This window comes from Lactuca virosa, chromosome 9 (assembly GCF_052849685.1).
Source record: "Lactuca virosa cultivar CGN04683 chromosome 9, Lactuca_virosa_CGN04683_v6, whole genome shotgun sequence".
Lineage (NCBI taxonomy): Eukaryota > Viridiplantae > Streptophyta > Magnoliopsida > Asterales > Asteraceae > Lactuca > Lactuca virosa.
In genome coordinates, this window is record NC_136434.1 from 283,006,930 (window position 1) to 283,079,018 (window position 72,089).

The window sequence follows — 72,089 nt, forward strand, 5'->3', positions numbered from 1 at the left end:
TGCAAACACTGGGCCTCGCCCACTACCTTGGGCCCCGCCCGCTACAACAGGCCCCGCCTGCTCCAGGCCCCGCCTGGCTTCGAGCCCCGCTCGGTGTACAGATCTGTTTCTCTTAGGCCCCGCCTGTCTCTGGGCCCCGCCCGCTAACATATACTAACATACAATCATATCATAACACACAAATTGAACATATACTACTGGATTTTTGTTCTAAGGCCTCGCCTATCTTGGGCCCCGCCCCTGTCCTGCTACTGATGAGTCATGGAACCCCGTCCACACTCCTACTGATAGTGAGATACGGGCCCAGCCCACACTCACTCCCTTCCTACCTTGGGCCTCGCCCCTGCTCTGCTGCTAATGAGATATGGAACACCGTCCATACTCTGCTATTGGTGAGATACGGGACCTCGCCCACACTCACCTCCCTACCAGGCACATACAAGTATCACACAGACAACAAGTATACTCTATCATGCAAACCATTCCTTGGGCACCCGCCCGGTGTTGGACCTCGGTCCTGAATATCATGCTAGCAAACAGTGCCTAGGGCTAACCCCCGGGTCTTCCTACTCACAACTACATGGGCCGGCATTGTGGCCGTAGACCTATTCATACAAAGGGAAACTCACTTGCACTGCTGAATTTTGCTGATAGCCCTCTGGCTGCTGTCTGACAACTCTCTGAACCGCTGCTCCACTAGCTCCCCAAGCTACTATTATCAATATAACACTTAGTTCCAAACTGAACTCTAGAAGTCAAACTAAGTCAACTCTGGTTAAAGTCAAAGTCCTGGTCAAAGTCAACCTTCCAGTTGACTCGACTCGCCGAGTCAACCCGAAGACTCGCCGAGTCAACCCGAAGACTCGCCGAGTCCTTAAACTCAGAAGCTCTCCAAATACGACCCAACTCGCCGAGTCACCCCAGGACTCGTCGAGTTCAACTATCTCTGAGTCCCATCCTGTCCAACTTACTGAGTCACCGCTCAACTCACTGATCTGCGTCTTAACCAGAAGAGGTTGGGGGTTCTGCGACCTGACTCGTCGAGTCCAAGAACAGACTCGCCGAGTCCTAGGCAATCTTCAACAGACTCGCCGAGTTGTTCTTCCAACTCGCCGAGCCCATGCACATATTCATACAACTCGTCGAGTACACCCATGTGACTCGCCGAGTCTCTCCAGTTCTCAATCCATACAGTGGCTTTTCGAGCCATGCAGGGGCTCAAATCCATAGATCGACTCTTCTACAGTCTATCCCCTACGTAAAGTTGCAAACTTTACATGAAACCAAGGAGCTAAAGGCCCAAAACACTCTAGGGCTAGGGTTTAAGGCAAAGGGGCTTCACCAATAACTTATTGACATAAACTTTATGACCTTCTGGACCATCACAAGTCTAGATCTGAGGTAGCAACCTCAGATCTAGGCCTCTAACTCGACATAGATCTCAATCATGCCCAAAATGCCCCAAATCTCAAACATAAGATAGATCTATTTGCAATAAAGCCAAAGCGACAGCTTATTACCTCCAATATATGCTCCAACTGAAATAGATCCCGGATCTACACCACTCCTTTGCAGCAAGCCTCTAGATCTTCAAGCCCCTTTCCACCAAAATCACTTATCTAGGCTCTAAATTGCTTCCAAGGGCTCTCACTCACGATTTAGGGTTTCTGGATCTCAAAAGGGGAGTAAAGAGGCTGGGGAAGGGATGTAATGTTCTTTAAATAGGGCACAACCCCCGGGATTAGGGTTTTTATCGCCCAGACCAGACTCGTCGAGTCCACTAGCCGACTCGCCGAGTTGGTCACTTACTCTATACCCCGGATCCCGCTCCGACTCATCAAGCCCCCCTGGACTCGACGAGTTGACTCATGACTTAGAGCTTTTCCTTTCTTTTCTTGGTCTTTCTGATTCTGGGTGTTACAACTCTCCCCCACTTAAACTAGACTTCGTCCTCGAAGTCCGCTACCGCCAACTGTCCTGCAATCCGTTCACATTGCCCCTGCCTGATGACTATAACTCCGGCCGACCACTCTCATGGACCTTCCACCCGGTTACCCAGAATAAAACTAGTCCTTGTAGTTATCAATCCTCAAGTGCACTCAAATCCCGCCAATCCTGAGCACACCACTCTCTCAACTAACAATCCTTCCAGTACTCCCCAAGTACTTACAATGAGATCCTAGAGGTTCACCCCCTTTGTCCTTGCGCGTTTCCTGGCCTTCCCAAGGCAATGTTTCACCACGAACCACCTCCTCTACCACTGTGAAAGACATATCCTTCATGGTATCCATTACTCCAGCCACTCCCAGTGCTGGTCACTACTGTCGATACCCACCGAACACTTCATGCTTACTATAACTTGGCGCTGAGCACCCAGCCCAGCGTATGGACCAGATAATCTTGCGAGTAAAAGATTCATCCCTGTAACGGTTAGACTCCAACGAGAGCTGCGCAACAGGGTCAAACCCTTCCCTCTAAGATTATCCAACCTTGCTGCAAGAGGCGTAGCACTCCTCGGCCAACTAGCTGTCCCACGCCATACTTCTCTGTCATCACTTTCCTGCCTTAAAGTCCTGCCATTTCTCATTCGCCTCCCGAATGGACCGAGACCACCCTGGTCCTTCTACAGATTCTGCCGATAACTGGGTTACCGGATACTCACCGGTCACTACAACTAGCACAATCTCTTAGTCGCTCCCAGGGACTTCCGAAGAAACTTCGGCTATCTACACTGCTCTATCAATCCAGCCACTCTAGCACTACAAGTCTTGGGATCCTCGATCCCCTATCTTGACCCTAAGGTCCCTACCGGGTCCCACCTGTACTACTATAATCTCACGGGCCTCGCCCATGGGTCTCACCCGACTATATCCTAGAGCGATCCTCCCCTCTAGTCTCACCTGCCTAACTACTGTCGCACGGGCCTCGCCCGCGGGTCTCACCCAAACCATACTACTGAGCAATCCTTCTCCCAGGTCTCACCTATAATATTGCTAACATACGGGCCTCGCCCATGGGTCTCACCCAACTGCATACTGGAGTGGCCTCACCTAATCAAGGGCTATGCAGGCCAACTCCATACTAAACCTCAACGACTTAGCCTTTCCTGATCCTCATCACTGACTAGGAGATACAGGCCTCCGCCCGCACTCCGCGAACTAATCTGCTAATGAATGCTACGACCTACCCGTAGTCCTACATCACTTTCCTCACGACTTGCTGCTGGGGAATGCTGCGGCTACCCCACAGTCTTATATCATGCCTAAACTCGCACCTGGCGAAGGTTCCGCGACCTGGTTTTCCTGAACCAGTCACCCGCTAGACATGAATACACAAACTCAAGGTTGGAAAGTTTCTCCAACTCCCAACTGACCTGATCCTCCATCCAACAGCCACTTGAACTGCTTCCTTCCTTACCAAGACTGCGAAACCACCCCAGTCTTGTACTTACTTCTATCCTTGGTCACACGGATGGCTCTCCCCCACTTTGACTAGACTAGCTCCTCACAGCTCACAGCTCAGAAGAATTTCCAATTCTTCCTACCATCCCCTGATCACTTCGCTGAAAACCTGACTTACCACCACTGGGGATCTAACCGATCCATTTCCAAACGACACCTTCCCGAACTAGCGAGGCACTATCGAGCCCCTCACAGGCATGCTACAGGTAATGCATCCTAAGTAACCCACTCCCAAGGAGACGACCTCCAACTATCATTCTAACATCCAAGGTATGCAGATGGCATATAAATTAATCACAAGCAGACCCCAAAATTCCGAAATATCATTATCAATACCAATGCAGAACCATAACAATAAGACCATATCATAAGCTGATAGAGAAATGAAAGAAGATATGTACCTGACACATCGGGCTGCTCACACCTCATCGGAAACCAACTGATACGCCCTGCTCCTTGCTGCAGGCGTCTCTGTCTGGCCCTGACGGCCGTCGGTGATCCTCATGGTTGCAGGGGCAGGTGCTATCACCTGTCCTGCCGAATGCAAACTCGGACATTGGGCCTTCTTGTGGCCCTTCTGACTGCAATGGAAACATAACAGGTCTGATCCCTAGGTGGTGGTAGCAGTACAATCTCTGCTGAAATGACCAATCCGGCCGCACTTGAAGCAGCCAGAATCACCACTGCTGCCACTCCTACACGCACCCTCGTGCGTCCTGCCGCACTTGCCACAGCGGCCCCGGTCCTGAGGACCTCTCGATCTAGAGTCTGATGTCTTAGGCCTCTTTCCCAATCCCGTAGATACCTGAACCTCCTCCGGCTTCCTCTTCCCGAGGTGCTCCAGATCGATCTCCCTTTCCCCGGCTCGTGCGATCATATCCTCCAACGTTTTGCAGTCGGACCTGCTCACAAACTGCCTGATGTCATCCCTCAACATCTCGTGATATCGGGCCTTCTTCATCTCCTCATCCGCGACATACTGCGGAACAAGAAGGGCCCTCTCCCAGAACTTGGCGGTGATCTCCGCCACGGTCTCAGTAGTCTGTGTCAAATCCTGAAACTCCCGTGCCAACTGCTGCACCTCAATAGTCGATGAGAACTCAGCCCTGAACCTGGCCGAGAAATCACCCCATGTCATCGCGTCCAACGCGGCATCATCCCCCAAGGCATGACCAATCTCCTCCCACCAATCCCTCACTCTGTCCTTCAGAAGGCAGGAGGCGAGTCTGACCTTGTCCCCTTCGGGACACCGGCTCGTACGGAATGCATTGGCGACATCGGCCAACCACCTGCTGCTAGCAATGGGGTCCCTAGCCCCATGATAATCTGGTGCTCCGCAAGCTCTAAACTCTTGGAATGTCAAGGTACGCGCACCCATCAAGGCCATCATCTCGGTACGGAAGGCTCCCAGCCTCTCATCCAAGATCTCCAGTATACCCTCCTTGACCGTGCCAAAGATCACAGGAGTCTGATCTAGTATGCTGCGCGTAACCTCGGCTGATACAAACTCCCTCATCCGTTCCTCGAGCTGCTCGGTCCCTGAACCCGAGCCTGATCCCTCTCCGGCGCGTGATCCGCCAACTGGTCTACCCCGTAGTGTCACCATGCTGAAAAACATATCACATAACTATCAGAATACACATCACTGCTGAGGGATCGCACACACTCTACAAGTTCCCTGGTTTTGTCTTGGCCCCTCTTGAATCGAGTACGGATCCTCTGCTTCCAGTAGTATGGGCCCCTACTACCTTCCACATCTATCCGTACTTTCTTCAAGAATTGCCTCGACTACACCAAGTCCCTTTCACTGCTACTATTGCTCCCAGCACTACTCTCATCCTAGGCTTTCCCTAGGGTAACCTCCAACCCGCATGCAGTCCTCAGCTACTGAAGGTATCCTCGTAATGCCAATTAGCCACCACCTGAATACCATCACATATGACGAGGCTCAGATAATCCTTCGAGTAAAGGACTCGTCCCTACAATGGTTAGACTCAGACGAGAGCTGCGCAATAGGGCCAAATCTAGAACTCTGAGATTATTCGACCCTGATCACATGTGACTTAACGTATTCACCTAATGGCTAACTCCCATCGCTCAGAGTCCCACAAAGCACAAAGCAAGTAGCATTCAGACAAAGGTAAATCTAACCACATAATCCAATCATACTACTCTATCCCCTGCTCAGGAATCTGTACTAGCATGCAATTCATAAGGCTCATACACATATAACAGGCACATAAGGCATCCTCCTAGATCCTTAGTCCTAATCTAGCATGCAGTTCTAATACTCATATCCTAACATAAACTTGTATGGGTAATTTGCGAGAACTTACTTGAGCTCGGCTGATTGCATGCATCACACCCTTTTCTCTTTTTCAAAACTCTTTTCTCCTTTTAAGTTTCTTTTTCAAAAATTCTTTTCGAAAATGATTTCCTTTTGAAAACCTTATACCACTTACTCAGTTTGAGTTCAGACACACCCGAGTGTGTGCCCGAATCCCTCAAACCAAGGCTCTGATACCAACTTGTAACACCCCAAAAATCACGACCAAAAATTTTATTTTTAAAACGTTACTTAAACCACAATTGCCAATCCATAATATAATTCTTAACATAAAATCAGAGTGTTAATTCAAAACATGTTCTTATTATCAGAGTAAAACATCCCAGGCTGACTATCTATGGTGTGTGCCATACGATCATCCCGAGCTTTTCCCTCCGCTACCAGAAGTACCTGAAACCAAAACTAAAAATTGTAAGCACGAAGCTTAGTGAGTTCCCCAACCTACCACATACCATCCACATAATCGCATACTGCAAATACTGGGCCTCGCCCACTACCTTGGGCCCCGCCCGCTACAACAGGCCCCGCCTGGCTTCGAGCCCCGCTCGGTGTACATATCTGTTTCTCTTAGGCCCCGCCTGTCTCTGGGCCCCGCCCGCTAACATATACTAACATACAATCATATCATAACACACAAATTGAACATATACTACTGGATTTTTGTTCTAAGGCCTCGCCTATCTTAGGCCCCGCCCCTGTCCTGCTACTGATGAGTCATGGAACCCCGTCCACACTCCTACTGATAGTGAGATACGGGCCCAGCCCACACTCACTCCCTTCCTACCTTGGGCCTCGCCCCTGCTCTGCTGCTAATGAGATATGGAACACCGTCCATACTCTGCTATTGGTGAGATACGGGACCTCGCCCACACTCACCTCCCTACCAGGCACATACAAGTATCACACAGACAACAAGTATACTCTATCATGCAAACCATTCCTTGGGCACCCGCCCGGTGTTGGACCTCGGTCCTGAATATCATGCTAGCAAACAGTGCCTAGGGCTAACCCCCGGGTCTTCCTACTCACAACTACATGGGCCGGCATTGTGGCCGTAGACCCATTCATACAAAGGGAAACTCACCTGCACTGCTGAATTTTGCTGATAGCCCTCTGGCTGCTGTCCGACAACTCTCTGAACCGCTGCTCCACTAGCTCCCCAAGCTACTATTATCAATATAACACTTAGTTCCAAACTGAACTCTAGAAGTCAAACTAAGTCAACTCTGGTTAAAGTCAAAGTCCTGGTCAAAGTCAACCTTCCAGTTGACTCGACTCGCCGAGTCAACCCGAAGACTCGCCGAGTCAACCCGAAGACTCGCCGAGTCAACCCGAAGACTCGCCGAGTCCTTAAACTCAGAAGCTCTCCAAATACGACCCAACTCGCCGAGTCACCCCAGGACTCGTCGAGTTCAACTATCTCTGAGTCCCATCCTGTCCAACTTACTGAGTCACCGCTCAACTCACTGATCTGCATCTTAACCAGAAGAGGTTGGGGGTTCTGCGACCTGACTCGTCGAGTCCAAGAACAGACTCGCCGAGTCCTAGGCAATCTTCAACAGACTCGCCGAGTTGTTCTTCCAACTCGCCGAGCCCATGCACATATTCATACAACTCGTCGAGTACACCCATGTGACTCGCCGAGTCTCTCCAGTTCTCAATCCATACAGTGGCTTTTCGAGCCATGCAGGGGCTCAAATCCATAGATCGACTCTTCTACAGTCTATCCCCTACGTAAAGTTGCAAACTTTACATGAAACCAAGGAGCTAAAGGCCCAAAACACTCTAGGGCTAGGGTTTAAGGCAAAGGGGCTTCACCAATAACTTATTGACATAAACTTTATGACCTTCTGGACCATCACAAGTCTAGATCTGAGGTAGCAACCTCAGATCTAGGCCTCTAACTCGACATAGATCTCAATCATGCCCAAAATGCCCCAAATCTCAAACATAAGATATATCTATTTGCAATAAAGCCAAAGCGACAGCTTATTACCTCCAATATATGCTCCAACTGAAATAGATCCCGGATCTACACCACTCCTTTGCAGCAAGCCTCTAGATCTTCAAGCCCCTTTCCACCAAAATCACTTATCTAGGCTCTAAATTGCTTCCAAGGGCTCTCACTCACGATTTAGGGTTTCTGGATCTCAAAAGGGGAGTAAAGAGGTTGGGGAAGGGATGTAATGTTCTTTAAATAGGGCACAACCCCCGGGATTAGGGTTTTTCTCGCCCAGACCAGACTCGTCGAGTCCACTAGCCGACTCGCCGAGTCGGTCACTTACTCTATACCCCGGATCCCGCTCCGACTCGTCGAGCCCCCCCCACTTGGACTCGACGAGTTGACTCATGACTTAGAGCTTTTCCTTTCTTTTCTTGGTCTTTCTGATTCTGGGTGTTACATCATTGCTTGATATGAAGACTCAAAGTATTCCAACAAAATTATGTTATTTTGTTGTGGATTCTTTTGATCACGAGGATATGGTTATTAAGAGTGAAGGTGGAAATATTCCTTTAACAAGAGAAGATGTGAATAGGGTTCTAGGTTTGCCTTTGGGTTTTGAGCAAATTAGTTGTTTAGGTGTTCGAGGCAATGAGGATTGGTTTGAAATTTGGAAATACCAATTTAAGAAGCTATTGTCATTAGTAGCTCTTTCTGATTTGGTGGTGAAGATAATAGAGCGAAGTGAAGCAGATATGGTTTTCATTGTGAATTTCATAATTCTGGTGTGTACATGTTTAGGATCATGTAACAAACAAGGAGCTCGTAATTTCAAAGTTCTTCCTTACTTGCCTCGGTCATCTAAGTTGGAACAAATAGATTGGTGTGCATATGTTTTGAATTGTTTGAAGGAAGAGAAACTGGTCTGGAGCAGAAATGAAATTAAAACATTTTTTAATGGACCATGTGAATTTCTAACGGTATATGCTTTTAAATTATTTGATTTGTATATAGAATAAATAATATTCATAACATTTCAGTTTGTAATTAAAGTTGTTTTGTGTAGTTGCTATATGTTGACAAGATTCAATGTAAGCAAATGTCATTTGTGAGAAGATTTCCTGTAATTAATTTCTGGACATTTTCAACTTAAGTTTAGAGAAAACAAAGAATTGGACAATGGAAGTTTCGGTAATGGAGTTGATGTTGCAAATTGTAATGAAGATTTTGAAAGTGGATCCATATTAATAAGATTGAGTTTTTGTTTGTATATTTTAGTAAAGGTCTCATTAATGTTTTTTTTAATATATATTTACAGGATTTTGAGTCAGATATTCAGTGGGTTGTTTATGACTTGTATAAGAAAGTGGAAATGGCATTGCAAAAGCATGGAAATCATAAATATTTTCAATTTTATATATTGTAATTACAAGAGATTGTTTATGTTATTTCTAAATTCCAACAGAGTGATGTAAAAAATGATTCCAGTTCTGCCTCATTTCGAAGGAAAATTAGTTTTGAGGAGGACTCATTCACACATTAGGGTAAGTGTTTTGAACAATTATGAATTAAATAGTTGATGATAATGCAAAAGAACCTGAAATACTAAATGTATTATATATATATATATAATAATAATAATAATAATAATAATAATAATAAATTGTTAAAAAAAAAAGCTTAATTTGATTTTTTTATATGGAGCAAGGACCTGCAGTGTAATATTTAGGGATGAGCTTTAGAACTGGACCGGTTCGAAACTGGAATCGATTTTCCTATATTATAAGAACCGGGAACCGGACCGCCGGTTCTAGCGCCGGTTCCGATTCCAGTCCTGGTTTTTCGGTTATTTTTTAAACTAGAATCGATTGAAATATTATAGATGATATGTTATTTTCCAAAACTTGTAAATGATTCAATATTTAACCAAATTATGGCTTTTTACATTCTAAATTGAATTACAAACACTGAATTACATGATGAAAAAGAATCAAGTAATTCCAACTTCGTATGAGTGAGTTATGTGCATTTTAAAAGCGGGACAAATTCCAAAAAAAAATCATTGAAACAGAAAATACGCAGTATTGATATGTTGTCTTCGAAAGTCTATAACTGATTCAATATCTAACCAAAATATGTGCTTTTATAGTAAAAAATGAAGTACAAACACCTAATTACATGCTGGAAAAAAATCAAGTAATTCCGACGTCATATGAAGGAGTTATACACATTTAAAAAAAATGGAACAGATTCAAAAAAACAAAAAAAATGTTGAAATAGAGAAAACGCAGAATCGATATTCTTTCTTTTGGGGCATATGTCTGATTCAATATCTAACCAAAACATATGTTTGTACAATAAAAATGAATTACAAACTCTAAATTACATGTTGAAACAAAATCAAATTATTCTGACTTCATATGAGTGACTTATGCACATTTTAAAAAACGGGAAATCATCAAACCGGGACCGGTTTTCATAAAAATGGAGAACCAGTAATTGGACCTTGTTACCAATTCCGGTTCCGGTCTGGTTCCGGTTCCGACGGTCCTAATGCACATCCCTAGTAATATTCACAGACCAAATGGATGTAACCTATTAAATTTTAAAACTTGAAGACCAAAACTGTAAGTTCGATCAAATCACAAAGACCATTTTTATAATTTACTCAAGATTATATTTTAAGTAACAAGGCATGTCATATTTTTTCCACATATATCTTATACTATTATTAATTTATATTATTATTAAGAAAAATAGGTGGGTAGTAAGACTTCCTTTGAGCAACATAGTTACGCCTAAGATGAGAGGCTAAGATGTTGTTTGTTTTTTTGAAGCAAAAATTCATGAAGTCTGCAGACCACCTCTGCAATCCTATGAAGTTGAAAAAGTGGACCAAACGGCTGCAGATTGTAATAAGAAGCGTGTTTGTTTTTTTAACATCTGCATGCTGCTGCAGATATTAAAAACTTAAAATAAATTGATTTATAAATCGAAAATAGTTTTTTAATACCGAAAATTTAATAATGTATGACATTTCAGCAATAATTTATGATATTTCAGCAAAAAATAATGATATTTCAACAAAAAATAAAAATATTTTAGCAAAAAAATAATGATATTTCATCAAGAAATTATTATTATTTAATATAAAAAACGAAAAAAAAAATCAATAAGAATAAAAATAAAAAAAACAAAAAAAATATAAAATAATATTTCAACAACATATAATCAAAGATTTCAGCAAGAAAAAAGAAGAATAAGAGGTTGAAAAATACAATACAAGTGATGCGCCAAACAGAACACGTGCAAATGTTTTTTATACTGAAGACTTCTAAAAAACAAACAACTGCAAGATTAAAAGTGTTGCGCGTGTGCTGCGGCGCACAACAATAAAATGTCTGAAGATGTTTTTACATAAAACAAACAACACCTAAATCTTTTACCCCAATTCTAATCCATGTGAACATGTCTTCCTCCGGATTTTGTTTTTATACTTTTTGCTCAGATTTCAAATTGTTTTCATATTTTTATTTATTTTTTATTTTTTTTATTTTCACTTTTTTTTGTTTTTGTTTTTATTTTTATTTATTTAATTTTTCAATTTGACCTAAACATCAGTTTCGTTTTTATGCATGAATCTTTTTTCAATATTACCTTTTACAACTTATTTTACACTTTCGTTTTTATGCATGAATCTTTTTCTTTTACATCTTCGTTTCTAGGTATGTTTTTAAAGATTTTTTTTTGTCGTTTTTAAAAATATTTTTCTACTCAGCTTTTTTACATATTAGTTTTCATACATGTAACATTATATTTATGGTTTTCTTTTATTAAAAACTTAAGCCCCGTTTGATAAACATTTTTCCAGGTCCAAACAAATCTTTCTGGCTTAATGGACCGGAAAGACTGTTTGATTTGCACAAAAAAATGAGTTTTTTCCGGTAAAATTTGTTTTTCCCAGAAAACCACAAAACTATATCTTTCTGGCTGAATGGACTCCAAAGACAATTGTGCCCCAAAACTCGCATCTTTCTTTTTTCTTGGATTATTATTTTTTTTAAATAACTTTTTTGGACAATACCACCACCATTCTAATTTATTTACAAAAATCTCATCCATCCTACCACTATCAGACATAAATCGGGTCAAGAATCACACGTTAGGTTATAAATAAAACTAAATTGGCTAGAAAGAATAACAATGTAATATCAACTTGAAAAACAATAAACTACAAAAAAACCTAATTCACACCTATTTAGATTTTAATTGATTGATATTTAATTATTTTGTATGACATTTTGTACGTGGATTTTTAAATGATTATTGTGTAATTTTGATTTTGTATGAAAACTTCATCCATCACAGGTTTGAACATTAGGGTAATATGATCCTTTTTCATCATTCAGCACAGTCAGTCAGATATACAATCAAACAACATGGTTTCTTTCCCAGTCAGAAAACTTTCTCAGACAACATTTTACCAGACAGCACTTTTCCAAACAACAACTATCAAACGGGACCTTAGTCTTTCTAGAAAATTTTGGAACTTTTTATATCTTTTTATATAACTTTATATTTTATGAATTCATTTTTCAAAATTACATTTTCTTTTCATTTTTATCCGTGTTTTTTTAAATCTTTGTTTGTATGCGTGTTTTTACAGGTATTCTTTTTTCTTTTTTACAAATATGTTTTTTTTACTACAAATTTAGTTTTTTTTTACGTATTTGTTTGTGTACAATATTTTAGAAACATGTCAAAATTTGTTTTTTATGTAAATTTGTTATCACAATCCACATATTCATTCTTTATATATCATTAGACATAATAAGATTATAAATTATGTATTCCCAATATTACACACACAATTTTTCTGCATTATCGTACATGGTGCTTTGTCTAAATGTATTTTCCAATTAGTGATGTATTTCGCAACATATGAAGTTTTCAATTAATTGATTTATTTTGCATCATCTTTTTTATTTTTTGCCTTAAATATTTTCCAGATTTGCAACTGTACTGTAAATTATCACCTGTCTATTGTGCATACGCAAAATTCTCGTAGCATCATATAGGGTACAACCGCTTGTTGATCTACATTCATTTGATGGTTAATTAAGAAAATATATTATTTTATATTATTAATTGGGTAACTGATTTAAGATTGGCTCATGTGTAGTGTGTTATGACTTATATGTTTAAAACAACAAAGGACAATAGAAATTTGTAAAAGAAAGAGATACCAACATTCAAATGGGTCCATGATGATGTGAAGAACACAAGGCAAAACATAAGAAGAAGAATCTACAACCAAAGAACATCCAAAACTGCAGTATACTTCGGGCCTACAACCAATCCAAACATGTATACGTTTTGTGGCTAATTTTCTAAGAGATGAAATATTTTTTTTATAAATATACTTATTTGTTGAAATTCCACTGGTCATAACATCTTTAAATTGTCGATAGGTCGTAAAAGTCAGAATAATTAACTTATAAATACGAAATTTTGGGTACATTTTAGCTTTCTGTTTTCTTTTATATTTTATTAGATCAAAGATAATGACACTTATAATTGTGTTTATATATAAATGATTAATATTCATAGAAGGTTTATCTTATATAAACATTTGGTAAATTAGGTAATCAGATTTCATTTGTAGTTTATTAAAATTATGACTTTTGCGATTAGAGCGTCTTTGAAGGTAGCTGTTGTTTTGGTGAGAACCACGTTTATTTGGTGGCAAAATACAATTATGCTTTAACTATTACTCTTTTCGATAACACAGATCGAATCTTTATAACTGTTTTGAAAAAATAATATAACTTTTAATTTTAACATTATATAATGTGTTTGGTAGCTGTTTTAGTTTTTATATTTTAGCTTTTAACAAAATGTCCAATTTAAACAAAAAGTTTTATGTGAGATACGAATGTATAACATTTAATTTAAACAAAAAATTTCAAATTTAAAAATTATTTCATATATTGTTTAAGAAAAAGCTTTTGAATTTATAAAATCAATTTTCAACATTATCTTTAAAAATATATTTATATATTTATTTTTTTAAACAATTGTTATTTTATGTAATTTTATACATTTAAAAAACTTTCAACTATTTTTGTCCAACATTTATATAACAAATAAAAACTACAGCTTTTAGATATCAACTAGTTTTATCAAACATATCATATCTTAAATAAGTTATAAAATTACGAAAAAAGAATTGAGATGATGAATAGTAACTCATTTAAAAATATTATGTAAGAGATTTAAATGTAATGACACATGCAAATTCATCTTTCATATGTCTTACAATTTTTTTATACATATCTTCCATGTTACACGAAATTTTTTTCTTTTCCTTTTTCCTCTTTCTTTTATATCTCATAACACATACTAACACATCTTTCATATGCCTCCAAACTCACTAAATTAAAAATAAATAAATAAATAAATAAATAAATACAAACTAATTATAAACATACAAAAATAATTTATAAAATAACAAAAACACATAAAACCAATTCACAAACTAATAAAAAAACATATAAACATATTTTAGTACAAGTTTTTTTTCTCACATAGTGTACATGTAACACCTGTTCCAGGTATTATTTAATTTATCTAATTTTAGGGTTTTGTGCATGGACTCGGCGAGTTGGGGAGTTCCGATTCGTCGAGTAGAAGTTATTATGAGGACGTGGATTTTAATTCCTACTCGACGAGTCGGAAGGCCCCGACTTGACGAGTAGGCGCTGTAAAGGAAAACCCTAATTTTTAGGGTTTGCATCCTATTTAAAGAACATAATCCGCCTCGTGTGGCCTCCCTTACCACCTTATTAGCCAGAGAAAACCCTAGTCGAACCTTGCACCTTCTTGAGTGAGAGAGAGAGCTTTTGTGAGTAATTTTGGTGTGGTTGTGAAGGATTTTGGAGCTTGAAGAAGAAGGAGCAAGGAGAGAAGCAGTAGATCCGACATCTACTCTGTATTGGCAACCATCTTGAGGTATAAAGTCGTTACCTTGATCTTTAGTTACTTAGATCTCTTTTCTTTGAAGTAAATGGCCATTTTTGGTGCAAAATGGAGTCATACTCGGATCTGGACTTATCACAAGGATATGGTTCCAGATCTGGACCTCTCTAGGTCCCCAATGACATAAAGTTGCTCACTTTATCCAGCTTAGGCCCTTTCCATGCACAAAAACCTTGTAGAAAGCGTAGTTTTGATGTTATAGCCTTGGAAGACCTTGCATGCACGTAAAGTTTTCAACTTTACGTGGTAACTGCACTAGGGGAGGTTGGATCTGAAGTTTGAGACCTTAGACCCCACTAAAAAGGGCTGAACACTAAAGGGACTGAAGGAACTCGTCGAGTCCCTTAGTCGACTTGAAGAGTCAGGGTGGGGTTTTCCCGTTTTCGAGCTTCTCAATGAGTGTAGTGAAGGTTTATAGTTGTGGTCAGAATGGACTCTAGGTTTTCTGGACATTTGATGAACTCGACGAGTTGAGGTCAACATGGACTGTTGACCTTGACTTTGACCAGGGTTGACATTGAGGATAATTATGGTATTTCGGGATTGTGACAAGTTAATCACATGATGATTATAGGCAGTTGAGTTGGAGCAGTGCGTGGGATATTTCTGATCTTAGCTTGTCAGTTCAGCATTTGAGAGGTGATTCTCCTCACCATACCAATGGGTCTAAGGCACCAAAGCCGATCCATTTTATGATATGTGATACACTAGCTGAGGTTATATTATGAGGCATGATAATTGGTTATGTGCTAGGAAGTATGCTAGTTGTATATGTGGTATGTTTGTATGAAAGACCTGTTGGATTTGGTGTCTAAGCCTATAACTATAACTGGGATGTACTTGACCCGATTGTAGTATGGTCCTTTTTGGGTTGCCTTCACCAGTGCAATTTGATAGGATGGATTTTGAGAATAAGGTTATTTATGGTTTATTAATATATTACAAGTATAATATATTAATATGAAATCATATTATTTAATTAGTATTGATCAAGAATTAAAATGGAATTAATTTGTGGTCAAAAGAGACTAATTAAATATATGGGGATTGATTATGTAAATCAATGATTTTTGTAGTGTGGGCCAATGATCCATGATTATTTTGATGGGCTAAACTAATCCATGGATAGTCCATGGAGGTTAAATCCATGGAGCATGAGAATGTGGAAAGTCATGGGTCATTAGGGTTTACAAAGTGTAACCCTAGCATGTGCAAAACTATAAATAAGCCCCTCCTAGAGCCAAAATCGGTTGTCACTTACTTTCCAAGAGGGTGAAGTTAGTTTTGTGCTAGTAACCTATTCTCTCAAGCCTCCTTTTGAATATTGGTGTTTGTGAACCAATAGAGGCATCACACTTGAGGTGCTCAAGCTTTCAAAGGTCAAGAACTACAAGTCCTTTTAAGAGGTAAGTCATCTAACTAGTTATATTGTTCATTTGACAATTTGTATGCTAGTTAGGGAGAATGCTTTGGAAAATTGAAAATATGCATGTATAATAGAGAAAACATAGATCCAAAGCATTTAGGGTTGCATGTGCACCATAGGAGTGTTATAGTGCTCAAAACCCAACAGTGGTATTAGAGCCTAGGATTGTTTTCTGTTATACTTGATGCTTGTTACTTTTGTAAGTTGAAAAAATCGAATTTTTTGCATCTGACTGATGGACTTGCTGAGTCCACTCAGATATAGACCAACTTGACGATTCCAGTTCATGTACTCACCGAGTTGGTGCACATATGTGCAGAATTTCGAGTTTTTGGCCAGAATTTGATTAGGATCATTACCCCAAACTGTTTTTTGAACCATGAAATCTGTTTTTTTTGATATGGTAGTGATCATGCTTATCCAATTAAAATATAATTGTCATAATTTCAAGATTTGTATTAGTTTATATGATTAGGCTAATTTTTTGAAGATTGTTGATATGAATTATCTTGTTCTTATGAGTTTAACTAGATCATGCATGAATTATTTGATTATTGTGTTAATTAAAATAATGATCTAAATGCCTTTTAATGACCTCCATAACTTGTCCTCAAGTTATGGAAAATGAAAAGTCTCATACATTAAAATGACATTAAACTCATAGGTTATGGAAATGAAAGGACAATTGTCAAATATTAAGATAATAGGTTAAATATTTGTATTATTTGATATGAATTGCCTTGCTATATGAGTTAGATTAGATCAATAGAATATTATATGATAATTTTCCTTGTTAGAATTGATCTAAATGTTCCTTAATGAGTTCCATAACTTGTCCTCAAGTTATGGAACATGAAAAGTCTTATCATAAATGTTTCATGAACTCCATAACTTGTCCTCAAGTTATGGAAAATCAAGAGACTTTTCATAAAGCCAACATTAAACTCATAAGTTGTAGAATTGAATAGTTTTGACAAGTTTCAAAACTTGCCCTCAAGTTTTGAAATTTGTAAAGTCTCACTAATGAAACTTTAATTCCAAACCCTAGAGTTTTAAAAGTTAAAATTCAACCCTTATACTTTATAATATTACAAGTTTAATAATATATATATATATATATATATATATATATATATATATATATATATATATATATATATATATATATATATATATATGTATAAGACAAGTCAGTCTTACCGTTAGTAGGTCTCGTTCACGAAGTCGGTCTATAAGGGTGGGTATAAGGTTACCCCCTATAAAATGACAGTTTAATGGGTGTCCACTCTCACCCACCGCTTCCTTGACTGGTGGAGGGTCGTTAGCCGAATGGGTAGGATAAGACATTAATTCTCCCTCATTAAAAGTATAATGATAAATATAAAGTAACTAAACTTTTATTAAAATACCCAATCTTAGTTACTTTAGGAAAATGTGAAATGGTGCTAATCCATGAAATTACACTTTGCAACTTGTTAAGTCATTAGTGGAGCGTGTGTGGTTAACCGACACACTAATCTGGGACTGACAATGTGTGGCAAAGGGTAGCTTAATGTTAATCATAGATCAATGGAGTGTGTGTGGTTAACCGGCACATTGATTAGGTGATTTGTAACATTGGGTGTACCAAGCTAATTTGCATGGTTATTCACACCTTGTTTGTGATCCTCGGCATTGCAGTCACAAACTTGAAGGGCACAATTGAGATTTAAACATGCCATTGAAAAGTTCAATGAATCTCAAAGTGTAGTGAAAAAGAACATGGTTTGGCATGCGGAATTAAAGTTTGCACAATGAACATGGTGATTTGGGTGTTCAAGAGATGTATTGAATATGTATTGTGTTAAAAAAAGGGACATAGATCTACATCTACATAAATAACACACACTCACTTTTACATCTCTCAAGCACACCTCTACAAGTGGTATGAACCCACTATTTATAGAGGTGTTTACATGTCTCTCTCTCACTCTCTAATACTCATTAGTCAAAAGGCTAATGCACCACATGGAAGTGGGTCTACACAAGTCAACCCATTACAAAGTCATACATGAAGAACTTTGCACCCCAACATTCTCCCCTTCAAAGTTAGGAATGGATGACCCACTTCAAATCTTCCAAAATCAAGCACTACGCGGTTCGAGCCTCAAAGGTGACACATGTCGAAATGAACTTCAATCTTCAATTCTTCCATGATTCTTCAATTTGGGCTCTAGGATGTGAAACCATACAAACCGAGCAGCAACGAATGATTAACTCCAAATAATCACCCAAAAGTTGCGCTAAAAACACACCCCAAAAATCTTCAATAAAACCAAACCCATTTCGAAAATAAATCATTTTCGAACTTCCAATTGCATCATTTCGTAAGCTTCAAAAATTAAGGTCACTTCGGTCGTCAAATCCGCGTAATATGAAAAATTCAAGTTCGAATTTCCATATAAATTTCTCCCCCTTTTTATAATCGAAAATTGATTATAAAACCTTCAAGGAAAGAGAACGTGCTCTATTCGGAATTTTTCGTGTCAAAACTCCCCCTTAACATGTGGCATAAACTTTGTGCTTTAATCCGGAAAACCCAAAAAATATTCAATTTTTATCTTCGTTCACGGATCGCCTTTGACAAAATTTCTCAAAAATGGGTAGAAATTGTCAATTTAAAATTCTGCAGTGACCCGGTGCGCCTAAAACAGCCAAATATGCAAAACTCTCCCCCTTTTCCAAAGCTGGGTAGAAAGCGTCAATTTGCACAAACTGCAGGGGCTTAAAATGCATTTTCTTCAATTTTCAGCAAAAACAGTCCTTTTTCGAATTTGGGTATGAACCGCCAAACATTCGAAGCCTCAGGGACTATTTTCGAAAATTCTGCCATTGTGCACCAAACATACGAACTTTTGATCAAACATTCGAAATTTCAGAAAATTTTCAAAGTTGGGTGAAAAGTGTCAAATATTCGAAACTTGAATGAATTGATGAGGTTTGCCAAACATTCGAAATTTCAGGGGCTGAATTCGAAAATTTTGCATTTTGATCAAAATGTTCGAAGCCTTTAGCCAAACATTCGAAGCCTTGCCCCAACATTCGAAGTTAGACCGTTTGTGTCACTTTGATAAAAGATGAGGGACCCAATTCGAAAATATTTGTTTTCTTCTCCAATTCACCAATTCACGCTTTGTTTGTTTTCTTATAAACACTTCGTACGAAAATTCAGGCACCAAACACACGAATATTTTTTCACCCAAACGCACGAAAATTTTGATTTTCTCTCCTCTTCCCAAAATTTTTCCCAAACACACGAATGCGAAGCGTTCGAAGCCTGATATATGAACAGTAATGAACAGTAACCCTTCGTACATTCAGATTACCCTTCGTTCCTTACAGTTCTTCCCCAAATCATCAATCCAAAACACAGGAACGCTTCGTACATTCACCCATCTGTTCGATTCCAAAAATTCTTAGTTTCTTGCTGTGCTTCCCAAATCATCGATCAAAAAACCAAGAACAAACACACGAACTTAAAAAACTTCAAAATCATAGTCTTCGATCATTCAATCACAACCTAAGGTTCGTTCATCCCCAAAACAGATCCAGTTTCTTTAATCGACCCAAATACACCTTCACAGCTCAATATTCGATCCAAATCAAAGGAATCGAAGAAATTACAATCGATCCAAGCTTCGCTTTTAACACATAGACATCAAATCATCGAGTCACAAACCCAAAACGAACGAAATTGAAATCCAGACTTCGATCATTGACTCCAAAATCGATCATACGCCCAAAATATTTGTCGATTGAAAATCTTCATTCACGAACACAGACATTCATAAAAGTCATCGATTCTAAATCAAAATCGTTTTCCAGTTCGTTATCAAAATCATCATCGACCATTGGATATCAATTCCTTCCTAAAACAATCTTTGTCATCAACAATTGAACTCCACCTTAACCAATATCGATTCTTACTTCGTTCTTCACTGTAATCATCGACTTTTGTTTCAAAATAATCAATCGATTCCCAACTCGTCATCAACATTCGAAAATTGACTCCAAAGAACCAGTCAGCTCATAAGATCGATTCCTTCCTAATCGTTATTTAACAATCAACCTCAATTTACTGAAACAACAATTGAAAAATCGATTTTGACTTTTTATGTTTGACTCCAAACAATCGATAATCAAACAACAGTTGAAATCACCACTAAAATTGACTCATCGAGTTTCGATCATGAACCACAAATCAAATTTAACTTGATTCAAATTAAAAACAGATTGAATATACGATTTAATGAACGACGTGATGAGAAAAATGTGTGAAGTTTTAAGCTCGAATCTGTGAGGTTAAGTACACCAAATCAAACGACAAATGCATACTTAAAATAAGAAATCGATTGGATTTGATAAAAGAGTAATCGATTGAAATCGATTTTGAACTTCTACAATGAAATTATCTGAATGAAGAATGAAGCGAGACAAGAACATCAGATACTTGAATTATCGGGTCAATATTTTGGGCTTGAATTTTGAATAATAGATGAACAGTAACTAATTCACATTTTGGGCTCAATTTTTCGAATCAGATTCAATGACATTTTGGGCTTGAATTTTGGATTGATGATCAATAACGAAATTTTGATTTTAGATTTGATCTTAAAAAAATATTGATGGATCACCAACGGGGTTGAAACAAATTAGATCCATCGAGACAAATTGATCAAAAATCAAGAACTTAACGCACGATTTAAAGATTATGAGAGATCATAGAGAGAGACTCACCAAAATTTGCTTCAATTGTGACAAAAATTGCCAAACCGAGAATCGTTCTTCAAATATCACCTTGATCTTGAAGACCCGCTCTGATACCAATTGTAGTGAAAAAGAACATGGTTTGGCATGCGGAATTAAAGTTTGCACAATGAACATGGTGATTTGGGTGTTCAAGAGATGTATTGAATATGTATTGTGTTACAAAAAGGGACATAGATCGACATCTACATAAATAACACACACTCACACACTCACTTTTACATCTCTCAAGCACACCTCTACAAGTGGTATGAACCCACTATTTATAGAGGTGTTTACATGTCTCTCTCTCACTCTCTAATACTCATTATTCAAAAGGCTAATGCACCACATGCAAGTGGGTCTACACAAGTCAACCCATTACAAAGTCATACATGAAGAACTTTGCACCCCAACACAAAGGATCTATGAATTTCAATCCAATTAAAACTTAATAATCTATTTTGTTTTCATGGTGGAAATTGGTAAATCGTCATTTACCTACCTTCAAATATTTTACAATTGGATTACGGCATCCCTTTTCGCAATTGTAGAATATTATGTTGGGTCCTAGCCTTAATATTTCGTTTTGGGTGTTATATTAAGGACTTAAATCAACTAACTTGAATTTCTCCCTTGTAGATGTCTAGTTTAGACAACTATAGTCTTCCCGAATCTTTTGGAAAAAGCTTTCCACATGTAGAAGATATTCCACAATATCGTACTTCACTTCCTCTATATCCTCCAATTATTCTCCCTGACCTACAAGTTCGAAGACTTGAAAAATTCAAGGTCACTCAAGCCCTATTGGCTAGTAAACACCAAGATGGAAGGTCTGTGTGTGCACTTGTCTTGGATATGAAGTTACACATGTTGGATAAGGTGTCTAAGTCCATAACTATATTTGGTATGTACTTGACCTGAGAGTAGCATGGTCCATTTGGGTTGCACTGCACCGGAACAATTTGGACTTTTGAGAAGAGGATATGTATGATTTATTAATATATTATGAGTTATAATATATTAATATGAAATCATTTTATTTAATTAGTATTGATCTAGAGTTAATTTGGAATTAATTTTGTGGTCAAAGGAGACTAATTAAATATATAGGGATTGATTGTGTAAATCATTCATTCTTATAATGTGGGCTAATGATCCATAATTCCTTATGTTGGGCTTAACCCATGTGGTGACCCATGGATACTCCATGGAGATTAAAACCCATGGATGATGAGGAATGTGGAAAGTGATGCACATTAGGGTTTACATGGTGTAACCCTAATGTAACCACACTATATAAGAAGCCCTTTGGTTCATGAAATTGGCACCTAGAGTCTTTGCAAGAGTGTGGCCGATTTTTGTGAGGTAAAGAGTTCTCTGCCAAGTTTCCAAGTGTTAGTCGTGATTTGTGATTCCACTTTAGGCATTCACATTATTGGTGCTAGGCTCTTGAAGCTCCAAGCAACAAGCTACAACAAAAGGTATGTTATCTAACTTGTTTTATGACCCAAGTATCAAAGTTTTGTATGCTAGTTATGGTAATACCTTGGAAAAGAAAGTTTGCATGTATAATAGAGAAAATATAGATCCAAGGTATTTAGGGTTGTATGTACAACTTAGGAGTGTTAGAATGCTCAAAACCCATCAATGGTATCAGAGCCTAGGCTTATTTTCAATTATACTTGATGCTACTTGCTTGAAAATGCTTTAAAAATAAAAAAATCTGCTGTCTGGACAGTGGACTCGGCGGACTCGCCGAGTCCCTTTACAAAACAGCCCAACTCGCCGAGTTTGTTCATACACTCGACGAGTCGGAGCCTCTGAGTGCAGATTTTCGAGTTTTAAGGCTGGAATTGGACTAGGATCATTACCCTAAACTTTTTTTGAACTTATAAACCTGTTTTTGATATGGTAATGATCTTGCTTATCCAATTCAAAAGATAATTGTCAAAATTTCATGTTTTGTATTAGTTTATATGATTAGTCTAATTACATGGAATTTTTTTGATTTTAATTATATTGTTCATATGAGTTTAATCAAGAACTTGGACATGCTTATTAGTTTAATTGATGATCTTGATGATTTTAATGGACTCCATAACTTGTCCTCAAGTTATGGAATTCCAAAAGTTTTTCATTTAAATGAATCATTAAAAGTCATAGGTTATAGAAAATTGAAGAGTGTCATATTAAAAAGACCATTAAACTCATATGTTATGAAGTTGACAAGTTTTGAAGAGTTTCAAAACTTGCTCTCAAGTTTTGGAATTTGTAAAGTCACATATTAATACTTCAATTCCAAACCCTATAATTTTAAAAGTTTAAAATTCAACCCTTATACTATTATAATATTATAAGTTTAATAATATATATATATATATATATATATGTATGTATAAGAAAAGGTCAGTCTTACCGTTAGTAGGCCTCATTCAAGAAGCCGGTCTATAAGGGGGTATAAGGTTACTGCCTATAAAATAGCAGTTTAATAGGTGTCCACTCTTACCCACCGCTTCCTTGACTGGTGGAGGGTCGTTAGCCGAACGGGTAGGACAAAGACTATAATTCTCATTAAAAGTATAATGATAGTAATAAAGTAACTAAACTTTTTATAAATTCCCATTCTTAGTTACTTTAGGAAAATGTGAAATTGATGCTAATCCATGAAATTACACTTTGCACCTTACCAAGTCGTTGATGGAGCGTGTGTATAACATCCAGACTTTCAGATGCATTAATGTGTGTTTATCTTTGAGATGTATGGAGTGACTCGACGAGTTGTGAGTCCGACTCGCCGAGTAGGGTCGGGTTGGCCACGTGGATTTAATGAGTGGACTCGACGAGTCAGAGAGATGACTCACCGAGTAGGTGCTGGGCAGAGAAACCCTAATTTCCGGGGGTTAGGGCCTATTTAAAGGCACTTATAGCCTCATTTGCGGCTACACTTCCCTGAGAACAAACCCTAGTCGACCTTTGAGCTTTGAGAAAGAGTGCTTGGCTAATTGTGAGTGTTTGGTGCATCTTGTGAATAGGAGATAAGAATTCCAAGCCAAGGGTCAAGAAGGTGCTGCTAGATCTGAGATTGTTCCTCTTCAGAGCTTCGGGGAAAGGTATAAAGCTTGCACCTTTCTCATTATTTTGTATAGATCTAATGATTTTATGAATCTAGGGTTTTTCCACCCAAGTATGAGGACCTTGAGTGTTTTATGTTCATTGAGAGGGATTGAACTTCAGATCTGGACCATGTGAGATCCCTAGAGTCCAAAAGTCCCTGCTTTATCCAACCATAATAGTGATCTTAAGTGAAAAACCCTTTTTGAGGTGTGTTTTGGCATTTTAAGCTCAAAATGTCATGTATGAACGTAAAGCATGTGACTTTACGTGATTGATGAGCCTTAGTAGTGCAGATCTAGAATTTGGGAATGTTCCCTGCCTTGAAAATGACTGGATGAGATATGAGTCCGAATGTACTCGCCGAGTCAAGGAGCCGACTCGACGAGTCGGTGAGGGTTTGTCCCGATGGGTTGATTGTGCGATAACTCGGCAAGTTGGGGGTCAACTCGATGAGTTGAGCTGGAATTTCCTGAGACTTCTGAGGAAACAAGGGGACTCGACGAGTCGCAAGAGTACACTCGACGAGTCGGGTCAAACATGGACTGTTGACTCGAGTTTGACTTCTATTGACTTTAGGGTTTGGTCAACATGAGTAATGGAGACCATGGAGGGGTAAAATGGTCTTTTACCCAATTCGAGAGTTAGAGAGAGAAGAATAACATTTGGTTACTTAGAGTCAAGAATCGAGTATTAATTAGAGATATTTACCCTATGTGTTAGGCGGTGGCTAGTTCGAGATTCGAGTTCGAGGATATTTGCTTGCTTGCTCGCAAGGTTAGTCTTCTCACTATACTTTACCTAGAGTGGTACTTATGTGTGACCAGAGGGTCTTATGTGCTTACATTGAGTATTATGTTATCCTGCATTATGTTTTAATGTTGTGCATTATGTCTTTGTGATTTATGCTATGCGGAGCTTTACAGACCGGACCAGAGGGTCCAACGAACCATGGGACTGGAGGGTCCCACTGAGACACATTGACCGGAGGGTCTTACAGTGATATAGCCTCGAGTGGTTAATGAGCTGTGTGTGTGGTATTTTTGGGAACTCACTAATCTGGGTCTAAACATTCCTGGCTGCTCTAACGGCTGTTTTCAAGGTAGTTGCCATTTTGACTGTTGGGCCAAAGCTTATGGGCAGTCCGTTAGCAAACCTATCGATCTTGGAGAGTTCGGTAGGCACCAAGTAGGGGAATAGCTTCATCCTCTCGGTGAATGCGGTGGCATACTCATCCACACTCATCTTTCCTTTCTTCAGGTTCTGAAATTCGTTGTTTAGGTCTATCAGATCTATCTCTGAGCAATACTGCATTTTCAACTGCTCCACGAATGCTTCCCAAGACATTCGCATCGCTTCTCCTCGTGGCATTGTATCTGCCACCAACTTCCACCAACTTAGCACTCCAGTCTTTAGTTGTCTGACTGCAAAGACGGTCTTTTGCTTGTCGCTACAGTCACAGCTCTCAAACACCATCTCCATTTCAGAGATCCAATCCATAATCTCAACTTAGATTCACCTCCTACATTTCCCGAAGTGTTTCTTTTTACACTTCTCGCACCACTTAGCTTCACCTCCTCCTCCTCCTTCAGTCTTTGAGAATTTCCTTTCTTTGTTGGATTTTGAAGATCCTTCATACTTCCTTTTCTCGCCAACTTTAGCTCTCTCCAGACCTTTTTCCTAAATCTGGGTCTTAACATTCCTGGCTGCTCTAACGGCTGTTTTCAAGGTAGTTGCCATTTTAACTGTTGGGCCAAAGCTTATGGGCAGTCCGTTAGCAAACCTATCGATCTTGGAGAGTTCGGTAGGCACCAAGTAGGGGAATGGCTTCATCCTCTCGGTGAATGTGGTGGCATACTCATCCACACTCATCTTTCCTTTCTTCAGGTTCTGAAATTCGTTGTTTAGGTCTATCAGATCTATCTCTGAGCAATACTGCATTTTCAACTGCTCCACGAATGCTTCCCAAGACATTCCAATTGCTTCTCCTCATGGCATTGTATCTGCCAACAACTTCCACCAACTTAGCACTCCAGTCTTTAGTTGTCTGACTGCAAAGACGGTCTTTTGCTTGTCGTTACAGTCACAACTCTCAAACACCATCTCCATTTCAGAGATACAATCCATAATCTCAACCGGCTTCGGGCTTCCGGAAAGGCTTGGTGGCTTGGCACCCAAGAAGTTCTTATAAATTCGTCCATCCTTGTCATTTCCCCTCTCCGGGCCATTCCTTCATTCTCCTTGAGTCCCAACTTGACTCACAGGGCGGCTATAGTTCCCTTCCTCCGATTGATCGGGAATCAGTTTAGGTTGCTCAATGGGCATGGTAGGTTCGTCCCTATTTTCATGCAACATTTGCCTCATTTCTTCCCTTTGTTCAGCTAACATAGCCTGAATCATGGCTTGTACTCCAGCCATGGTGATTGGTTCTGGTGATGCTTCTACTACAACAGGTATTTGCTCAATCACTGGAGGTTGATTCCTGTTTCCATTCGCGTTCCCGACTCCACTTCGGGTTCTTGACATTTTGATCTATACACCAATTTAAACGTTTGGTGTGTAGTGACGAGAATTTAGATAGGAAAGATTTTATTTACGATCGACGTGTAAATCTCCCAATTACTCCGAAAAGTTACATGCCAGTTCTAATACCGTAATTAAACGTTTAGAAATCTGAGCACACAAAATTTCCAGATCCGGTCGGCAACAGACCATAGATCCGATCAGACATTTAGCATCATAAAGCATCACAAATCATTTAGCACATAAAAGCATGTTAGGCATTTTCCTAAATAAGCTAGTGCTTGTGTCTATCCAGGTGTATTACCTAAATTTATTAGACACACTCCTCACGATCATCACTTAGCATTCTAAGTTTAAGTCTAGAAATAAATCCATATTCCTAGTTCTCTTAAACTAATGCTCTGATACCAACTGTGACATCCCCATTTTCACGGCCAGAAAAGACCGATTTTGTTTATGCTTTATAAAAATCAGAGTACTTCTTTTAATAAAAATGTTGCGGAATTTGTTCCCAGTAAAACATGATAAATACGTTATCAAAGCATTTCCAAAGAAATGTATTTTTATTCATTTTTAAAACATTTGGGATGTCCTCGTCAATACAGAAACATAAGCATAAACAAAACTTACATTCATTTACACTAGTGATCTACATCTCTTTTAAATCTCTCAGTGTAATGTAACTTCATATCGACACCTGTGATAGAAAAAAGCTGGAGTGGGTCAGGTTGGGAAACCTGGTGAGTACATAGGGTTTTCAACCCACAATAATATAATTATTATGTTTAAACATCAAACAATCAACCCAATTACCCATCCCCATTATCTTCTTTACTCTTAAGGATCTACCCTAAGAATCAACTATTCTTCGTTCATTCATTCCTAAGGATCATCCTAAGGAATCGGCACGAAGTCCATCGTCACCGGGGGTTTAGGCACTAAGTCTGCATAGTCGCCAGGGTTTATACAACAGGCACTAAGTTCGCATAGTCGCCAGGGTTTATACAACAGGCACTAAGTCCGCATAGTCGCCAGGGTTTTGGCACCAAGTCTGCATGATCGCCAAGGTTTAGGCACCAAGTTTGCATGATCGCCAGGGTTTAGAGTACACCGGGTGAACACATCGTTCACAACACCTACAGGTTGCGAGCCTGCTAGTGTTCCACTGGACTATCTAGAATAGTCCGTGGTTGTCATCCATACTCTGCTAGATGACGGGGACATCATTTGGGAAAAAGGCTTCTCACATCGTCCATCTCTCACCCTTACTTCATGGTCTATATCACCTCTCAACTCATCATCCAACTCATATTTCATCTACCCATGTTTTACCCAAGATATTTGTGTAGATATAAATACATATACAGTTTAAATCATATAAAACTTGTATAAAATCGTTCCTCCAACATAAATAGCAAGTATACAGATAATATGAACACATAGCATGCTATTTATATAAATACTTTATATCTATGTGTAAGATGAAAGTAACTATGCACTCACTTGTTAAGGTGGTGATTCTGAACTCAGACAGCGCTTCGTTATCTCAAAACAATTTTCCCTTGACAAAACCTAGTATCAATACCACTAGGGTTTAGTCTAATATTCACCTAGACGAATTAATAGTCTAGCTATTATTACTATTATATTAGCGTTAAACAATACTCATATAACCCATAATAATAGCCCAAGTACTTATTATAAGTTCCTAATAACGTAACTATAATTAAATAGAAGCTATATTAAAAATAGCGTAGGCGTAGCTCACTTACAGCGGATTTTCTCGAAAACCGGGCTTTGCTTGGAGCAGCGTTTCCAAACCGAAAGACCCTTTTTCTCGGGACTCCGGGAGCCTCGGGGCTTCCTTCGGGTGCTTGGGGGTTTACCTAGGCTTAGGGGGGTTAGGATAGGCTAGAGAGAGAAAGTAATTAGAGAGAGAGAGTGAATTTTAGTGTGAAAATCCAAGAAATTTTGCATCCTATTTATAGGCTGGAGGTCCTCGGACTACGCGGGGTGTAGCCTCGGACGCGGCGCGTTCCTCTTGAGATGTATCGCTTCGCTGATGGTGCATCGTGGCTGCTTCTCGGACCGTAGAAGGCTTGGCGTACGCGCAACGCTCCCTCCTCGTACGCAGGTCGTACCTCGTATGTGAGGTGCTTATTTGCTACGTTGGGCGTCCGAAGTACAGGTGTCCGAATCCGAAGACCATACCGTGATCAGCAAGCGACGGCCCTGATTGAGCCACGTCATCACCTTCGCAACAGATTTCGCAAATTCACACTCCGACTTCTAAAAATCATAACTTTTGCATACGAGCTCCGTTTTCGACGTTCTTTATATTCACGCGTAGGCGGGAACGTACTCTACAACTTTCGTTTATACTCCGTCAGCTAATTTTGATTTTATTTTAAAAATTATATTTTTAACAGGCCGGGACAGGATTGGTCCGTTAAAAATTCATAACTCCTTCATCCGACGTCCGTTTTCGTCTGTCTTTTTATCGTTACGCTACTATTAATGAGATCTTCGATTCTCGTTTAGGTTGTGTTGGTTAAAAACCACTCGATCTAATATTCGAACTTCGGGCTGTACACTGTTAAGTCGAAACTTCGAAAAATCATAACTTCCTCATACGGAGTCAGATTTGGGCGTTCTTTTTATGGACGCTCTCGGTTTAACATATTCTATGAATTTCGTTTAGATCGCTAAGGCTAAAAATCGCTCTATCATAAATTCACTATTTACGCTTTCCGGTGTCGTGTCGGTTTTGCCGTAAAATTTCGACGGGCCATAACTTCTTCGTTATAACTCGGATTTCGGCGTTCTTTATATGTACGGAACCCTTGTAACATATACTACCACTTAGGTTAAGATTATTCCTTCTAAATAATCTTCCATTGAAAACTCATTTTTGATGCTTATTGTCTGTAAATTGACTAGCCCAGATCTACGGGCGTTACAACTGATAGATTAGAGTATTCGCTGGGGAACGACCAGGTTTAACGGGATTGGTGATCGAGAAGGTTGAGCAGCTACTTAGAAAATCTGGGATGATCCGTGTGGAAAGTATGGGTAGATGTGCCAGGTAGTATGGGCCCGTACTACTGAAAGTAGAAGACCCGTACTCGAAACAGGGAGAATTCCAGAGGTTCTAAGTAGCAGATTGAGAGGAGATAACATGGTTCGGGTACCATGATTTATAGCAGATTGAGAGGAGATAACATGGTTCGGGTACCATGATTTATAGCAGATTAAGAGGAGGTAACATGCTTCGAGTACCATGACTCGTGGTGGGTAAGTGCTTCTGGTTTTACCAGTTATCCCATGTGATTGATTAGACTGAGATAAGATGTGATAGAGTGTGAGGCCAGAGGGCCATGTTGAACGAGTTTCAAGGGAGCATACCTTGAGAGGGAAATCGAGATAGTTTCCGGGAGATTTTTGGTGAGATGCAAGTTGGAGTCGCAAGACTCAAGGATGAGTAGAGATGGTGCTTTATGGAGGATTACGGTCTGAGTTGAGCAATTGGCCGATAGTGGAGACGTCACTTTCGATGACCAGATTCGTGCTATTTCCTTTTCCTGTGAGAAGTAGAAGAGCCATTGAGTTTTCAGTTTCTGAGTTTGAAGGTAAACCTGTGGGGTAGCATTGGTTGCGATCTTTCAACGGAGTATCTGGGCAGTTGTCTACCGCAAGGTAGTATTATAGTATGAAAGGATCATCAATTGAGACTGAGATGGTCAAGGACAAGGATATACCCTATTTGAGTATAGTAGGGCATATGTTAGCAGCAATGTCGGGTGATCAAGAGGAGTATGTTGAGCGGTGGCTCTTATCGTCTATGATGGATATCGAGTGTGGGAGTAAGGTCTCTGCTATCATGATAATTCTCATGATGGGACATTGGTTGGGGAGTCGAAGATGAGGAGTGTGATAGTTCATTAATTTTCAGACTAACAGTTATGACTACTACGTGACAGTTGAGATGTCTGGTAGTGTGTCAGTATGAGATTTGAATGACGTTGGGAGACTGGTCGAGGAATCAGAAACGAGGTGCGTAATAGTGCATTATTTCCAGATTGAGAGTCAGGACTGTTTCGGGACAGTCGGAGTATCCGACGGTGTGTCGGTCTGAGGCATTCAAGATGACTAGGGGCAGTCACGTTGGAAAGTTTTCAAGGATTTTATCTGAGATTCGGGATGTTTGGAGCTGCTTTGTCCCTATCGGGAAGATCATCGAGTGTTCTGTGGTACCTTCCAAGAGTAAGTGTGATGTACCTGGTGAAACAGTCTATAGAATAGATGGTTGGTGTGCCAAATGGTGTTGGTTCAAGCCCTGAGTGGGGGAGAACCGGGTATTTTACTGAGGATATCAGAGATTTGTTCAAAAGCGGTTAGAGGACTGGATATGGTGACCTATGGTATGGTTACATGAGGCTGGGGCTATTGGTGGTCGAGGCGAGGTGCAGAGCGAGATAGTGCATGTTGTACGTGTTCAGGAAGGGATGAGTGTCTCCACGGCAGGTGGCCGTTGGTCAGAGACCTTGTGGTGGATATGAATTCTTCGAGGTTGTAATGGTAAATTCGAGGTGGTTGGCTCGTAAGGATGGTTTCGGTGGTTGAGAATTTCTGGTTCAATGTATGGGTTGTTATATGCACCTTGGGAAGGATAGAAGTTGATTGGGCAACCAACTTCAGGGTCGATATGAGTATTCCTACATGGGTTTTGAGCATTAGAGGAGGGAGTTTCAGATTGTCGTCAACGTGTTTTGAGTCATTGACGATTCCTACGTGTTTCAATTGAGAGTTGGAATATTCTGAAGTTACGAGTTGTTGGAGAAGTAGATCAGTTTTGAGATTCTGAAAGGATGCATTGCGGTATCTGAGTATGATGCCGTAAGTAGGAGATCAGTGGTTGAGGTAAGACATCGTGAGGTTCTGTGATGGTGTACCGAGGTATCCGAGTAGAATGCCCTGAATTTCGGATTACTTTGAGACTTGAGCTATGAGATGGCAAGTGGAGTATCAAGTGACTACGGTTCCAGCGGGAGCCCTTCAGCTAATGGTTATCAAATGGGAGTATCCAAGAATGTGAATAGCAACGAGAAAAAGTGTTGGACGCGGCGGTTGTCGTCAGGAGTGGAGATGTATAACCTGGGTGGGTATGTACCTATCTATGTTGAGCCGTGGAGTATTCGATAGTGAACTCGGTGGGGTGATGACTCGAGGAAGAGATTATGGGGTGATAAGAGGGTGAGTGGATCCGAGTGGGAGTAATCACTTCGGATTATCTGGGGAAAACCATGGAGCAAGCCCATGGCGAGTCAGTGAGAGAGAGTGTTGTGACACTGCGGGGAGCCGTAGTATTCGCCAGTCAGCGAGAGAGTGTTGTGATACTGCGGGGAGCCGTAGCATCCATGAGTCAGTGAGAGAGTGTCGTAGGCTTGCAGGGAGCCGTAGCCATATCATACTCCAAGGGAATTTTATGATACTCCGGGGAGCCGTATTATTCGCTAGTCAGATCATGACGCAGAAGAGCTTTAGGCTTGGGTAGCCTTATTCTTTGAGTTTCGGGAACCTGGTGGTCGGACCAGGTGCGAGACCGTGGTCTCCATAATTGTCGGGAATCGTTATATTCTGAGTTAAGTTGTGGTTATCGCAATCGAATGGAATTGGAAAAGTGGTGTATGCGTGTGTTGCGGGTCATGGGTCATGAGTTGAGTGCTTCATTGGGACGAGTGGTTCCAATTCTGTGTCGGACCAAACTCTCGAGTTTGAGTTTAGCTTTGGTGGTGAATTGGGTAGGCGAATAAGATTCCGGATTCAGAGATGGGTTCCATTTTGAGGGGTATTGTGTGTCATCTGATGTCTTAGACCTGAGTGGGTTAGTTCGTTTGTATGGTAAGGACTGCGAGACGCATGGATCTAATGAGTAGTAGGCGGCAGAGGTCGAGGGTGAGACAATTTCAGTTGGGATTGTAGTATTCGCTTGGGGTAAAGCGAACTCCATGACTTGTGCGTCACAATGGCCCGATATAGTTGTTGTGAAAAGGAAGTCAGTGAGACGTTTTGGGGTATGCAACGGGTAACATCTGGAGGTTCAACAGTTGGGTCGGGAGTTGACCTGGTGCTCAGTGTTGAAGGGGATATCCGAGAGGGAGCTGGGGCTTATGATTATTAGATGTCAGAGGATGCTTCTGTGCAAGCATGATTATTTTCTTATGTTTGAGGGCAGGGTATTGAGAGTTCTTTGTTCAGATGGGATTTCGATTGTAGTATATTGGATAGGTCTCTGGTGTAATGTGACCCTTTCATCCCTTGGAGTATGATATGGATTATTAGCATGTCTGGTATGAGTGATCGGTGGCAATTTTTTTTTGGGCTTTGACTTGTTTCTATCAGTCGCTACGAGAGAATCAGAGGGGCAATGAGTTTGCAGGGTCCGTTATTCGAGGGGCGAATAACATGAAGATAACTTGAGAGGACGGTCGGGCAGTGAGACAGCCCACTAGAGTTTTCAAATTCTAGTGAGTAAAAAGGGGTACCGCATCAGCAGAAGGGTATGTCCTCTTCCGGGTTTGGGAGTTCCTAATTGGTTTCAGGTGTCTATGGAGGAAGTTAGTTGTGTGGTATGAGATCCTTTCGATGGCATTTTTCGGGATTTTGGGTTCGATCTATGTGACGACGAGAAGCGATTTTGAGGGCGAAATCTAATTCAAGTGGGGGAGAATTGTAACATCCGGACTTTCAGATGCATTAACATGTGTTTATCTTTGAGATGTATGGAGTGACTCGAAGAGTTGTGAGTCTGACTCGCCGAGTAGGGTCGGGTTGGCCACGGATTTAATGAGTGGACTCGACGAGTCAGAGAGATGAATCGCCGCGTAGGTGCTCGGCAGAGAAACCCTAATTTTCGGGGGTTAGGGCCTATTTAAAGGCACTTATAGTCTCATTTGCGGCTACACTTCCCTGAGAACAAAACCTAGTCGACCTTTGAGCTTTGAGAAAGAGTGCTTAGCTAATTGTAAGTGTTTGGTGCATCTTATGAAGAGGAGAGAAAAATTCCAAGCCAAGGGTCAAGAAGGTGCTGCTAGATCTGAGATTGCTCCTCTTCAGAGCTTCGGGGAAAGGTATAAAGCTTGCACCTTTCTCATTATTTTGTATAGATCTCATGATTTTATGAATTTAGGTTTTTTCCACCCATGTATGAGGACCTTGAGTGTTTTATGTTCATTGAGAGGGATTGAACTTCAGATCTGGACCATGTGAGGTCCCTAGAGTCCAAAAGTCCTGCTTTATCCAACCATAATAGTGATCTTAAGTGAAAACCCCTTTTTGAGGTGTGTTTTAGCATTTTAAGCTCAAAATTCCATGTATGAACGTAAAGCCTGTGACTTTACGTGATTGATGAGCCTTAGTAGTGCAGATCTAGAATTTGGGAAGGTTTCCTGCCTTGAAAACGACTGGATGAGATATGAGTCTGAATGTACTCGCTGAGTCAAGGAGCCGACTCGACGAGTCGGTGAGGGTTTGGCCCGATGGGTTGATTATGCGATAACTCGGCAAGTTGGGGGTCAACTCGACGAGTTGAGCTGGAATTTCTTGAGACTTCTGAGGAAACAAGGGGAATCGACGAGTCGCAAGCGTGCACTCAACGATTCGGGTCAAACATGGACTGTTGACTCGAGTTTGATTTTTGTTGACTTTAGGGTTTGGTCAACATGAGTAATGGAGATCATGGAGGGGTAAAATGGTCTTTTACCAAATTCGAGAGTTAGAGAGAGAAGAATAACATGTGGTTACTTAGAGTCAAGAATCGAGTATTAATTAGAGATATTTACCCTGTGTGTTAGGCGGTGGCTAGTTCGAGATTCGAGTTCGAGGATATTTGCTTGCTTGCTCGAAAGGTGAGTCTTCTCACTATACTTTACCTAGAGTGGTACTTATGTGTGACCGGAGGGTCTTATGTGCTTACATTGATTATTATGTTATCCTGCCTTATGTTTTATGCTGTGCATTATGTCTTTGTGATTTATGCTATGCGGAGCTTTACAGACCGGACCAGAGGGTCCAACGAACCATGGGACTGGAGGTATCCCAGTCACAAAGCTGAAGGGCATAATCGAGATTTAAACATGCCATTGAATTGTTCAGTGAGTCCCAAAGGATCTTGGAGTTTCAAATCCAATTAAAACTTAATTAACAAATTTCGTTTACATGGTGGAAATTGGTAAATCGTCATTTACCTACCTTCAAATATTTTGCAAGATGGATTATTGCATCCCTCTTCCAAATTGTAAAATATTGTGTTGGGTCCTAGCCTTAATATTTCATTTTGGGTGCTATATTAAGGACTCTTTATCTAATCTAAACTTTGTCTTTTTTTTTTTTCAGATGTCTTCCGACACTGCTTCGGGCTCAAACCCCACCAGCTCCTTCTCTCTCATGAACGTTTGTGGGAGAGTCATCTTTGATGGGACTAATTTCAATAATTGGATTAGGAACATCAGGATGGTCACTCGTTACGAGGAAAAGGAATATGTCCTCAACAAGGAGCTTAAGGATATCAATGAGTTTGCTGCTACTCCTCAGGAGATTGTTGATTTCAGGGCACATGAGAAAGATGCCACCAAGGTTGCTTGTATCATGCTTGCCACCATGTCTCCTGAACTCCAAAAGTTCTATGAGGACTTCTACCCTTTTGAGATGCACCAGGACCTGATGGAGAGATACCATCAGAGTGCTCGTCAAGAGCGGTATGAAATCATCTGCTCCATGATTACAACAAAGATGAAGGATGGTGAACCAATCACGGGCCACTTGCAGAAAATGCAAAGGTTTGTGGACCGTTTGCTCAAATTGAATGTTAACTTTGATGAGGAGCTGGCTATAGACATTATTCTACACTCCTTACCTCCATGTTATAATCAGTTCCGCATGACATATCATATGAACAAGGAGGAAGTCACTCTGAGCAAACTTCAGGGCCTTTTGAGGACTGCCGAAAGTGGTCTTAAAGGTAAATCTGTTGTAACCACTCCTACTACTAATGCCCCTGTTCTGGAAATTGGGCAAGGTAAGGGGAAGAAGAGGAAGGCTCCTAAGAAGAGCCGCAAGGGAAAGTCTCTTGATGGATCCTCTTCAAGTGGAACTAAAGGAGGTTCTGCTACTCCCTCAGCCATCCCAAAAGAAGCCGAGTGTTTCTATTGCCATGAAAAGGGGCATTGGAAGCGAAGCTGCCCCAAGTACTTGCAGGATGTTAAGGATGGTATGGTTAAACCCACCCATGCAGGTATTTATACTATTCTATCTAAAAAATCATCACATTCTAACTCTTGGGTTCTTGACACAGGTTGTGGAATTCACATTTGTTCTGATGTGTAGGGCCTAAAAAGAAGTAAGGATGTGGAGCACGGGAAGATAAACTTGATCATGGGGAATAGGAAGGTTTCACCTGTCACCAAGATTAGAGTTTACTGTTTATTGCTTAGTAGTGGGTTAGAAATAGATTTGAATAATTGTTGCTGCTCGTCTGAAATGGCGAGAAATGTTATTTCTTTTTATGGTTTGTACAAACAAGGTGTCACATTTTCGTTTGATAATGAAATTGGTGCAATAAATGCTTATTATAATGGTGTTTTTTTATTTTAAAGCATTACCTTGTAATGGTGTATATGAAACTGTGATGGTTGTAGACAACTTAGGAAATAATGTGTTGCATATCGATTCTTCTAATGATTTGGATAAGGCATCCTTGTGGCATTGTCGTCTTGGACATGTCAACTAGAAGCGCATAGGCCAACTCTAGAAGGCTGGAGTTTTGGAGTCATTCGACTTAAGGTCGGATGACACTTGCGAGTCTTGTTTACTTGGAAAAATGACTAAGTCACCCTTCACTGGTTCTTGTGAAAGGGGTGAGGGTTTGTTGGATTTCATACACACCGATGTGTGTGGGTCCTTCAGAACCGCCACAAGGGATGTTAACCGGTTCTATGTGACTTTTACTGATGATTACAATAGATATGGCTATATCTACTTAACCAAGCATAAGTTAGAAACCTTTGAGAAATTCAAAGAGTTTAAGCAAGAAGTGGAGAATCACCTGGGCAGGAAGATAAAGATGCTCCGATCTGATCGAGGTGGTGAGTATCTTAGTATCGAATTCCTAGACCATCTTAAGGAGTGTGGAATTGTTTCACAGTTGACGCCACCTAGGACACAACAGCTTAATGGTGTGGCTGAGAGGCACAACCAAACCTTGTTATACATGGTTCCTTCCATGATGAGTCAAGCTTCATTACCAATCTCATTCTGGGGGTATTCCTTGGAGACTGCCGCCCATATCCTTAATCAAGTCTCAACTAAAAAGGTTGCCAAAACACCTCACGAGATGTGGTCAGGGAAGGTTCCCTCGTTAGCACACATCAAGGTTTGGGGTAGCGAGGCTTTCGTGAGGCGTGAGACTCACAACAAGCTTGAACCTCGAAGTGAGCGGTGTATTTTCATCGGCTACCCGTAAAGGTCCTTTGGTTATCTCTTCTACAGACCGAGTGACAATGTTGTCTTCGTTGCAAGGAGAAGGGTTTTCCGAGAGAGGGAACTCATATTCCAAGGGGACAGTGGCAGGCAAATTGATCTTGAAGAACTTCAAGAGTCAAGTGGTGAAGGAACCTCAAACACTAGTGATCAACCTGAGGAGGAAACTCCTGTTGAGCCGATTGATGAGTCCTTACCTCTGAGGCGTTCCAGTACAGTTAGAAATACACCTGAGTTTTATGGTTTCCATATTACTACTGAAGGTGATACATTTATCAGTGATAGCACACTAGTAAATTTGGATGAACCTAACAACTACAAGGAAGCCATGGCAGGCCTCGAGTCTGCTAAATGGAAAGAGGCTATGGACATCGAGATTCAGTCCATGTATGACAATCAAGTTTGGAACTTGGTTGACAATGTACCGGGTCGTAAGACAGTCGGGTGCAAATGGATCTTCAAGAAGAAGACCGACATGGATAGGAAGGTACACACTTATAAGGTGCGACTGGTTGCGAAGGGCTTTACTCAAACTCCGGGAGTTGACTATGATGAGACCTTCTCACCAGTAGCGAAGATTAAGTCTATTAGGGTTATGCTAGCCATTGCTGCATTTCATGACTATGAAATATGGAAAATGGATGTCAAAACCGCTTTCCTTAATGGGAAGTTGGCTGAGGATGTTTACATGAGTCAGCCAGAGGGTTTTGTCGATGCTAAGTACCCAAATAGAGTGTTTAAGCTTGAGAAATCCATTTATGGATTGAAACAAGCATCTCGTAGATGGAATCTTTGTTTCGATGAGAAAGTCAAAGAGTTTGGCTTTTCGAGAAGTGAGGATGAGTCCTGTGTATAGGTCAGAGCTAGTGGGAGCATAGTTAGCTTTTTGGTACTATTTGTGGATGGCATACTACTCATAGGAAATGAAATCCCAACCTTGCAGGAGGTGAAATCCAGGCTTGGGAAGTGTTTCGCTATGAAGGACCTTGGAGAAGCTGCCTATATCCCAGGGATAAGGATATTGAGAGACAGGAGTAAGAGACTAATTGGACTTAGTCAAAGTACCTACTTGGACAAGGTGTTGAAGAGGTTAAACATGCATAATTCCAAGAAAGGTGACTTATCGATCCAGAACAATGCCAAACTGAGCAAGGCTCAGAGTCCGAGTATAGAGGCTGAAATAGCTGAGATGAGTCGATTACCATATGCTTCCGTTGTTGGCTCGATCATGTATTCTATGACTTGTACTCGCCTTGATGTGGCCTTTGCTTTGAGCATGGTCAGCAGATATCAAGGGAATCCTGGCAAGGCTCACTGGACAGTGGTGAAAAACATTCTCAAGTACATGCGGAGGACTAAGGACTGGGTCCTTACACTTGGTGGGAGTGATGACTTGAGAGTGGTGGGGTATAGTGACGCCAGCTTTCAAACCGACAGAGATAATTTCCTCTCTCAGTCGGGCTGGGTGTTTACCCTGAATGGAGGAGCAATTACTTGGAAAAGTTCCAAGCAGGCGACTGTAGCTGATTCAATGTGCGAATCATAGTACATAGTAGCGAGTAAAGCGACGAAGGAGGCGATATGGATAAAGAACTTCATTGGAGACCTTGGAGTTGTACCAGCTATAAAAGGAGCCTGTGGAGATTTTCTGTGACAACGATAGTGCGGTTGCCTTAGCCAAGGAACCAAGGCCCAAGGGATCATGGCAGGTCCAAACACATCGACAAGAAATATCACTTCATAAGACACAAGATAGAAGAAGAACTCCTCGTGGCAAAGAGGGTATCATCAGATGAGAACCTGGCAGATCCCCTCACGAAGGGACTGAGTAGGGTTAAGCATTTGCAGCACGGGAGGTGCATTGGGCTGAGGGATGATATTAGTTTTAATGATTAGATAGCTATTTTGAAACTTGTAATAGATAAACTGTAATTGACATTTGATGCTTAAATAAAAGGTGTTTTTTATTTACTAGTATGGTACTGTCTTATGTCAATTGCTTATTATTGTTTCATTTTTGCATGTTTTGACTTCCAGAATAATTGGATTATTCAAACCATCCACGGTCAGTCATACTTTGGAAGTAGGTATTGAGCCAAGACTATCATGAATTTGGCGTGTAGATTGTCAGAAATGGTTAAACATTGCTATGACATTCATGAGTGCTCATAAGGTATGGGTATTGGATTCAACCCATGCTCACTTGTATCACTTCATGGAATTTATCTCGAGTGATCGTGAGACGATAATATCATATAATCTTCAAACCTAGATATATGAGTTGTTGACTATGAGTTGGTCGTACATTGATAGTACAAAAACGCATTGGTAACTCGATGTTATAAAACGTGCTGTTGTGTATGGTTCAGTGAATAGTGAGTACAATCATATACTATCAAAGTTTATCTGTTCCTTTTGTTCCTTGAAGGATTAAAAGTGATATCTTGGTCCCCTCGATGATTTTGTTTTGACCTATGTGTCGGGCCCGGTCAAAACTAAATTGATGTGTTCGATTAAGTTCTATGTCCAACAAAACAGAAATCGGGAAACAAACTGCTGTAAAATAAGGTTGACTGTGTTCCATGTGTTTGTCCGGCTGATATCTTGAGAACAAAGGATTCTATGATCACTTGTCTAAAATGGTACGTCTAAGTTCGACAAAGGCATTTAAGAGCCACGATTGCTAGTCAGATTCCGAGGTCATACTTGTAACTATAATTACTAGACTTTGTGACAACCCGAAATTTCTATTCTGTACAACCATTCACTTCAACAGAAGTCAGAATTGTTTCTGCTAACTTTTAAGCTTTTTGGATTCAGTTTGAGTGTTCTAAAGCCTAGTACTGCAAGAGATAACTCGAGAGAGGATACTCTAGGTTTTTTTGTGCATCAATAAAGTTCCAAAACTCCAAGAGTTTGGAGTTTACGGCCCAAACATGGTGTTTATGGCCGTAAACTCTAAAGAGTATAAATATGACACTTAGTCATTTTACTCACTTTTTACCATTTCAAGACTAGAAACTCACTTCTTTCTCAAGTAGCATCCGATTTTCCTTCTTGATCTTCAACTTTGTAAGTGTTTCTTGCCTTAATTAGTTGATATCCTTCATTATCTAGTGATCTTACATGATTCCATCCATGAAATCATTCCATTTTCATAGATCATCAAGTGTTCTTCATTTCACCAAGAACACCAAGAACACATACTAGTGTTCTTGGACTTTTAACACCCTTACAAGCTTCTATATTGTAAGTACTCTTACTTTAGCTTGTTATAGGCTTGATACACTTGTTAAACAACTAGAAAACAACAAAGAAACACAAGATCAAAGGTGTTTACGGTCAAGACATGTTCTTGAACCGTAAACCCTAATGGAAGGGCCATTGTGAGCCCTAGTCCCTTCCTTAGCCTTGGATACTAGTCTAGATCACTACCTTGAAGTGTGTAGGACCTTAAACATCAAAAAGACCAAGAACACATAGAGTTTACGGCCGTAAACTCATGGAGAAATGGTCCATGGGCCGTAAACTCTATAAAGTGGTGCAATGGTGCCACAATCACTTCCTAAGGCTTGGACTTGACTATAAGATGCTTAACATTGACTTATAAGACCTCAAGACTCAAAATGGTAGAAGTTACCATGGGTTTACGGCCGTAAACCCATTGGGACCGTAAACTGATGAAGAGTTTACCCTTGGACCATAAACTCAAAAGCAAAGCCCTACAACCCTTAGATACAATCCTTGGTACTACTAGTACTTGAATCAAAGTGTTATCCATGTTTTAGGGTGTCTTTACTTGATTAATTAGTTTTTAAATGACTAATTGGATACATATATGTGTTATTATATGTTAATTAGGATCTGTGTGTGTGTTCAAGTCTTCACTTGACACTTAGCATCCTATACCATCCGTTCATCCAAACCACTCACTACAGGTGAGTTCATACCCCTTAATCAACGTTTTAAATGATTTTAAATGCTTTTATGGGGGGGGGGGAATACAAGTTGAACTATTATAGTTATTATATCAATCACATGTGATTAATAACTACCAAACAAGTGGATTTCTTACTTTTCAAACTGTTTTACAAACTCTTTTACATGTCAAATACTTTTATTAAACTCTTTTAAACTTATATTCTTTATATGTGTATCTATATAGATATATAGTTATATAAGTAGGATTGAAAGGACTTAGGACTGATAGCTCACCTTACCTCCTGTTCCTTGTTTGGTTGTGGACTTAGGGTATCGGTTGTTTGTCCGAAGGTCGTTTTAATCCTAGTTATATATTATGTATATGTATATAGATATAAAAGTTCCTTCGTTCTATTCAATACCTTTGGGTAGCAAAGGTATACAAACATGTTCATACATACAAACAATGTTACTAATAAACTATAATAGGTGTAGTTTAGGAAGTTACTAATACTATTACTAGAACAATGAAACATACAATGAGTCAGTTCATACATGAGTCAATACATACTAGAGAAAGAGAGAACATACAATACAGCTAGCACATACTATACATTACAATACAGCTAGCACATACTATACATTATACAAGAGAACATACTATTATGAGAAACAGAGAGAACATACATACATACTAGACAGAGAGAGAACATACAATACATCTAGCACATACTATACATTCTACAGGAGAACATACTATTATGAGAAACAGAGAGAACATACATACATACTAGACAGAGAGAGAACATACAATACAGCTAGTACATACTATACATTATATAAGAGAACATGCTATTATGAGAAACAGAGAGAACATACATACATACTAGACAGAGAGAGATCATACAATACAGCTAGTACACACAATACATATACAAGAACACTACTACAGTTATGTGAGCCACGTAACGGGGCATGACATCACCTGTCATGGCTCGTTTTGTATCCAGAATCTCCTTAAGTGGAGGGCGTTGAGTTTGTGTATAGATCTATACTGGATTAACTATCCTACACCTTGTTGCTAGCTACAGTGGGACTTGCAAGTCTACGGGTGCCAAACGTCATTCCTTCCGACGTCTTACATCGTCGTGTTTCTAGTCGGTAGTATGGTACAGGCCGATCACATGGTACTTTATATAACAATTGGTTTAAGGTAGTTAGTACAGCAGTAGTTACTTAATATAACACTACAGTACTATTTTATTTCCCATTGCATTCACTTTGTGATCTTCACACAATGAACAGTAATGTAAAAACTATATTTTTGGTTAATGATAGTCAGATTTGGGAAAATACATACTCTTACAAGAGACACACAAACAAACACTTGATGCCTTGGTAGAAGGCTACTTTTAGTAGAAAACATAGGGTTTTCTGGGTGAGTTCAAACATTTATAAACATTTACAAACATTTACAAACATTTACAAACTTATACATCACATACTTACAAACACTTTCATACAAACTCAGACACTAAAATACTTATGATCTCACCAGATTTAAAGCTGATAAACTCTTTCAAAATAACTTGTATTCTCAGGTCGCCAGTAGACAGGTACCGGTGCCAGGTTTTTGAGAAGATGGAGCTCGTTCAAGACTCATCTTTTATTTTGTTTCATATTTTTGGTGTCTATTAAACTAAACAGAACACACTTGTATTAAATTATATTATTAATGCAATGGATGATGTTGTTGCTTGTTTACTACTATTCATTGTTGTGATACTGTACATGACGTCCTCCACCCCCGAATGATTCCGCCGTTCCGGTTTTGGGGTGTGACAGATTGGTATCAGAGCATTGTTTATAGTGAATCAAGTATATCAACCCATAAAAGATATACAAACTATAAACACAGCAGGATTAAAATACCCTGATAAAGAGTTTATACTTTTAAATAATAATATATTTAACCAAGTATACATACCTGCATTCATACTAAAATCAGTGTCACTAGGACAGAACAAAAGTATTACGTTTGTTGGGCAGCTCAAGTAGACTTAGAGACATATAGTCAAATCTGGGAAGATATAGCCTGATCAACTATATTATTCGAGGAGTGACTAGCATGTGCCTAAGTGTGGTTGTGAGGTTGCAGCAAGTCTAAAAACTTACCAACAATACCACAACGAAAACCTTAGAACAGAACATAAACCTAAAATACTATAGGAGTATTTTGTGTTACTATAAACTACTTATGTGCTTATTTCTTATACCCCTTTTCTCGCGTAGATATCATGGCTGGATTCCATATCCCCGGAGACCCGTACTATCCCAACAACGAAAATGCAGGATGGCTTGGACAAGAGCCAGAAGATGATCACCCAATCCCTTTGGATGATCACCAAGCTGAAGGCTTTTCTGATGGTTCTGACTCAGAGCCAGAAGTCAACAACCTACCCCCAGTAGCTCCAAACCCAAACCCTCGTCCAGCATTTCAAGGCCCCACACCTCTGTGGGCAACAAACTTGAACAGATGGAGTCACGAGCAAGGTCAGCCGTTACCTTACAACGGAGACCGAAGCTTCTACGACTTAAGCGAGGGAGGTTCAGCTGATCGTGTCCTGCCCATCATGGTCCGTAGGATTTCTCAGAACACCGAGCAAGGTCGAGCATCTATTGACCGAGTCCTGGAGATTGACGCCAACTCTGGCGTTAACACGGTCCGCATTCGCCAACTCGAGGTAGCTATGGAAAGGGTTAGGATAACCAATGGGACTCTGCAGCAACAGCTAGCTGCATCCCAAGCCGAAGTCAGGGAACTTCGAGCTCAGCAAGCAAGATCTGAAAGGCGTATGAGGGACATTGAACGCCTCCTGTCAGAACCAAGAACTCACTCTAGTAGTTCTCGTCGCAGATAGAGTCTCCTCGACTTCTCTTTTGGATATAACTTAGTTTATGTAAAAACTCTAGTCTAATTTCCTATATTTGTTAGAACTTGGATCTGTTAGGTCTTGATTAGGTCGTAATTCTGTCAAACTTTTCCCATCTTGGTTGATGTAAGGCCTACTTCTAGGTCATTTTTTCCCAAACTTGTTACATCTGTAATTCCAGTATTATTGACAAATATCTAATCTCATGGAAATTATTATCCAAATGCTATCATCTTTTTAGTACTAAATCTACATTCAATCGTGCTATTCAATTGTGATGTTGGGCTATGGAGAGTTAGTCCATGAGTCATTCTCATCAAATTCTTCCTATTAAATTCTTATCAATATCTTCATCTTTGTAAACTTATAGTTAAAAGATGCCTCCGCGTCGATCAACGAGACGCGATCCTCCGATAACTGCAACACCACCTGCTCCCCAAATCGATACGGCAGCTCTGAATGTTGCTGTAGCTGCGGCTGTGGCTACAGCCATGGCTCAATATCATTCCACCAACGCCAGTGGTGCGGAAATTCCTATTCATTCGACCCATGGTGAAGCTCCTGTGCGCTTGAGAGAGTGCTCCTATAAGGACTTCACCAACTGTAAGCCACTGTCCTTTAAAGGGACTGGCGGAGTCATTGCCCTATCGCAATGGTTCGAAAAGACAGAGTCGATCTTCGAGATCTGCTCATGCCCGGAAGGAAGCAAAGTCAAATTTGCTGCTTGCACCTTCGAGGCAAAAGCCCTGACATGGTGGAATAGCCATGTCAAGTCACTATCTCTCATAGTGGCTAAAAGAGCTAATGATTGAAGAGTACTGCCCGAGGGGCGAAATTCAGAAATTGGAGCAGGAAATGTGGAGCCTAACCATGAAAGGCTCCGACATTGTGACATATACCCCCAGATTCTGCGAGCTGGTGGCCCTCTGTCCCAACATGGTTCACACAGAGGGAAAGAAGATAGAGAGGTACATATGGGGGCTGGTGCCTCAATTTCAAGGAAATGTTTTGGCTTCAAACCCCACTACATTCGATAGTGCCAAGCGATTGGCACATCGGCTTATTGACCATGGGGTCCGTACCCCGTTAACAACAACAACCCTGGCCATCTCAGAACCCGCCAAAACTGCTGATTCCAAGCGGAAATTCTAGGATGACAAAAAGAAGAAAAGGGCTGCCAAAAAGCAGCAGGTCGTGGCAGTTCATGCTGCGATAGCACCTGCCACTGCTGCTCCGGTAAAGCAGTACGCTGGAAGTTTGCCTAAGTGCAACAAATACAACTTCCACCACATCGGAGCCTGCCGAGAAATGCAGTGCTCTAACTGCAGTAGGAAGGGTCACACTGCCCGCTTCTGCAAGGCTCCAGTAAAACCAATCACCCAAGTCCCTGGCGCTGGTATGGGCCAAGCTTGCTACGGTTGTGGCGAGGTGGGCCACTACAAAAGGAACTGCCCGAAGGCAGGGAACACCGGTGGAGTGGGAAGAGTTCTGGCCATAGGCCACGAGGAGGCGGTTGCCGACCCCACAGTGGTCACTAGTACGTTTCTCCTCGATAACTCTTATGCATGTATATTGTTTGATAGTGGAGCGGAGAGGAGTTTCGTGAACCAAAAATTTGCTCATTTACTTAAGCAAAAATCACGAGCACTTAAAGAACCGTTCACTGTTGAAATGGCTAATGGAAAGACGGAAAGCACTAGCAGTATACTCATAGGGTGTACCCTAACTCTAGATAGCCATTCATTTTCGATCGACCTCATGCCGGTCTTAATTAAAAGTTTTGACGTCATTATTGGCATGGATTGGTTGAGTCTTCATCGTCCCGACATCATGTGTTATGAAAAGGTTGTTCGCCTTAATCTGCAGTATGGCGAAACTCTGGTAGTTTATGGCGACAAACCCGACACTAATCTTCGCCTCATCTCGAGCATTCAAGCCCAGAAATTCTTGCGAAAGGAATGTCGCGCATTCCTTGCTCATGTTGTCGATGTGAGCCAAGAAACGAAATCTATTAAGAATATTCCAGTAGTACGTGATTTTCCCGACATCTTTCCAGAAGAACTCCCAGGACTACCTCCGCAACGTCAAGTCGAGTTCAAAATCGACTTAGTTCCAGGGGCTACCACAGTAGCCAATTCGCCCTATCGTCTAGCACCTGCAGAGATGCAAGAACTGTCCAGTCAACTTAACGAACTGCTCAACAAAGGCTTTATAAGACCAAGCTTCTCACCCTGGGGAGCTCCAGTCTTATTCGTCAAGAAGAAAGACGGATCGTTTCGTATGTGCATCGACTACAGGGAGCTCAACAAGCTAACCATCAAAAATCGTTACCCTCTGCCTCGCATAGACGATTTGTTTGATCAACTGCAAGGGGCGAACTTCTTTTCAAAAATCGATCTAAGATCCGGATATCACCAACTACGAGTGCTAGGGGAGGATGTCCCGAAGACAGCCTTCCGAACTCGTTATGGGCACTACGAATTCATAGTGATGCCGTTCGGATTAACAAACGCGCCCGCAGTATTCATGGATTTAATGAATAGGGTGTGTCGTCCTTACTTGGATCAGTTCGTCATCGTCTTCATCGATGACATACTTATCTACTCTCGTAGTAAGGAGGAGCATATTCAACATCTTCAACAAGTCTTGGAAACACTGCGTTCAGAGAAGCTCTATGCGAAGTTCTCGAAATGCGAATTTTGGATCCGAAGAGTCGAATTCTTAGGGCACGTGGTTAGCGAAGAAGGTATACACGTGGACCCTTCCAAAATCAAAGCCATTGAGAGCTGGTCAGCACCGAAGACGCCTACAGAAATTCGTCAATTTCTAGGCCTCGTTGGCTACTATCGCAGGTTCATTCAGAACTTTTCCTGAATTGCGAAACCTCTTACAACACTGACCCAGAAGGGTGTAGTCTTTGACTGGGAAGAGAAGCAGGAGAGAGCATTCCAAATGTTGGGTTTTGAGCATTCTAACACTCCTATGGTGTACATGCAACCCTATAAACCTTGGATCTATGTTTTCTCTATTATACATGCAAATATTAAATATTCCAAGGTTTCATCGTAACTAGCATATTATGAAGCACCTATACTACAAAGTTCTAGTTAGATGACATACCTTTTGATGTAGCTTGATGTCTTCAAGCTTTAAGAGCTTAGCCCCAATAGTGTGGAAGCCTCAAGTGGAATCACAAATCACCAAAACACCTTGGAAAACCTTTAGAGAATATGGATACTTGGCTCACACTATGAAATCGGTTATTTCCCTCTTTAGTGTATCCACACTAGCCACTAGCCACATTTCATGAACCATACGACCCTTTATATAGTGCGGAGGATTAGGGTTAAACCCTAATACCCATGACCTTTCATTTCCTAGGATCCATGGGTTAAAGCTCCATGGACTATCCATGAAGACTTAGCCCAACCTAAAGGAACTTGGCCCACTACACATATATATATCTAAGAGTCCATATTTAACTAGTTCCTTTTGATCACTTAATTAATTATAAATTAATTCTTGATCAATACTAATTAAATAATATGATTATATATTAATATATTAGAACTTATAATATATTAATATAAATCATAAATATACTATTCTCAAAAGACTATCCATATAAATTGTGTCGGTGAAGTGCAACCCAAATGGACCATGCCGGGTCGGGTCAAGTACATACCAAATATAGTTACGGACTTAGACATTAATCCAACAGTCTCCCACTTGGATAAGTCTAAAACTATTATTGAGTATGACTTCAAAAACCAACTGGCAATCGTAGCTCTTAAAGCCGCTGTCGAACTCTGATCTTGTCAATGAACTCTGACCTTTGTCAATGACTTGTCCATTAGATAAGGGATCATATATTCCTCTATTCTAGATATCATATGGACTGAGACATGGATTATCAATCATTCTCTCTGTCCATTTGTTGTTTTCCGATTTCCGATTCATGATGACTGACTGATTGAACAAATCAAATCAGTCCTGGCTTGGCCAAGCACTCACATGTATCATCTTTAAATCATCGAGGGGCCCACATATATCGCTTTTATCCCGAAGGTAAAAGGAATGGATAAACTTCGACTCATATGGCTTGTTCTACTACTTGTTGAATCATACACAAAGTCACGTTTTATAACATCGAGTTACCGAATGCGTTTTTGTGCAATCAATGTACAACCAACTCATAGTAACAACTCATATCTCTAGGTTTGAAGAATATAAGATATTATCGTCTCATGATCACTCGTGATAAAATCCATGAAGTGATTCAAATGAGCGTGGGTTGAATCCAATACTCAGAACTTATGAGCACTCATGAGTGTTGTAGCACCACTTTGTCCACCAACTTGGACCTCTACAAACCAACCCATGACAGTCTTGATTCATATCTACTTCCAACATATAACCGACTGTGGATTGTTTGAATAACTTAATCATTCAGGAAGAGCGACTTAGTTATTCTGGAAGTCAAAACATGCAAAGTGAAACACAAGAATAAATGAATCAAATATGGTATCAAACCCTATGAATATAAATAAACACTTTTATTTATCACCATACTGATTACTCATTATTCATTGTTTCGGTTTTATCAACTTTATACTTGAATTAAAAACACTAGTTGTCCCATGCTCCAAGCATGTACACTATGTTTTTCTTAAACAATAGCTTTGCCATACACCAAGTATGCACTCTATGTTTGTCTATGATCCTTACTTTGTGAAATAAACCAATTGAACATAATTTCAATGATTCTAATTTCATACTCCCAAATCCTTATCGAAAAATGTGAGAATTTCAAATTCCGATCATTTATCGAAATCTGTTTAGATTTTAAACTTATATGCACTGACCCTCCTATAATGAATATGTACAAAGTCACAAAGTGTAACACCGGGTTCATGGTATGATTTTATTTAAGTTTTTATCTTATTTTTGCCACGAACTCGGCGAGTCTGCGTCCCGACTCGCCGAGTAGCAGCAGGGTGGACACGGGATTTGAGCGGTGAACTCGGCGAGTCGATGCATGGACTCGGCGAGTCCACCTGTCTGGATGAAACTCTATTTTCAGACATTGCACCCTATTTTACGCATTCTAAAACACCCATTTCGTCCCATTCTCTTCCAGAAGAACTGTAGAGCGAAACCCTAGCCCATTTTGATCCTTGTGAGTGATTTTGGCTTGGTGAAGGAAGTTTGAAGCTTAAGAGAAGAAGGAGGAAGTTGGAGGGTGCAAGGAAGTGTGGTAGATCCGAAATCTACCCTGGGAGAAGCTCCTAACCAGGTAAGAAAGCTCCTTCTTGATCTTTAGTATAATAGATCCCCTTTTTGTCCCTTATATGTGAATTGCAAGACCTTAAACCTCCCAAACTCCGTGTGTTTATGCCCTAGGAGCTTAGATTGATGGTTTGGAACCATTGCATGTCTCAGAATTGGCCAGAATGGGTGAAGAGTCGAAGGGTACCCGGCGAGTGCCAAAGTGCACTCGGCGAGTTCCATGAAGATGGCCTTAGACTCGGCGAGTTGGATAAACAACTCGGCGAGTCCTATGAAGATTGTCTGGTACTCGGCGAGTCGTTCTTCAAACTCGGTGAGTCCCTTGAATATAGCCTTGAACTCGACGAGTTGTTCTTCCAACTCGGCGAGTCATATGATCAGTCATTAGGATAAGAAGGGTTTAAGTGTAGGAGGTCCAACCCTCCATAGTCGCACGTGGAATTAGCAATTTAACGTGTAGCTATAGTCCCAGAATCTCCAAACCTCCAAGGTTGATGTTCGGATGGAAGATTGGAGCGATTTGTGAGATCTGTTCGTCGGACTCGACGAGCTCCCCCTTGGACTCGGCGAGTCCAGTCGCGGGTTTGTTAGTTGTCCCCGTCTAGCGAGTCAGGCTGACTCAGTGAGTGGGAACAGGGGCCCGATGAGTCAGAGTCGGGCTAGACATAGAAGGACTCGGCGAGTCGCCATATGGACTCGGCGAGTCCAGTCAATCAGAAGGTTGACTTGGACCAAGGAGTTGACTTTGACCAGTCATTTGACCTTAGGGGTATTTATGAGTACCTAATCCATGTTTACGAATTTATAGCCGGAGGGATTACCGGTGCGGTAGCCAGGCGTAGTCTGAGCAGGTTTTCGGCAGCTACTCTCGAGGTGAGTTTCCTTCCAGTAGGGACGGGTCTAAGGCACCAAGGCCGGCCCGTATAGACGATATGTTAGTATCAGGGTGTGGGCGGATCCCGTATCTCATAGCCGAGTTTGATTGTGTTATATGCCAGTATGATAGAATTGCTTATACTTGTTGTCTGTGTGATACTTGTATGTTATGGTTTAGTAGCGGAGTGTGGGCGAGGCCCGTATCTCCATGGATAGAAGAGTGTGGGCGAGGTCCGTATCTCTATGGGTGTGGGCGAGGCCCGTATCCCTTAGTTACTCATTATATGATTGCATGGTATGTGGCATTATGGGGGAACTCACTAAGCTTCGTGCTTACGTTTTATAGTTTTGTTTTCAGGTATCTCTTCAGCTAGGGAAAAGGAGCTGGCGCGGTAGCAGCATATCACACACACTCTTGTTTCCGCACTATGGATTTTCTGGGATGTACTCTGAATATTTTACTATGATGTTACCGGTTTTCAGACATAAATTAATATTATGAATGTTTTGTAACGATGTTTTTATGTATTAACCTAATTTAAAAATGAAATTTTTAGTTGGTATTTTTCGGATGTTACACAAAGACTTGTCAACAGTCATTATAAGGTATTCCAATGGAGATCCACTCCATGGAAACTAAGTCTCATATTCAAAGTACATTGCTTTGAACATGCTTCTTGCATTAAGTTTTCTAATCTTACACAGATAACTTCCACCTATGGAGACAACTCCATATTCTCATTTTGACTATCACTTTTGAACAAGAGATGCCTCTTTTTTCAGAATATGTCAATATGGTCCTTCTAATATTAACAGTATACTTCCAACTGTCCTTGAGCAACCAATCTTTGGTAAACCTTAGATTGTCCTCGACAATTGCTTAATCCTTTTAGTCATATCCAATTCTAGACCTTTTCCCTTCTTAATGCCCCTGACATTTGGAATGGGCATAGAATATGTCAACACGGTAGGTTTTAGTATACTAACACTCCTATAAACCTTAGAATATGTCAACCTTAGATTGTCCTCGACCACTGTTGGGTTTTAGTATACTAACACTCCTATGGTGTACATGCAACCCTATAAACCTTGGATCTATGTTTTCTCTATTATACATGCAAATATTAAATATTCCAAGGTTTCATCGTAACTAGCATATTATGAAGCACCTATACTACAAAGTTCTAGTTAGATGACATACCTTTTGATGTAGCTTGATGTCTTCAAGCTTTAAGAGCTTAGCCCCAATAGTGTGGAAGCCTCAAGTGGAATCACAAATCACCAAAACACCTTGGAAAACCTTTAGAGAATATGGATACTTGGCTCACACTATGAAATCAGTTATTTCCCTCTTTAGTGTATCCACACTAGCCACTAGCCTCATTTCATGAACCATAAGACCCTTTATATAGTGTGGAGGATTAGGGTTAAACCCTAATACCCATGACCTTTCATTTCCTAGGATCCATGGGTTAAAGCTCCATGGACTATCCATGAAGACTTAGCCCAACCTAAAGGAACTTGGCCCACTACACATATATATATATCTAAGAGTCCGTATTTAATTAGTTCCTTTTGATCACTTAATTAATTATAAATTAATTCTTGATCAATACTAATTAAATAATATGATTATATATTAATATATTAGAACTTATAATATATTAATATAAATCATAAATATACTATTCTCAAAAGACTATCCATATAAATTGTGTCGGTGAAGTGCAACCCAAATGGACCATGCCGGGTCGGGTCAAGTACATACCAAATATAGTTATGGACTTAGACATTAATCCAACACCAAACACTCAAGCGAGCCTTGTGCACCGCACCAATACTATCCCTCCCCGAAGGAATAGAAGACTTCGTTGTCTATTGCGATGCGTCAAATCAAGGGCTCGGCCGTGTTCTGATGCAACGAGGTAAGGTCATTGCCTATGCCTCGAGACAGCTGAAGACACACGAGGTCAACTGCACCACTCACGATCTTGAGCTAGGAGCAGTTGTGTTTGCTCTGAAGATCTGGAGACACTACCTGTATGGTACAAAAACACTATCTTTACAGACCACAAAAGCCTACAACATATATTCGACCAGAAGGAGCTCAACATGAGACAATGACGGTGGGTCGAGCTACTCAGTGACTACGAATGCGAAATTCGTTATCATCCGGGTAAAGTCAACGTAGTAGCTGACGCCCTAAGTCGGAAAGAATACTCTGGTCGGTGTCCATGCAAATTAAGGAGGCTCAGCTCGATGCTTTGAAACCTGAAAATGTGGCGAGTGAATCCCTTAGAGGGATGGATAAGAACTTAGAAGTCAAGGGTGGCGGAGCTTTTTATTTCATGGATCGGATCTGGACACCGAGACACGGTGGTTTCAGAGAGTTGCTCATGACCGAGGCGCACAACACTCGTTATTCCGTCCACCCAGGTTCAGATAAGATGTATCTGGATCTTAAAAAGTTATACTGGTGGCCTAACATGAAAGCAGAGATTGCTACCTTCGTGAGTAAATGCCTTACTTGCGCCAAGGTCAAGGTCGAATACCAGAAACCCTCAGGCCTACTACAACAGCCGGAGATACCGGAATGGAAGTGGGAGCGGATCACTATGGACTTCATAACCAAGTTGCCCAAGACAACGGGTGGACTTGATACCATATGGGTCATCGTCGACAGATTGACCAAGTCCACACACTTCCTGCCTATCAAAGAAACAGACAAGATGGAGAAGCTTACAAGAAACTACATTCGGGAGATTGTACGACTGCACGGTGTTCCCATATCCATTATCTCAGACAGAGATAGTAGATTCACTTCGAGGTTCTGGCAGTCGCTACAAAGTTCCCTAGGAACTAGGCTGGACATGAGTACAGCCTACCATCCACACACCGACGGACAAAGTGAGAGGACTATCCAAACCTTGGAAGATATGTTACGAGCCTGTGTGATCGACTTTGGGAAAGCATGGGATACTCATCTACCCCTTGTCGAATTTTCCTACAACAACAGTTATCACACGGCCATAAAGGTTGCTCCATTCGAGGCCCTCTGTGGCCGAAAGTGCAGATCCCCTCTGTGCTGGGCTGAGGTAGGTGATACCCAATTAGCTAAATGACGAGTTCCTGAAAGCACTCTCACGGGTCCGGAGATCATACGGGAAACGACAGAGAAGATCTTTCAGATTCATGAACGATTGAAAGCCTCTAGAGACCGACAGAAAAGCTACGCAGATAAACGAAGGAAACCGTTGGAATTCCAAGTGGGCGACCGTTTTCTATTGAAGGTCTCACCTTGGAAAGGCTTGATATGCTTCGGAAAGCATGGAAAGCTAAATCCAAGATACATAGGGCCTTTCGAGATTCTCGCCAGAATCGGCCCTGTAGCTTACAAACTTAACTTACCTTGTGAACTCAGTAACGTACATTCTACTTTCCACGTCTCGAACTTGAAAAAGTGTATGTCCGACGAGACTCTTGTAATCCCACTCGACGAGATCGAGATCAACGAGAGCCTCAAATTCATGGAAGAACCTGTGGAGATCATGGACCAGGAGGTCAAGCAAATGAAACAAAGCCGTATCCCGATAGTGAAGGTTTGCTGGAGCGCCAAGCGAGGACCTGAATTCACTTGGGAGCGAGAGGATCAGATGAAACTAAAATATCTTCGTCTTTTTACTTAGTTATTTGTAACTACTTATTTGCTTAAACTCTAATTTCGGGACGAAATTCCTTCTAACGGGGGGATGATATGACAACCCGAAATTTCTATTCTGTACAACCATTCACTTCAATAGAAGTCAGAATTGTTTATGCTAACTTTTAAGCTTTTTGGAGTCAGTTTGAGTGTTCTAAAGCCTAGTACTGCAAGAGATAACTGGAGAGATAACTGGAGAGAGGATACTCTAGGTTTTTTTTGTGCATCAATAAAGTTCCAAAACTCCAAGAGTTTGGAGTTTACGGCCCAAACATGGTGTTTACGGACGTAAACTCTAAAGAGTATAAATATGACACTTAGTCATTTTACTCACTTTTTACCATTTCAAGCCTAGAAACTCACTTCTCTCTCAAGTAGCATCCGATTTTCCTTGATCTTCAACTTTGTAAGTGTTTCTTGCCTTAATTAGTTGATATCCTTCATTATCTAGTGATCTTACATGATTCCATCCTTGAAATCATTCCATTTTCATAGATCATCAAGTGTTCTTCATTTCACCAAGAACACCAAGAACACACACTAGTGTTCTTGGACTTTTAACACCCTTACAAGCTTCTATATTGTAAGTACTCTTACTTTAGCTTGTTATAGGCTTGATACACTTGTTAAACAACTAGAAAACAACAAAGAAACACAAGATCAAAGGTGTTTACGGTCAAGACATGTTCTTGAACCGTAAACCCTAATGAAAGGGCCATTATGAGCCCTAGTCCCTTCCTTAGCCTTGGATACTAGTCTAGATCACTACCTTGAAGTGTTTAGGACCTTAAACATCAAAAAGACAAAGAACACATAGAGTTTACGGCTGTAAACTCATGGAGAAATGGTCAATGGGCCGTAAAATCTATAAAGTGGTGCAATGGTGCCACAATCACTTCCTAAGGCTTGGACTTGACTATAAGAAGCCTAACATTGACTTATAAGACCTCAAGACTCAAAATGGTAGAAGTTACCATGGGTTTATGGTCGTAAACCCAAAACCGTAAACTCATGAAGAGTTTACCCTTGGACCATAAACTCAAAAGCAAAGCCCTACAACCCTTAGATGCAATCCTTGGTACTACTAGCACTTGAATCAAAGTGTTATCCATGTTTTAGGGTGTCTTTACTTGATTAATTAGTTGTTGAATGACTAATTGGATACATATATGTGTTATTATATGTTAATTAGGATCCGTGTGTGTGTTCAAGTCTTCACTTGACACTTAGCATCCTATACCATCCGTTCATCCAAACCACTCACTACAGGTGAGTTCATACCCCTTAATCAACCTTTTAAATGATTTTAAATGCTTTTATGGGGGGGGGGGAATACAAGTGGAATTATTATAGTTATTATATCAATCACATGTGATTAATAACTACCAAACAAGTGGATTTCTTACTTTTCAAACTGTTTTACAAACTCTTTTACATGTCAAATACTTTTATTAAACTCTTTTAAACTTATATTATGTTATATGTGTATCTATATAGATATAGTTATATAAGTAGGATTGAAAGGACTTAGGACTGATAGCTCACCTTACCTCCTGTTCCTTGTTTGGTTGTGGACTTAGGGTATCGGTTGTTTGTCCGAAGGTCGTTTGAATCCTAGTTATATATTATGTATATGTATATAGATATAAAAGTTCCTTCGTTCTATTCAATACCTTTGGATAGCAAAGTTATACAAACATGTTCATACATACAAACAATGTTACTAGTAAACTATAATAGGTGTAGTTTAGGAAGTTACTAATACTATTACTAGAACAATGAAACATACAATGAGTCAGTTCATACATGAGTCAATACATACTAGACAAAGAGAGAACATACAATACAGCTAGTACATACTATACATTACAATACAGCTAGCACATACTATACATTATACAAGAGAACATACTATTATGAGAAACAGAGAGAACATACATACATACTAGACAGAGAGAGAACATACAATACATCTAGCACATACTATACATTATACAAGAGAACATACTATTATGAGAAACAGAGAGAACATACATACATAGTAGACAGATAGAGAACATACAATACAGCTAGCACATACTATACATTATACAAGAGAACATACTATTATGAGAAACAGAGAGAACATACATACATACAAGACAGAGAGAGAACATACAATACAACTAGTAGATACTATACATTATACAAGAGAACATGCTATTATGAGAAACAGAGAGAATATACATACATACATACTAGACAGAGAGAGATCATACAATACAGCTAGTACACACAATACATATACAAGAACACTACTACAGTTATGTGAGCCATGTAACGGGACATGACATCACCTGTCATGGCTCGTTTTGTATCCAGAATCTCCTTAAGTGGAGAGCGTTGAGTTTGTGTATAGATCTATACTAGATTGACTATCTTACACCTTGCTGCTAGCTACAGTGGGACTTGCAAGTCTACGGGTGCCAAACGTCTTTCCTTACGATGTCTTACATCGTCGTGTTTCTAGTCGGTAGTATGGTACATGCCGATCACATGGTACTTTAAATAACAATTGGTTTAAGGTAGTTAGTACAACAGTAGTTACTTAATACAACACTACAGGACTATTTTATTTCCCAGTGCATTCACTTTGTGATCTTCACACAATGAACAGTAATGTAAAAACTATATTTTTGGTTAATGATAGTCAGATTTGGGAAAATACATACTCTTACGAGAGACACACATACAAACACTTGATGTCTTGGTAGAAGGCTACTTGTAGTAGAAAACATAGGGTTTTCTAGGTGAGTTCAAACATTTACAAACATTTACAAACATTTAAAAACATTTACAAACTTATACATCACATACTTACAAACACTTTCATATAAACTCAGACACTAAAATACTTATGATCTTACCACCTTTAAAGCTGATAAACTCTTTCAAAATAACTTGTATTCTCAGGTCGCCAGTAGACAGGTACCGGTGCCAGGTTTTTGAGAAGATGGAGCTCGTTCAAGACTCATCTTTTATTTTGTTTCATATTTTTGGTGTCTATTAAACTAAACAGAACACACTTGTATTAAATTATATTATTAATGCAATGGATGATGTTGTTGCTTGTTTACTACTATTCATTGTTGTGATACTGTACATGACGTCCTCCACCCCCGAACGATTCTGTCGTTCCGGTTTTGGGGTGTGACAGACTTATCCAAGTGGGAGACTGTTGGATAAGGTGTCCAAGTCCATAACTATATTTGGTATGTACTTGACCCGAGAGTAGCATGGTCCATTTGGGTTGCACTTCACCGGAACAATTTGGACTTTTGAGAAGAGGATATGTATGATTTATTAATATATTATAAGTTATAATATATTAATATGAAATCATATTATTTAATTAGTATTGATCAAGAGTTAATTTGGAATTAATTTTGTGGTCAAAGGAGATTAATTAAATATATAGGGATTGATTTTGTAAATCATTCATTCTTATAATGTGTGTTAATGATCCATGATTCCTTATGTTGGGCTTAACCCATGTGGTGACCCATGGATACTTCATGGAGGTTAAAACCCATGGATCATGAGGAATGTGGAAAGTCATGCACATTAGGGTTTACATGGTGTAACCCTAATGTAACCACACTATATAAGAAGCCCTTTGGTTCAAGAAATTGGCACCTAGAGTCTTTGCAAGAGTGTGGCTGATTTTTGTGAGCTAAAGAGTTCTCTTCCAAGTTTCCAAGTGTTAGTGGTGATTTGTGATTCCACTTGAGGCATTCACATTATTGGTGCTAGGCTCTTGAAGCTCCAAGCAACATGCTATAATAAAAGGTATGTTATCTAACTTGTTTTATTACCCAAGTATCAAAGTTTTGTATGCTAGTTAGGGTAAGACCTTGGAAAAGAAAGTTTGCATGTATAATAGAGAAAACATAGATCCAAGGTATTTAGGGTTGCATGTACACCTTAGGAGTGTTAGAATGCTCAAAACGCATCAACACATTGACAAGCTGGGAATGTTGGGTGTCACTTCCTGAGTCGTATAGTCAGTTTGTTAAAGGCTACTATATGACAGACCGCAATGTGGCCCTTATTGATCTTACCTATTTGCTTAATGCTGCTGAATCAGCAATGATTTGGCGCAATGGTCAAGCGAATTTGATTGGAAGATCTACTTCCCAAGCTGCCATGGATATAGGCAATGACATAGATAGTCCAGAAAAGATCCCTTCTCCTATGGGAAGGGAATTGGCTATGATCAAAAGATTTGACCATAAGAGAAAAGCCAGTTCTGAGATAGTTCCATGTGCAAATACCAAAGAGTCTACTTGTTTCTACTTCCATTTGAAGGGACATTGGAAGCGAAGCTGTCCTGAATACCTGAAAGATCTAAGAGAAGGTAAATTCAAAAAGGTTTGACTCTACTTCAGGTAAGTCCACTATCTAACTCTATTAAGTTCCTAGTTGTAGATTCTTAATACATTATGTGATAAGATTACATTTTGATGTTTTGTAGGATCGAAGAAAAGAAAGGGAGCTTAAAGAAAAAGCATGTTGTGTATGATCGTGAATAGATGAATTTCAATCGCATGGTTCGATGATCGGATTTTTGAGCTGCTGCTTAAGAGTTATGATAGATTGCTTAGAAATTTGTAATAATATAGTTTTCATTTGTAATTGCATTGTAAGGAAAAGTTTTTCCGCACCTTTTATAAATAAATAAAATTTTGATTTTTATTATGTTATTTATGTTTCCTTGCAATGGCATATGTGAAAATTGATGTTTGAATTTTTTAGCAATATGGATTTGACTCTTTCGTTTGTGGTAGTGTGTAAATTTACCAAATAAGGAAAGATTCTCATCACCCAAGTTTCAATTGGATAGAAACTTGGAATCATGCAACTCGTATTGTATGATGAATGAGAACCTTCATCTTTGGGAAATTGGGACTAATTCCTTGTTCACATGTTTATGTGAGTCAAGTGAAGGACTAGGGGATCGGGTACACTTGGTTGTGCGCTGGTCAGGTCCACCACAAAGAACGATAAGATTATTCATTATGGTTTACTAAAGTTTAGTAAATATGGTTATGCTTACAAGATTAAGTATAATTCTGAGTCATTGCAAAAGTCTCAATGTATACCAGAACAAATAAGAAGAATCAAAGTCGGCAGAAAGATAAACGTTTCTCCAATATGAAAGAAGGGAGAGTACTTGAGTAACGTGTTTTAAGATTATCTTAGTTATTATGAAACCATATCACAATTGATCCTCTAAGGACATCTTAGTGCATTTGTATGGCTAAAAAGAGGAATCGTGAATTGTTTGATGGATTAGGTGTCTAAGCCCATAACTATAATTGGTATGCACTTGACCCGAGAGTAGCATGGTCCATATGGGTTGGATATCACCACGAAAATTTGATAGGATGGACTTTTGAGAAGAGGTTAATTATGATTTATTAATATATTATAAATTCTAATATATTAATATGAAACCATATGATTTAATTAGTATTGATCAAGAATTAATTTGGAATTAATTTAGTGATCAAAAGAGACTAATTAAATTAATGGGGACTAATTGTGTAAATTAGTTATATATATGTTTTGGGCTTATGATACATGATGGACTAAGTTTATGGAAGAATCCATAAAGAGTTAGCCCAATTGAATCATGGATCATGGATAATAAGCCCAAGATTATGGATTAGGGTTTACCCATGACTCTTGGATTCCTAACATATATATAGAGCACCCCATAGCTAAAATCGACACCCTAATGTTCTATGAGTTCATGGAGACGATTTCTAGTGCATAAACTCTCTCAAAAGTCATCCTTTGTCAAAGGTGTGTTATGAACCATTTGAGGTGCAACATTTGGGGCACTAAGTTCTTAAAGGACAAATACAACAAGTCCTACAAGCTACATAAAGAGGTAAACTTGTAACTAGTATTTTATGTTGTTTATGTCAATTGCATTCTAGTTGCAGGCGTAATTCTTTGGAAACAATATTGCATGTATAATTAGAGAAAACATAGATCCAAAGCATTTAGGGTTGTATGTGCACCATAGGATGTTGTAGTATACAAAACCCAACAGTGGTATCAGAGCCTAGGGTTGTTTTCTATTATATTTGATGCATTGCTTAAGTTTCAAAGCTGGAAAAATCGATTTTTTGCATTATGGCTGGTGAACTCGTCGAGTGCACTGGGTGACTCGACGAGTCCACTCAGAAATGGACCAACTCCACGAGTCCATTTCATGTACTCGCCGAGTTGGTGCTCCAGTGTGCATAATTTCGAGTTTTGGTCAGAAATTGGATTAGGATCATTACCCCAAACTATTTTTTGAACCCTGAAATCTGTTTTTCATAAGGTAATGATCATGCTTGTCCAATTTAAAGTTAATTGTCATAATTTCAAGATTTGTATTAGTTTATATCATTAGGCTAATTTCTTGAAGATTGATGATATGAATTATCTTGTTCTTATGAGTTTAACTAGATCATGTATGTATCATTTGATTATTGTGTTAATTAAAATAATGATCTAAATGTTCTTAATAAAATCCATAACTTGTCCTCAAGTTATGGAAAATAAAAAGGTTTTCTTAAAAAGGGTTATTAAAACTCATAGGTTATGGAAAATGACAGGTCTCATTTTTAAGAGTCATTTCAAATGGTTTTAAAGTCTTTCATAACTTGTCCTCAAGTTATGGAACATGAAAAGTTTTTCATAAAAACCACATTAAACTCATAAGTTATGGAAACCAAAAGTTTTGACAAGTTTCAAAACTTGCCCTCAAGTTTTGGAATTTGTAAAGTCTCACTTTTGAATACTTTAATTCCAAAACCCTAGAGTTTTAAAAGTTAAATTTAAACCATTATACTATTATATTATTATAAGTTTAATAATTATATATATATATATATATATATATATATATATATATATATATATATATATATATATATATATATATATATATATATATATATATATATATATAAGACAAGTCAGTCTTACCGTTAGTAGGCCTCATTCACAAAGCCGGTGTATAAGGGGGTATAAGGTTACTGCCAATAAAATGGCAGTTTAATAGGTGTTCACTCTCACACACCGCTTGTTTGACTGGTGGAGGGTCGTTAGCCGAACGGGTAGGATAAGACATTAATTTCATTAAAAGTATAATGATAAATATAAAGTAACTAAACTTTTATTAAATTCCCAATCTTAGTTACTTTAGGAAAAATGTGAAAATGGTGCCAATCCATGAAATTGCACTTTGCACCTTGTTAAGTCGTTAGTGGAGCTTGTGTGGTTAACCGGCACACTAATCTGGGACTGACAGTGCGTGGCAAAGGGTAGCTTAATGTTAATCATAGATCAATGGAGCGTGTGTGGTTAACCGACACATTGATTACGTGATTTGTAACATTCGGTGTACCAAGCTAATTTGCATGGTTATTCACACCTTGTTTGTGATCATCAGCGTCCCAGTCACAAACTTGAAGGGCACAATCGAGATTTAAACATGCCATTGAAAAGTTCAATGAATCTTAAAGGATCTAGGAATTTCAATTCATTTAAAACTTAATAATCAATTTCGTTTTTCATGGTGGAAATTAGTAAATCGTCATTTACCTACCTTCAAATATTTTGCAATTGGATTACGGCATCCCTCTTCCGAATTGTAGAATATTGTGTTGGGTCCTAGCCTTAATATTTCGGTTTGGGTGTTATATTAAGGACTTAAATCAACTAACTTGAATTTCTCACTCATAGATGTCTAGTTCTGACAACTATGGTCTTCCTTATCTTTTTGAAAAGGATTTCTTCATAAAGATGATATTCCACAAGACGATCAAGGTGAAAGATTAATCCCTTCTTCGTGCTGTAGTGGAACTTCACTTCCTCCACCTCCTCCAATAATTCTCCCTAACCCACAAGTTTAAGGACTTGAAAAGTTCAAGGTCACTCAAGCCCTATTCGCTAGCAAACCCTAAGATGGAAGGTCTGTGTGTGCACTTGTCTTGGAGATAAAGTCACACATTGACAGGCTGGGAATGTTAGGTGTCGTTGTTTTAAGGAAGTTAGCTATTGACTTGGTTCTTCAATCACTTCCTAAGTCATATAGCGGGTTCTTTATGGACTACTATATGACATATCACGACATGAACCTTATCGATCTTACCTATTTGCTTGTTACTGCTGAATCAGCAATGATTTGGCACACTGGTAAAGCAAATTTGATTGGAAGATCTACTCCCCAAACTTCCATGGGCATTGACAATTACAACGTTGGAAGTCCAGAAAAGCTTTCTCTTCCCAATGGAAAGGGATCGGCCATGGTCAAGTCATTTGACCAAATGGTAAAGAGAAGCCTAAGTGTGAGATAGTCCCGTGTACCATTCCCAAAGAGTCTGTTTGTTTCTATTGCCAAGAGAAGGGGCATTGGTTGCGAAGCTGCCATATTTACCTGAAAGATTGCAAGGATAGTAAAGTCAAAAGTTTGATTCTACTTCAGATAAAATCCACTATCTAACTCTATTAAGTTCCTATTTGGAGATTCTTAATACATGATGTAATGTAATTACATTTTGATGTTTTTTAGAATCGAAGAAATGAAAGGAAGCTTAAAGGAAGAGTAAGCTAATTCTGATCGTGAAGAGATGGATTTCGATCGCATGGTTCGATGATCAGAATTTTAAGCTGCTGGTTAAGAGTTATGCTAGATTGCTTAGGAAAAGATAACAAACATAGTTTTCATATGTATTTGCATTGTAAGGATAAGTTTTCCGCAATTTTATAAATAAAGAATTTTTTGAAATTTATCTTATTCTAAGTTTTCTTACAATGACATTTGTTAAAATTGATGTTTCTATTGTTAGCAATATGGATTTTCTTCTTTCGTTTGTGGTAGTGTCATAATTTAACAAATAAGGAAAGATTCTCATCACCCAAGTTTCAGTTGTATAGAAACTTGGAATCATGCAAGTTGTATTGTATGATGAATGAGAATTTTCGTCTTTGGGAAATTAAGACTAATTCTTTGTTCACATGAATATGTGAGTCAAGTGAAGGACTAGGGGATCGGGTACACTTGGTTGTGCACTGATCAGGTCGACCACAAAGAACGATAAGACTATTTGTTATGATTTACTAAAGATTAGTAAATATGTTTATGCTTACAAGATTAAGTGTAATTCTGAATCATTGAAAAACTTTCAATGTATGGAAGAACGAATGAGAAGAATCAAATTAGGCAGAAAGATAAAAGTTTCTCCAATCTGAAAGGATGGGAGAGTACTTGAGTATCATGTTTTATGATCATCTTAGTGATTATGAAACCGTATCACAATTGATCCTCTAAGGACATCTTAGTGCATTTGTATGGCTAAGAAGAGGAATCATGAATTGTTGAAATGGTTAAATCAAAAGATTAATCATACTTCATTTCAAAAATAAAGTCTTAGAGTCGTACTCCAAGATTGTAAATTGAGTGATATATCTTAAGGAAGGTTTATAACACTCATCAAATGTAGAGTAAAATGTTTCTACTCTTGTACATTTGAAATTGGCAAGTTGTGATGTTTTGGATAAAACAAAGACCAACTAAGGCCAATTATGTGAAGTGTTTGTCTTGATAAGAGACGGAACTAACTCTTGAATATTTGTTTGTCAAGTAATGTTCCTTGGAAAAGTGAATCTTATATGTCCAGAGGTCAGTGGGAGTCCTAATGATATCGAATAGTTTCAAGAACTAATCAAGAGTAAACCTATTGTTAATCACTAGCACACGACTTGAGGTTTATAACCTATCGTGTTGACATATTCTTGTTTCTGTGCCCATTCCAGTTAAAGTTGACTATGCATGTGAGTTCTATGAGTGCTCAATTGTTTGCATAACAACCTGGAAGGGATGGTAGGCCTTTGTGCTGCCAAGTGGCAAGAAATTAAGATTGAACAAGTTCAGTCCATATGAGTTTGGATTTATCACTAACCTTGTCTTGTGATTATGGTTATGACAAATTCACATGGATAGGAACAAATACACCATAAAATCTAAGTGTCATAAGGTTTCTCTCCAATTCATGAAAATAATTGTGAGGAAACGCTTTCACTAATAAGATTTTAAAGAGTTAGTAATTGTGATATTTGCATTCTCAAATTCGATTATGATTACAGTATCCCTCTTCATAGTTCGAATTGTGAGAAATGGCAAAAGGTCTAAACATTTCAGACTTATGGCTGTAAGTTCTAAAATTATTTAGACACACATGTGAGATATATAAGGGAAGGTGTATGAGTTTGAGAAGCCTAGATAAAGTCTTATCGAAGCATTTTGTATCAAGAAATCTGAACTTTGGTAAGAAAGTCAACAAGTATTGATTTGTAGAAGTCCAACTGATTTCTGGGTACATGTCAAAGCTAGTGGGAGCATAAGTGTTATGCTAGTAAGATAATAACTATTATGCTAGTGGGAGCATAATTATTATGGTAATTGTTACAAGTTAGAAATGTTAAAGAAAACAAAAGTTTCAATTATCAAAGTTGCAGCGTTTGAAAAGTTGTTTTGCTATAATTAAGGGAGAGGAATTCATACTTCATTTAAATTCTAAAAGCTTAGATTGAGTTTTAATCAAATTTAGTCAAGTACATATATGAATGTTATGTTGAAAATATTTGACATAAGGAAATTCTATATATGGAAATGTTAATTGTGTTCTCAAATTCAATTATGATTACGGCATCCCTCTTTATAGTTCGGATTATGAGAACATGACAAATAGAAATATTATAGCAAAAGACTGATCAAGTATCATTTTTTTATGTTAGACATTATGAATCGTGTCCCATAGGCTTCGGGTATAGGATCAATTACATATGCTATAATATTCTCCTGTTCCAATTTTCCAAATGCCTAGGGCATTAAGAGGGAAAAAGGGACTAGAACGAGATATGACTAAAATGGTTAAGCAATTGTCGAGGACAATCTGAGGTTTACCAAAGATTGGTTGCTCATGGACAGTTGGAAGTATAGTGTAAATTTTGGAAGGACCATATTGAAAATTTCTGAAAAGAGGAAACTCTTGTTCAGAAGTGATAGTCAAAATGGGAATATGGAAATGTTTCCTTAAGTGGAAGTTATTCTTTAAATCTGTGTAAGATTAGAAAAATTAATGCAAGAAGGATGTTCAAAGGAATGTACTTTGAATATGAGAATTCGTTTCCATGGAATTGATCTCCATTGGAATACTTTGTAATGTCTGTTGCCAAGTCCCGGTGACTTTTGTGCATAGTCATTACAAGAGGATCATTGCATATAAGTTTAGAATCTAACAGATTACAGTAAATGGCAAGAACTTGGTATTCTTACATTTACGGTACGGATTTAGAATTGTGAAATGAGTTTCATTGAAGATGTGTTCAATTGATCTATTTCACAAAGAAAGGACCATAGGCAAACATAGTGTACATGCTTGGAGCATGGGATAACTATTGTTTTAATTCAAGTATTAAGTTGATTAATCGAAACATTATACAATGAATAATGTGTAATCAATATGGTGATTAAATAAAATGTGTTTTATTTATATCCATAAGTTCTGAGACCATATTGGATTCGATTATTCTTATGTTTCACTTTGCATGTTTTGACTTCCCAAATAACTAGGTTATTCAAACAATCCACAATTGATCATAATTTGGAACTAGGTATTGAGGCAAGACTGTCATGAATAACTGTAGATTGTCTAGGTGTTTTAGACATAGCACAAGTTTGCTGCAGTGTTCATGAGTACTCCTGGAATAAGATTCGAGTATTGGATTAAACCCACTCTCATCTGAATCACTTCATGGATTTTATCACGAGTGACTATGAGACGATAATATCTTATATTCTTGAAACCAAGTCATTTTAGTTGTAATTTACAAGTCGGTTGCACATTGACATATGTAAACACACCAATAACTTGGTGTTATAAAACATATCGTTGTGTGTGATTTGATGAGTAAGTACAAGCAAGCATTTGAGTCGAAGTTTATCCATTCCTTTTATCCTTAGAGGGATAAAAGCGATATATGTGGGCCCCTCGATGATTTAGTGATGACAACCCTAAGTGCTTGGCTAATCCTGGACTGATTTGATTTGTTCAATTAGTCAGTCGTCATAAATCGGAAATTGGGAAACAACAGATGGACAGAGAGAATGATTATAATCCATGTCTCATGTCCATATGATATCTAGAATGGAGGAATATATGATACCTTATCTAATGGACGCGTAGGTCAGAGTTCGACAACAACTTTTAAGAGCTACGATTGCTAATTGGGTTGTGGAGTCGTACTTGCAATAATAGTTATTAGACTTATCCACGTGGGAGACTGTTGCATTAGGTGTCTAAGCCCATAATTATAATTGGTATGTACTTGACCCGAGTGGCATGGTCCATTTGGGTTGCATATCACCATGGCAATTTGATAGGATGGACTTTTGAGAAGAGGTTAATTATGATTTATAATATATTATAAGTTCTAATATATTAATATGAAATCATATGATTTAATTAGTATTGATCAAGAATTAATTTGGAATTAATTTAGTGATCAAAAGAGACTAATTAAATTAATGGGGACTAATTGTGTAAATTAGTTATATATATGTTTTGGGCTTATGATACATGATGGACTAAGTTTATCGAAGAATCCATAAAGAGTTAGCCCACTTGAATCATGGATCATGGATAATAAGCCCAAGAGTATGGATTAGGGTTTACCCATGACTCTTGGATTCCTAACATATATATAGAGCACCCCATAGCTAAAATTGACACCCTAATGTTCTATGAGTTCATAGAGACGATTTCTAGTGCATAAACTCTCTCAAAAGTCATCCTTTGTCAAATGTGTGTCGTAAACCATTTGAGGTGCAACATTTGGGGCACTAAGTTCTTAAAGGCGAAATACAACAAGTCCTACAAGCTACATAAATAGGTAAACTCCTAACTAGTATTTTACGTTGTTTATGTCAATTGTATGCTAGTTGTAGGATTAATGCTTTGGAAACAATATTCCATGTATAATTAGAGAAAACATAGATCCAAAGCATTTAGGGTTGTATGTGCACCATAGGATGTTGTAGTATACAAAACCCAATATTGTTGAAATGGTTAAATCAAGAAGATAAATCATACTTCGTTCCAAAATCAAATCTTAGAGTCATACTCCAAGATTGTAACTTGAGTGACATAATCTTAAGAAAGATTTATAACACTTATCAAATGTAGAGTAAAATGTTTTCTACTCTTGTACATTTGAAATTGGTAAGTTGTGATGTTTTGGATAATACAAAGACCAACTAAGACCAATTATGTGAAGTGTTTGTGTCGATAAGAAACCGCACTGACTCTTGAATATTTGTTTGTCAAGTAATGTTTCTTGACAAAGAGAATCTTATATGTCAAGAGATTAGCGGGAGTCTTAAAGGTCTTGAAAAGTTTCAAGAACTAATCAAGAGTAAACTTACTGTTAATCACTAGCACACGACTTGAGGTTTGTAACCTATCGTGTTTACATATTCTTGTTTCTGTGGCCATTCCGGTTAAAGTTGACTATGCATGTGAGTTCTATGCGTTCTCAATTGTTTGCATAACAACTTGGAAGCAATGGTAGGCCCTTGTGCTGCCAGGTGGCAAAAAATTAAGATTGAACAAGTTCAGTCCATATGAGTTTGGATTTGTCACTAACCTTGTCTTGTACTTATGGTTTTGACAAATTCACATGGATAGGAACACATACACCATAAAAAATCTAACTGTCATAAGGTTTCTCTCCAATTCATGAAAATGATTGTGAGGAAATGCTTTCACTAAGTAGATTTTAAAGAGTTAGCAATTGTGATATTTGCATTCTCAAATTCGATTATGATTACAACATCCCTCTTCATAGTTCGAATTGTGACAAATGGCAAAAGGCCTAAAAATTTGAGACTTATTGCTGTAAGTTCTAAAATTGTTTAGACACACTTATGAGCTTTCTAACAAAAGGTGTGTGAGCTTAGATAAAGGCTTATAGAAGCATCTTGTGTCAGAAATCTGAACTTTGGCAAGAAAGTCAATAAAGTATTGATTTCTAGAAGTCCAGCTGATTTCTGGATTTATGTCACGGCTAGTGGGAGCATAAATGTTATGCAAGTAACAAAATAATTGTGATGCTAGTGGGAGCATATTTATCATGGTAAGTGTTGCAAGTTAGCAATGTTAATTATAGAAAACAAAGTTTTCAATTCGCAAAGTTGCATGGTTGTAAAAGTTGTTTTGCTATAATTAAGGGAGAGGAACTTATACTTCATTTCAATTTTAAAAGTTTAAATTGAGATTTTAATCAAATTTAGTCAAGGATTTATATGAATACCATGTTGAAATGCTTCAACATTGGAAATTCTATATATGAAAAATTATAGCAAAAGACTGGTCAAGTATCATGTCTTTATGAATCGTATCCCATATGGTTCGGGTATAGGATCGATTTCATACGCTATAATATTCATGTGTTTTAAATTTTCCAAATGTCTAGGGAATTAAGAGGGAAAAAGGACTAGAACTGGATATGACTAAAGTTATTAAACAACTGCTAAGAACAATCCAAGGTTTGCCTAAGATTGGTTGCTTATGGATTGTTGGAAGTATAGTAATGGATGGACCATATTGACATTATTACGAATAGACAGGATTCTATTAACAATGAGTTTTCATATGGAAAATATGGAAATGTTTCCATAATGGTAGTTGGATATCAAGAATTCATGAGAAAGTTAGAAACTTTTATGCAAGAAGGATGTTAAAAGGAATGTGCTTTGAATATGAGACTTCAAATCTATGGAATTGTGAGACGATAATATCATATAATCTTAAAACCAAGATATATGAGTTGTTGACTACGAGTTGGTTGTCATTGATGGCACGAAAACGCATCAGTACCTTGATGTTATAAAATGTGTTGTTATGCATGATTTGATGAGTAGTTAGTACAATCATATAATATTGAAATTTATCTGTTCCTTTTATCCTAATAGGATTAAAAGTGATATCTTGGGCCCCTCGATGACTTTGTTTTGACTATGTGTCGGGCTCGGTAAGAACTAAATTGATGTGCTCAGTTATGTTCTATGTCAGACGAATCATAAATCGGGAAACAAATTGCAGGACAATCAGTATGAATATCTTCCATGTATTTGTACACATAGATATCTTGGGAACAAAGGAATATATGATCCCTTATCTGAAGGGAAGCGTCACTGACTAGGTCAGAGTTCGACAGCGGCTTTTGAAAGCTTACGATTGCTAAGTCGGATCCTGAAGTCGCATTGGCAGTTATAGTTATTAGACTTATCCAAGTGGGAGACTGTAGGATTTGGTGTCTAAGCCCATAACTATAACTGGGATGTACTTGACCTGATTGTAGCATGGTCCTTTTTGGGTTGCCTTCACCAGTGCAATTTGATAGGATAGATTTTGAGAAAAAATGTTATTTATGGTTTATTAATATATTACAAGTATAATATATTAATATGAAATCATATTATTTAATTAGTATTGATCAAGAATTAATTTGGAATTAATTTTGTGGTCAAAAGAGACTAATTAAAAATATGGGGATTGATTATGTAAATCAATGATTCTTGTAGTGTGGGCCAATGATCCATGATTATGTAGATGGGCTAAACTAATCCATGGATAGTCCATGGAGGTTAAATCCATGGATCAAGAGAATGTGGAAAGTCATGGGTCATTAGGGTTTACAAAGTGTAACCCTAGCATGTGCAACACTATAAATAAGCCCCTCCTAGAGCCAAAATCGGTTGCCACTTACTTTCCAAGAGGGTGAAGTTGATTTTGTGTTAGTAACCTATTCTCTCAAGCCTCCTTTTGCATATTGGTGTATGTGAACCAATACAGGCATCACACTTGAGGTGCTCAAGCTTTCAAAGGTCAAGAACTACAAGTCCTTTTAAGAGGTAAGTCATCTAACTAGTTATATTATTGATTTGACAATTTGTATGCTTGTTAGGGAGAATGCTTTGGAAAATTGAAAATATGCACGTATAATAGAGAAAACATAGATCCAAAGCATTTAGGGTTGCATGTGCACCATAGGAGTGTTATAGTCATCAAAACCCAACAAGACCATGGGAGAACCCATGACACTTGGATGTAAGACCATGTGGAGAGCCCATGGCTTTCCTAATAAAGACCATGGGAGAGCCCATTGCAACCGGATGTAAGACCATGTGGAGAGCCCATGGCTTTCCTATTACAAACCATGGGAGAACCCATGGCACTTAGGTGTAAGACCATGTGGGGAGCCCATGGCATCCTGGAGTAAGACCCTGGGGACGAGCCCATGGCATCCCTATATGCTGTATGCTTGGCTTATGTGATATATGTGGCTTTTATAGCTAATATGATATGTGATACGTGGATTGTGTGTGGGGTATGGTCTGGGGAACTCACTAAGCATTAGCTCACAGTTTGTGGATTTTTTTCAGGCACATCTAAGCCCAAGGGCAAGGGCAAGGCTTGATGGTGTGGCGTATACTCTCTCTCAAGCGTTATTATGGGACACTGATGTTTTGAAATAAAATTGTTGTTGTTATGAATTTGAAAATAATTGTATTTGGGATTTCATGATTTGTAGAAAGTATTTTGGTTAATTAAAAATGAAAAAAAAAATTCTTTTGAAAATTTGGGTCGTTACAAGTTGGGTTTGCCCGTTTTCGAGCTTCTGAATGAGTGCAGTGAAGGTTTAGAGTTGTGGTCAGAATGGACTCTAGGTTTTGTGGACATTTGATGAACTCGATGAGTCACTTAGGTGACTCGGCGAGTTGAAGAATTATTCAGTTAACTCGACGAGTTGCTGGATGCACTCGACGAGTTGAGGTCAACATGGACTGTTGACCTTAACTTTGATCAGGGTTGACATTGAGGATAATTATGGTATTTCGGGATCGTGACACGTTAATCAGATGTTGATTATAGGCAGTTGATTTGGAGCAGTGTGTGGGATATTTCTGATCTTAGCTTATTAGTTCAGCATTTGAGAGGTGAGTCTCCTCACCATACTAATGGGTCTAAGGCACCAAGGCCGGCCCATTTTATGATATGTGATACACTAGCTGAGGTTATGTTATGAGGCATGATAGTTGGTTATGTGCTAGGAAGTATGCTAGTTGTATATGTGGTATGTTTGTATGAAAGACCATGGGAGAGCCCATGACACCTGGATGTAAGACCACGTGGAGAGCCCATGGATTGCCTACTAAAGACCATGGGAGAGCCCATGGCAACCGGATGTAAGACCATATGGAGAGCCCATGGATTTCCTATTAAAGACCATGAAAGAGCCCATGTCACTTAGGTGTAAGACCATGTGGGGAGCCCATGGCATCCTGGAGTAAGACCTTGGGGACGAGCCCATGGCATCCCTATATGTTGTATGCATGGTTTATGTGATATATGTGGCTTTTATAGCTAATATGATATGTGATATGTGGATTGTGTGTGGGGTATGCTCTGGAGAACTCACTAAGCATTAGCTTACAGTTTGTGGATTTGTTTCAGCTACATCTGAGAGCAAGGGCAGGGGCAAGGCTTGATGGCGTGACGTACACTCCCTCTTAGGCGTTACTATGGGACATTCTGATGTTTTGAAATAAAATTGTTGTTGTTAAGAATTTGAAAAAAATTTTATTTGGGATTTCATGATTTGTCGAAGGTATTTTGGTTAATTATAAATGAAAAAAAAATTATTTTGAAAATTTGGGTCGTTACAAGTTGGTATCAGAGCCTTGGTTTGAGTGATTCAGGCACACTGTCTGCTGTGTCAGGAATCAAACTAAGGAAATGGTAAAATTGTTTTCAAAAATAAAATGGAAGTTAAAAATTTTAAAGAATGGAAAAGATGAGAGTGCAACGCGCGTGATCGGCCGAGCCAAGTAAGTAGTTCCCCAATATGATTAGCCATGTTATACTGATATTTGAGCTCTTATAATCGTATGGATCTTGCTATGTGTTGCTTCTCAAACTGTATACAGTTAGGAGCTTATAGCCTTAGAATGATTGATTTGGCCTTATTTCCTGTTCCTTGTCTGGTTGTGGTCCTAGGGTAGAATCTCTTATTTGAAAGTCTATTTGATCC